The sequence below is a fragment of the Glycine max genome, chromosome 5 (genome assembly GCF_000004515.6).
Source record: "Glycine max cultivar Williams 82 chromosome 5, Glycine_max_v4.0, whole genome shotgun sequence".
NCBI lineage: Eukaryota > Viridiplantae > Streptophyta > Magnoliopsida > Fabales > Fabaceae > Glycine > Glycine max.
The window spans coordinates 31,354,434-31,423,571 of record NC_038241.2 but is presented as its reverse complement, the minus strand read 5'-3'; the positions used below and the strand labels follow the sequence as shown (position 1 = coordinate 31,423,571).

General features: G+C 36.1%; 11 protein-coding genes across 18 annotated transcripts in view; 3 read left to right on the top strand and 8 right to left on the bottom strand.

Annotated features, from left to right (window-relative positions):
- The window catches only part of LOC100814705 (tRNA (guanine(10)-N2)-methyltransferase homolog), a 3,716-nt gene extending 1,706 nt beyond the window's left edge, over positions 1–2,010 (top strand). Inside the window, exons 3-6 of the mRNA XM_003524709.5 lie at positions 1–139; positions 293–367; positions 484–558; positions 1,320–2,010. The exon at positions 1–139 is cut by the window's left edge and continues 179 nt beyond it. Of these exons, the coding sequence (XP_003524757.1) occupies positions 1–139; positions 293–367; positions 484–558; positions 1,320–1,874 (844 nt within the window). The 3' untranslated portion in view covers positions 1,875–2,010. The remainder of the gene's footprint in view (positions 140–292; positions 368–483; positions 559–1,319) is intronic.
- A 2,019-nt stretch (positions 2,011–4,029) lies between these two features.
- LOC102662259 (uncharacterized) lies at positions 4,030–4,940 on the bottom strand. Its single transcript, XM_006579949.4, has 2 exons — positions 4,849–4,940; positions 4,030–4,419 (listed from the first exon to the last, which is right to left on the bottom strand). The coding sequence occupies exons 1-2, from the start codon at positions 4,916–4,918 to the stop codon at positions 4,121–4,123; spliced, it is 369 nt and encodes a 122-aa protein (XP_006580012.1). The 5' UTR covers positions 4,919–4,940; the 3' UTR covers positions 4,030–4,120.
- A 5,429-nt stretch (positions 4,941–10,369) lies between these two features.
- LOC100808441 (putative clathrin assembly protein At4g02650) lies at positions 10,370–14,024 on the top strand. The gene is made up of 3 exons (XM_026128456.2): positions 10,370–11,153; positions 11,497–12,338; positions 12,784–14,024. The coding sequence occupies exons 2-3, from the start codon at positions 11,663–11,665 to the stop codon at positions 13,863–13,865; spliced, it is 1,758 nt and encodes a 585-aa protein (XP_025984241.1). The 5' UTR covers positions 10,370–11,153; positions 11,497–11,662; the 3' UTR covers positions 13,866–14,024.
- Positions 14,025–14,667: 643 nt separating this feature from the next.
- Positions 14,668–15,727, bottom strand: LOC100305488 (putative 60S ribosomal protein L36a). Its single transcript, NM_001249190.3, has 4 exons — positions 15,666–15,727; positions 15,396–15,575; positions 15,244–15,318; positions 14,668–15,008 (listed from the first exon to the last, which is right to left on the bottom strand). Exons 1-4 carry the CDS (start codon positions 15,666–15,668, stop codon positions 14,949–14,951), a joined length of 318 nt encoding a protein of 105 aa, NP_001236119.2. The 5' UTR covers positions 15,669–15,727; the 3' UTR covers positions 14,668–14,948.
- Positions 15,728–20,001: 4,274 nt separating this feature from the next.
- Positions 20,002–23,870, top strand: LOC100813634 (mitochondrial coenzyme A transporter SLC25A42). The gene is made up of 6 exons (XM_003524707.5): positions 20,002–20,217; positions 20,294–20,369; positions 20,920–21,015; positions 21,347–21,863; positions 22,374–22,509; positions 23,403–23,870. The coding sequence occupies exons 1-6, from the start codon at positions 20,101–20,103 to the stop codon at positions 23,601–23,603; spliced, it is 1,143 nt and encodes a 380-aa protein (XP_003524755.1). The 5' UTR covers positions 20,002–20,100; the 3' UTR covers positions 23,604–23,870.
- A 5,088-nt stretch (positions 23,871–28,958) lies between these two features.
- LOC100813096 (NAC domain-containing protein 104) lies at positions 28,959–30,796 on the bottom strand. Its single transcript, XM_003524706.4, has 3 exons — positions 30,270–30,796; positions 29,697–29,968; positions 28,959–29,549 (listed from the first exon to the last, which is right to left on the bottom strand). Exons 1-3 carry the CDS (start codon positions 30,430–30,432, stop codon positions 29,415–29,417), a joined length of 570 nt encoding a protein of 189 aa, XP_003524754.1. The 5' UTR covers positions 30,433–30,796; the 3' UTR covers positions 28,959–29,414.
- A 16,838-nt stretch (positions 30,797–47,634) lies between these two features.
- On the bottom strand, positions 47,635–48,282 carry LOC106798860 (uncharacterized). Its single transcript, XM_041015289.1, has one exon. It carries the CDS (start codon positions 48,280–48,282, stop codon positions 47,635–47,637), a length of 648 nt encoding a protein of 215 aa, XP_040871223.1.
- Positions 48,283–52,883: 4,601 nt separating this feature from the next.
- Positions 52,884–58,956, bottom strand: LOC100807368 (dynamin-like protein ARC5; the record flags this gene model as incomplete). Its single annotated transcript, XM_026128455.2, has 13 exons — positions 52,884–53,153; positions 53,436–53,768; positions 53,969–54,026; positions 54,479–54,579; positions 54,950–55,012; positions 56,156–56,216; positions 56,306–56,463; positions 57,126–57,208; positions 57,360–57,408; positions 57,695–57,758; positions 57,911–58,003; positions 58,091–58,224; positions 58,846–58,956. Coding segments are annotated over 13 exons (1,509 nt in total), but the record flags the coding sequence as incomplete, so codon positions are not given.
- A 239-nt stretch (positions 58,957–59,195) lies between these two features.
- On the bottom strand, positions 59,196–61,361 carry LOC100812558 (15-cis-phytoene desaturase, chloroplastic/chromoplastic). Of its 2 annotated transcripts, XM_041015444.1 has the most exons (2): positions 60,632–61,222; positions 59,196–60,568 (listed from the first exon to the last, which is right to left on the bottom strand). In XM_041015444.1, exons 1-2 carry the CDS (start codon positions 60,857–60,859, stop codon positions 59,429–59,431), a joined length of 1,368 nt encoding a protein of 455 aa, XP_040871378.1. In that variant the 5' UTR covers positions 60,860–61,222; the 3' UTR covers positions 59,196–59,428. The 2 variants fall into 2 exon arrangements, with proteins under 2 accessions (XP_040871378.1, XP_003524753.1); XM_003524705.5 differs by having other exon boundaries at positions 59,196–61,361.
- A 64-nt stretch (positions 61,362–61,425) lies between these two features.
- Positions 61,426–63,483, bottom strand: LOC102661448 (putative protein TPRXL). 2 transcript variants are annotated; one of them, XM_014775624.2, is made up of 4 exons: positions 63,341–63,483; positions 62,504–63,106; positions 62,246–62,305; positions 61,426–62,166 (listed from the first exon to the last, which is right to left on the bottom strand). In XM_014775624.2, the coding sequence occupies exons 2-4, from the start codon at positions 63,101–63,103 to the stop codon at positions 61,801–61,803; spliced, it is 1,026 nt and encodes a 341-aa protein (XP_014631110.1). In that variant the 5' UTR covers positions 63,104–63,106; positions 63,341–63,483; the 3' UTR covers positions 61,426–61,800. The 2 variants fall into 2 exon arrangements, with proteins under 2 accessions (XP_014631110.1, XP_040871379.1); XM_041015445.1 differs by lacking the exon at positions 63,341–63,483 and having other exon boundaries at positions 62,504–63,309.
- Positions 63,484–63,589: 106 nt separating this feature from the next.
- On the bottom strand, positions 63,590–68,883 carry LOC100806841 (uncharacterized). 6 transcript variants are annotated; one of them, XM_006579946.3, is made up of 3 exons: positions 68,732–68,883; positions 67,638–67,796; positions 63,590–66,149 (listed from the first exon to the last, which is right to left on the bottom strand). In XM_006579946.3, the coding sequence occupies exon 3, from the start codon at positions 65,806–65,808 to the stop codon at positions 63,889–63,891; it is 1,920 nt and encodes a 639-aa protein (XP_006580009.1). In that variant the 5' UTR covers positions 65,809–66,149; positions 67,638–67,796; positions 68,732–68,883; the 3' UTR covers positions 63,590–63,888. The 6 variants fall into 6 exon arrangements, with proteins under 6 accessions (XP_006580009.1, XP_006580011.1, XP_006580010.1 ...); XM_006579948.3 differs by having other exon boundaries at positions 63,590–66,119; XM_006579947.4 differs by having other exon boundaries at positions 68,627–68,834.
- Between the last annotated feature and the right edge of the window lie 255 nt (positions 68,884–69,138).

The following is a 69,138-nucleotide window of genomic DNA, read 5'->3' as shown; positions in this document are numbered from 1 at the left end:
GCCAACAGCTATGGATGCTGAAATTGCTTTTCTAATGGCCAATCAAGCACTAGCTACTTCTGGAAAACTAGTTTATGACCCTTTTGTTGGAACTGGAAGTATTCTTGTTGCAGCAGCTCATTTTGGAGCAATAACCATGGTCTGCTTCTCCCTTCTTCTGGGTGATCTTTTTTGCAACTTATCCAGTTATCCTACTTTATATTCTTTTTACAATTTATTACTCTTAGGAAAGTTCATGCCAAAACACATGCAGAAGATTTTCTTTTAACAATAACTGATCTAAATTGTTTAGGGTGCTGACATTGACATTAGGGTAGTCCGTGATGGACGTGGTCCCAACTGTAATGTTTGGAGTAATTTTAAGCAGGTAAATGTGCTGAAAACCATCACTATTGTTATTTGGTTTTGTAAACATTGTGTTTGTATAGTTGTAATTTAGATTTTAGAACCACTTATGGTAACCTAAAGTTGTACATTTTGCAGTATGGATTGCCAATGCCTGTTGGTCTTCTAAGAGCAGACAACAACCTTCCTCCCTGGCGTTCTACGCTGAAAGAGGTGATTATTTAAAAGAAAAATCTTGCCCTTGTACTTTTGTTCTTAATATTTATTTTATTTTTTTCAATCTGAAAGGAGAGCATCCAGCTTGCTTCTCGACTCAATAATTTTTCCAATATCAGCAATTTTACTGGTGTTTTTGCTATCTAACTAAAATAAAGTATAGAATATATTTTGTGGTTTCTTACTTTCTTTTCAGTAATTGTGCTGCTGACTCTGGCTTTCTGTTATTTTTACAAGGGATAGATTGGTATTACTGATGATTTGGAAAGCACCTTGTGTGCTGATGGTTAGCAATAGACTTAATCATGGAATGGGTATCCCACCAATCCCTATACTTTTTTTATGACCTGGCTCTCTGTAAGCCTGCCAGATGTGTTTGGGGCTTAGCATTTGATTATTGAATCCTGTACAAAATGATTGTTTAACAACAACCAAGCCTTATGCCCTTATCCCCCTAGGTGGAATACAATCTACCAAATCTTAATTGTTTCTATTACCATATAATAGCAGTGGACATTAGTAGGAGGTGAATAGTAATATCTGGATACGATGCAATTGAGCATTAGATAGAATTATAGAAATATGTTGGGCGTCAAGTTCTGCCACCAGTTGATATGTACTGGATTTGGCAAGATATCTGAGAGCAATATCTCTAATTTTGTTTAAAAGGAAATACTACAATGTGAAGTTCAAAAATAATTGTTGGATGCAAATTTATTGCTTTTACAAAAATTGTTGATGTATTTGCTATTTGTTAGGTATTTGATGCCATAATATGTGATCCTCCTTACGGAGTGCGAGCTGGGGGACGCAAATCTGGTGGTCGGAAGCTGCTAAAGGGGGCTGTGGAACCTTACACCATTCCTGATGAAAAAAGAACAAATCACATACCATCAACTGCAGCTTACAGTTTAGTTGAGTGCGTGCATGATTTGTTTGATCTTGCAGCCAAGATGCTTCTAATGGGGGGCAGGCTTGTGTTTTTCTATCCTGTATTGAGAGAAGATGGTTTTCCTGAAAACCATTTCCCAGAGCACCCATGTTTTAAACTGATTTCTTCGTCGGAGCAGATCCTTAGTTCGCGTTATAGCAGGGTGTTACTGACAATGGTCAAGACAGGTCCTTACACAGAGGAAATAGCCGAGGCGGCTAGGAAAAAACACATTGAATTTAAGGAGAACCATGTAAAATGGTTAGAAGATGGTAATCTTCATTCTGCAGTTTTCAGTCCTGCTGATGATCAATTTACGGAGGCTGGTGATCCCAAGTTAATTAAGGATCCAAAGCCTAAATACAGAGGAAAGTACGTTTAGAGTTTTAAGGTTAGATGGTCTTGTCCCTCACCATTACAATGGACAGCAATGTATTTTTCAATGTCCAAGAGGAAAACTTATTTCACTCTATGGAAGCCAATGTACCCTTTTTAATCCAATTTAGTGATATTTTTCAGATGTTTTTTTTTTTTTTTTATATTATTTCATAGATATGTCTTTTTCTTCCGTTTAACGCAACCGGTGCTTGGGCAACCCATTAGGTCCCAAATGCAGTGTAAACAGGCAATAAAACATGTCAAAGTTCAGAATCCTAGTAAAAAAATCAATTTTCAACAGATTTCAGAAAAGCATGTCTGAGCTCTAAAAGGCTGTTAAAAAGGGATGGTTGAGGTTTTTTTTTATATATATATTTCAAAACAAAATAAGTTTGATAAAAATGCAGCTGAAATTATTTTTAACTCATTTTTAAAATACTTTTATATTATTTTCAAAATCAAGAATAAAAAATTTGTAAATTTGATTTTTAATTTAAAAAAAACACATGTTTTATACATTTGACAATATTATTGTCATCACCATTATCATTATTGACAACTCTATAATCATTATTAAGATAACTTATGGTTTGTTTGGTTAAGGTGAAAAAGAGTGAAAATAGAAGAATCTTAATTGTGTAGTGGAGTTAAAGAGAAAATAAAATTAAAAAATTTAAGTAGGATCTACATAAAAGATTTTTTGACACCAAAATATGAATTTGTATAGAAAGAATACTTATTATGCTTAATCGATTAAGTTGGCAACATAATCAATTGGAGAAGCTTGAAACATCCCATCTCTTCTCATTATGACTATGTTCATTGTTATTATCGTGTTCCATATTGTTATGTAATAAGTAAATAAATAAATATTAACAAAATAACATTTATTTACTTTTTTAAACTAAATAATTTCAAAAACTTATCTTTTATTCTATTTCATTTTCATTTCTCTTCAATCAAACAACCTCTATTGCCATGCTATTTTTAACCTATATCTTTTCTTTACTTTTCTCTTCTCACTTACCTACTTTCTCCCCCTTTATTTTCTCTCTCTTCCAAACACTATCCTAGAGATACATACTAGTAATAAAAAGAAACCCAATCCTTTTGAGTTGGCCATCATCCTCTTCCATACTAGATAAGCGCGTCAACCATGAGCTTGGGAGGTAAGTCAGGTAACAAACCAATTTCATGGGGATGTAAAAAAGGGTTTGTCATGTGCTTTCCTAAGGTAACATGAACTCCATAGAAAGGGGAAAAAGTGAAAGAGGAACGACTAACAACATTGTACGTAGGTGAAGTTGAGATCACCCTCACCTTTGTAGCTAGGGTATTTGGTGCAAATGAAATTACAATACTTATAGTCCATTCTAATCATTGCATAGAGATTAAAGGTGTGTTTGAGAAAAAGTTAAGTTGAACGTAACTTAAGTTTCCAAAGAAGTATTAAGAGTTACTTCTACTTTTGATGCTTTCAAATATGCAAACTTCTGTTTAAAAGATTTCAAATGAAAATCCAAACAGGCACTAATAGCAATTACACTAATTTCCACAAAAGAAACTAGGACAAATAACCAACCACAACATACCAGATGTCCTATTACTCTAAATTCACAACTCAATCATGCAACAAAAGAACATGATGGTATCATCAACACTTTGAACCCAAATGCTCTCGTTTCTTGAGTCAAGCTTAGATCTTGAAATTAGATTCGTAACTCAACTATCAATATTATTTTTTCCCAATATATATCTTTCTTTAGAGACAATTCTAATTGAAATACGGTCAAATATTAGTCATGAACAAACTTTTTTGACGAAAATTTAAACCATGATTTGTTATATTGTGAGAAATTAATTCTTTTTACTAGACTCAATTCGGTTGGAAATCTTACCGGGGCATTCTCCTATTCTCAGAGCTTGTCTTCTTGTTAATGCTAACCGTGTTTTTCTTTTATTTCATGCAAAACCCCAATCCTAATATTTGTAACACTGGAATTAAAATGAAATTATCGTAAATTAAATGTCTAAATCGACCAAAGTTACAGTTTGAGAGATTAATGAGAGTTTTTTCTTTCCTTTTTCTTTTGCTTTGCTAACTGTAAAAAAAAAAAACAAAAAAAAAATAATATTGAAGCCACACGACATTGACAAAGTAAAAATATAGCATTATATCATTTAAACAAAACATTGCGGCCTGATTTGTGCAGGCCTCACAACAATTATTTGTAGTTGATAGTAATACATTTAGCAGAAACAATGACAAAAATGATTTGGAAACTTTTTGCCACGAATTTTGCATATACCCCCTTTGTAGCAGTGGTGTTTTTTGCAAATGTAATTACAATAATGGTCATCTTTCTCTGAACCCGGATTGCAACTTCCTATATGGTTATCATAGCAGCAAAACACCCTCCCATTCACACCCATGTTTCTTCTGTGTTTTGAATGCGCATCCCAGTTTGCACCTGATGATGATGTATTCATCAATGCCGCACTATCATCCATTGCAGCAACCTCACCCATCGCTTTCACGTATCTTGATTCTGTTCCAATTAAGTTCACACAATAATTATTATACATTAATTAATTGTAACTTCATAAGGAATATATATGTACCAGTACCAGATCGATATATATAACTCCTATTTTTCTTTTAATTTTGTACTCCATGAAATTAATTATGTACTAGTTTTCAAATATTTTACTTTTTTTCTTAATGATCGTTAGAGAGAGAGACCCTACAAAAAATGATGAATAAGATTATTTGCTAGAAATTAGTCATCATTCTTAGTGATTGATAATTTGTACCAATGTCATGAAAAAAAAACATGGTTAATGGAACATATATATATTCCATAATGTAACCCATGTAAGTCAATGTATATATCTAGAGAAACACATTTATATTCATAAGCAGCCAAGATTAGACGAAACTTAGTAACTTTGTTTGATCATGAAATTGATCAGTTTACCTAACAACAAAATGACGACGAGAATGCCAACAAGGAGGGGTAGAACTATGCTTCTAGCTGGTCTAGCCATCTTTAAATTTCTTTAGTTAAATATTGCTGCCAAGGATTGCAACATATATATACACAGCTGGAGGGGCAAATTTGCTTTCATGCGTTGCGTTACCTGCTGCAGAGAAAATACGCATTAAGATCAGTAATAAATCCACAATTTGAAAAGTTGCAATTTATTTACAAATTAAAGAGTATTTAATGTGGTCTAATTAATGCTTATTTGTCAAATATATCCTTATTTAATATTCATTAAGTATTTGATAAAATTATTTAATATTCATTAAGTATTTGATATAACTACCAATATCATATATATATATATATATATATATATATATATATATATATATAATAAAAATGAGAAAACCCTATCTTATGTAAAAACCAAAAAGCAGTACAAAATAATTATAAAAATAATAATTAAATTTTATCTTATATATAGAAAAAATTAAAAGAAAATCTAATACCCATCGAGCATATGTTTAATATCTTTAGTATAGGAAGGAACAATTTTTTTTATCTTTTAAAAACTTGTTAATTATTTGTTTCAAATCTTTAAGATGTTAATTGAATTTAAAAATATTACGAATTTGTTTAGAATAGCTTAGAATTTATTTTCTCTTCTAAGATTAGGAAACTAAGTCTACAAATAAAACATTTTGATGTGAGAAAATTATAAATAAAATATTGATAAAGCTCCTTCATACAAAATGTATGTCCTTTTTACAAATATCTCCGCAACAAAACACACAAAAGAAAAATAACTCATCAATATATATATTCATATAAAGGAGGGATTAAACTATTCCAAGCGTAACTTTAAAATAACTCAATATAAGTTCATCATAACCATTGATTTTCTTGAAATCTAATTATTAAGATTAACTACTTAATACAACTATTAAATTTCAAGAAAATGGATGGTAAGGATGAAAAGTAACTCTAAAATAGTTACTCTAATTTTATTATTGAATTGTTGAATTAAATTTATAATATACAAACAACTCGTTGGTTAAAGTGGTATTGAACTTGATTCCCTTAAGTAAGGTCTCAGGTTGAACCTTGTGGATGAAAAAACATAATTAAGAGGAAAAATCTTATTAAAGATGGTCAATTAAGTTTCCCAATAGAGATTAATCATCACTAAAGATGATGAATATGATGACTAAAAAAATAAATTTATAATAATAGATACAATAATATTTTTATTCTATTTATGATTATGTTGTGATTAGGATTGTTTGCAATGCAATTTGGTTCGATTTTTTTTACAAAAAGTCATTCAAACCAAACATAAAATAAATCCTGCACTTTTATAATGAATCTTGCACTTAGAAATTTCTTTACTTCTTCATCTATAACTTTTTCCCTTTCAGGGTTGAGTTTCCTCTTTCTTTGCACGACTAGTCTAGCCTCTCGATAGATATGGCTAGCTTATGGCAGTGGAACTTGGGGTCGATTCTTGGCATATCTGATGTTAACCATGCAAAGAGGTCAACATTCTTTGTCAATAATTTGGCTATGGATTCTTTGACTTCTCTACTAATCTACATCCAAGTTTGGTGCACTGAGATGACTCTTTGCTGAGTTGGAAGGGCTTCACTTCTTCAGTGGGCACCACTCTCGGTTTTGCCTTTCTCAAGTAGAGTTTGACTTCTCCCAAGTTGCTGTTGAGAGAGGTGCATGCTACCAGTTTCACTTTGGGCTTTGCCACCTTCTTTTCTTTAGCAATCCTAAGGCTTACTGCATAACATTTCATTGTAGTCATCTAATTACCCCTGATAGTGATAATTTTTCCATCCTCACTTGGAAACTTCATCGATAGATAAGGAGTCAAAATGATGACCTCTAACTCATTGAGCAAACGACATCCCATCAATGTATTATAAGGTTAGCAAGTACACATATCCTATCATCTCCGAAAGTGGTTAGCAAGTGCACACATCCTATCATGTATGTTGTTTCTCCTGTGAAATCTATAAGTTGCTCCATGAATGGCTTAATCTGGCTTTCTGGTATGCCTAGTTGTTTAAAGGTCGGCCAATACAGGACATCAGTCGAACTCCCATTATCTAGTAGGACTTTGCATGCTAAAAAGTTAACAACCTTTATCTTGACTACCATCAGATCATTGTGACATCACTTTATCCCCTCAAAATCCTCATCTGTAAAAGTGATAGGGGATATGCTCCTTGTGACCTTCGTTTTGACTATGACTGAGTTAACAAACATAAAGCTACAGATATAGCCTTTGTGTGTCGAGTGTCAACTTCCTCCCCTCGCAAAGCCTTTGTTTATTGCATTTATTATACCTCGAAGTCGAGTTTCGGGTGGGGGATTCTTATCCTGACAAAAGTGTTTCTATTGTTTCGCGAATCTTGCTACATTCTTGGCTTCTATCTCACTTCCTATCACGTGATGGGTCTTTGACAAACTTCTGCAAGTACCCTTTTTGGATCAACTTTTCTATTTTATCCTTAAGGGTAATGCAATCTTTAGTATTGTGGCCAACAACTTGGTGATATCGACATTATTTGGACTTGTCTGGTCTAGGTGAAGGTCGATGCTTAGCTGACAGTTGGATCAACTCGGTACTACAAGCTTCCTCCAGTACTTGACCTCAACTCTTCGTCAATGGAGTGTATTGGCTGAATGTGGACTGAGGCGATCTATCGGCTCAAGATTTTCCTTGATTACAATCGATATCAATTTTCACCTCCCAATCTGTTGGCTTCTTTGAGGATTCTCCTCACACTTTTTCTCTAAACCTAGTAATTTCTTCCATCTGAATGAACCCGACATCCCTTGCTCTCAACTCGTCCAATGTTGCTAGTGATTTCTTGCATAAGCTGTTTGAAAAGGTACCAGATTTCAATGCCATAATCATTTAGGCGAGCGTGACTTCTTGACTCAAGTCTCGAATTCGAACTGAGACTAATGAAAACCTCTCCATGAAATCACGAAGTGTTTCCTCTCCTTCTTGCCTAATGTTGGTGAGTGCCACAATTGTTAGATGGTGTGGTCTACTCGTCGTGTACTGAGCTCTAAAATATGCTATAAGCATTATGAATGAATTAAACGAGTTTCTCAACAATCGAGTGAAGCGTTGCACCTTTCAATGCTGTAGGAAACACTCAACACATGATTGTGTCCTCATTCATGAACCGATTCATCTGTGTGATGAATGCATCCACATGTTTGTCTAGGTCCTAGAGTCCATTATAACTATTGATGTTCAACGACTTCCATCCAGGTAGGAGTTGTGCCTCCAAAATCTCGTCAACGAAAGGATGCAATCGAGTGTCAACGCTTGCTGCTCTCTAGACTGGTTGCGTGACAGAAGGAGTCCCTTCATGCCACATCATATCAGTCGAGTCTGTCCTAGCCAGATAGGTCTAGTGGGTTGATATTGCTGTAATCGAGTTTGCATTCTAGTCCTTTCAAAACTTCAATTACTTCTCTATGAGAGTGGCATTCTTTGTAACACTCTGATCGAATCACACAAACATGAGAGAGATCTAGATCTTGTATAGGTACAAGACTGTACAGTTGAAAATGACTTAAAGAAATTAATTAGTACTACCTATACCAACAAGATGCATATACTTTTCGGTAGTCCATCACTTAAGAAATTAATAGTTAAGCATGCTTGACTTGGAGTAGTTATGAGATGGGTGACCTTCTAGGAAGCTTCCCAGAAAGCATGAGTGGGAACAAAACACGCTAAAAAGTTTTGTGTTGGTTTGTAGGGTCAGTCATTGATCTGGAAGTAGGAAAAACTAATTTTCAAGGTCTCGGAAAGGGCTACCTATGGATGATTCTGACCAACAAGGATGTTGAGTTAAGTGTTATCGTGTGAAGTGTTGTAGTGTAAGAGTCACTGAGAAGTAAAAAATCAAGGATGTTACAAATAGTATCGGAGTAAACCTCTCTCCCAGTAGGGTGTGGTTCGAGGATGAACTAGGCAGAAGCTGGTGGGCATGTAACATCTAGATCAAATCACACCAGAATGAGAGGGATCCAAAGATTGTACAGGTATGAAACTATATAGTTGAGGATGACTTAAAAGAATTAATTGGTATTACCTATACCAACAAGATGCATTTACTTTTCGATAGCCTATCACTTAAGAACTTCATAGTTAAGCGTGTTTGACATGGAGTAGTTATGAGATGGACGACCTTCTGAGAAGTTTCCTGAAAAGCATGTGAGTGAGGATAAAACATGCTAAAAAGTCTAGTGTCGATTTATGGGGGCCAGTCATTGATCCTGGGAGTAGACAAAGCTAATTTTCAAGGTCTCGAAAATGACTACCTATAGAGGGTTTTAATTAGTGGAGGGTTCTGACCAACAAGGATGATGAATTTAGTGTCACTGTGTGAAGTGTCATAGTGTGGTCGAAGGAAAAGTTTCCTGTGGCCTCACGCTGGGTGCCAAATGTTCTTATCGAATTTGGCAGAACTTCCTCTTGGCAGTGCTCCTTCGTGAGCTTCTTCACGAACAGTGATGAGGTGTATCTACAAAGACACTCTGACACTTAAGTTAGCAACATAAAAGTATAAGTGTATCATATTATAGGTTGGGTTAAGAGTTACTTTACTTAAACATTGATGGTCCCTTTTTATAGAGTTGAAATTGGATGCTAAGATCTCAATTTTCCTTATAAGATAATGTAAATAGGAAAAAATATTATTTTATCTTTTTTTATAATAGATAATATCTTATTTTAGAGGATATTTTTATCTTTCTGGTAGACTATAGAATTTTTCTCTTATTGTAATTATATTTGCCTGATTTTCTAGATTCGAGTAGTTTATTTGGCCAACCACCGAGTGTGAAGGCTTGCCAAATCTAAATAATACAATAGCTTTTCAGCAAGCTACTAATTATTGATTTTCATCTACGGACCGACTTTCCAAATTTCAACTATTATTTTAGTTTTTCAATTAGTATTGTCAAACATAGCCCAAATACTTTTCGATTATTGAAATTTTAAATTAAATTAATGTCATTAAATTTCTTTTCTTACGTAAATAAATGACACATTAGATTATATATGTACATAATTGTCCATTCCTTATTTTTACTTAATAATAATATATTTTAATAATGATCACTTAAATCTTGGACTGATTTAGTCGATAATTTAATGGATATGCAAATAATAAAAAGAAGACATGTAAAAATTTTAGACTCAAATGTGCTAATATGTTGACATGTGGCATGAGAATTCTTGACGCAAATTGTTTGATTGGTATGTGAAAGGTGGAGACTATAGAAAAGATTGTTTTGTATATAATACAGTATAGATAAATAGGTTGTTTATTAGTCCACAATCTTCTTTTGACTTGAGTGTACGAGTCTAAACACTGTTGTAAAGTTTGAAAAAGTAAATTACTGATAAATTATTTGAAATTAAAGTGCAAATGACATGTTTTTTTTAAAAAAAAATTATATATATATATATATATATATATATATATATATATATATATTAAATACATTACAATAACATAATATCTAATAAATTAATGCATAAATTCAAATAAACAAATATTAAAAGCATTAATGCCCATTATTCTTCCTCCAATACTTATTAATGAACAAAAACGAAAAAAAAAATGTAATGATGGTTGGTACTTGATAAACTTCAAAAGAAAAAAAAATTATCTTTTTGTCATTGAAAAAAGTTTCAATGTATCCGGACAAAAATTCTGTGATAGACATAAGGATCAGAACCTGCGCAATGATCATATAGATGATCAATTGTATAATTGACTTATTAAATCTGATGTATAATTGGATCGTGGGAGAGAAAAGAAAAGAAAAAGTGTAGCATTCACCCGAATTAGAAAGCTTGGGTTGTCACAGTACCCTTGAAAAGGTCAGAGGGTGATGAGAAAATGCAAGCTAAGCATACATGTCATCACAACTCATTTATCTACCACGTTTTAATGCTAGAAAAACGGGTTGTGTGCTTGGCCAATTTGAGCCTGGTCATAATACCATGACACAAAGAAGAGCAAGAGGGAAGGGAAGAGGGAAGAGGGAAGAGAGGACTGATAGAATAGAATTAACTATCTATCCTTCTATACCTCATCCTTCTTTTTTCTTTCCTCTTACAATCAAACAAATCTTGTTCTTCTGGGTTTCTAATTCTTTTCTACATTCAAAGATATCCATAAGCAGTTGGGGCTTATGACACTATAAACACTTTTGTCATAATTATTGTCCCTCCAGTGCTCTTCAAGCAGGTAGCATTCTCTTTTTCCTGTGGTTTTTCATCACCTTTCTCCGTTCGCAAATCTTAAAAAAGGAAAAAACACAAGCCAACTTTTACATTAAAGAAGTATCTCCATGCATGTAATGCACGCTATATATATATATATATATATATATATATATATATATATATATATATATATATATATATATATATATATATATATATATATATATATATATATTCTTGTCTATTTTGCCGATTATATATTTGACATATCATGAAGCCAATGTTACAAACGTATGTAATGTGAAGTTTTCAAGTTCAAACTATTTGGAATGTCCTATGAGCAAATGATTTTGGTAAATTTGCAGGCGGGGGGAAACACATTTCTTCAAGGCATATTCAACCAAATCAGGGGAATCTAGCTTAGTTGGTTGATAAAAAAAATATTCAACCAAATTCGAAGGTCCAAAATTAGAAGATTTAATAGCCTGATCCAGACCAAATTGAAAAAAAGTCTTACACCCAAAATAAGCCATGTCTCCAAGCACATTAAGAAGAGCCATAGGGGCAGTGAAGGATCAAACGAGCATAGGCCTGGCCATGGTGGGAAACAGCACCTCACTTGCTGACCTTGATGTGGCCATTGTGAAGGCAACAAGGCATGATGAGTACCCAGCTGAAGAGAAGCATCTGAAGGAGATTCTCAGCTTAACATGCTACTCTCGAGCATTCATCAGTGCATGTGTAAACACCCTCTCTAGGCGTCTCAGCAAGACTAGCAGTTGGACAGTGGCTTTAAAAACACTTATTTTGATTCAAAGGCTGTTATCAGATGGTGATCCTGCATATGAGCAAGAAATATTCTTCTCAACTCGCCGCGGAACACGCCTCCTAAACATGTCTGATTTCAGGGGCAACTCAAAATATAATTCATGGGACTTCTGTGCATTTGTGCGCACCTATGCGTTGTATCTAGATGAAAGGCTAGAGTACATGATGCAAAACAAGCGTGGAAAGCGTAGCAGGTTTGCTATTGATGAGGAAGAAGAGGAAACCATGGAAAGAGAAAGTAGATATAGTAGGGAAAGAGAAAAGAATAGAGAAATCTTGAAAGTCACACCATTGTGTGAAATGAAGACTGAGGAGCTATTTTCCAAAATGCAGCACTTGCAATTGCTGGTTGAGCGCTTTCTAGCTTGTCGTCCCACAGGTTTGTAATTATTACGACTAGTAAGCTTGTTTGGTAAAACCTTATTTTTCTTTGCAATTAGGAACCTATATGCATCTTAAAAAATACCATGATTATAAAAGTTTGCTTTTAAAGAACCTCCCAATAGAAACTATGTAGAAATGATATTTGCGCACTAAATTTGTTATTGAATATCCTGCATCTTTATAACAGCTCATAGTTTTTTCCAACTCAATAATTATTTTGAAATATCCTGATAAGTGTACACAAATTCACATTTTTCCAGTAGTTAGTATGAACTGCCATTTCAAACAAGTATCCACTTGTAATTTACCAACATTGATCAAGATGAGTAATCATGCACTCTTAATGCAGACATAGAATTTAGCAACTTACCATATATATATATATATATATATATATATATACAAAGCATAAAAAGCATCTTATGGTTTCAACTTAACAGGGAGAGCAAAGACACATCGAATTGTGATAGTGGCTCTCTATCCTATTGTGAAGGAGAGTTTCCAAATATATGACAACATTACAGAAATACTGTGTATCTTCATTGACCGTTTCATTGGCATGGAGTTACCTGACTGCATTAAGGTATATGACATTTTCTGTCGTGTTGGGAAACAGTATGATGAACTAGACTTGTTCTACAGCTGGTCCAAGAGTGTCGGAATTGCCCGCTCTACTGAGTACCCAGAGATTGAGAGGGTCACAACTAAGAAGCTAGAGGTCATGGATCAATACATCAGAGACAAAGCACAACACAAAAAGCTATACATCCAAGAAGAAAACAATGAAGAAGAAGAACCAGAGGAAGACATGAATGCAATCAAGGCACTGCCAGCACCAGAATATTTCAATGAGGAACCAGAAGAAGTGAAGGAAGAGACAAAGGAAGAAGATATAAAAGAAGAAAAATTGGTGCAAACAGAAGGTGATCTATTGAATTTAGGAGATGACATGGTGACAAGTCAAGAACATGGGGACAGCCTAGCCTTGGCACTATTTGATGGTGCTTTACCAACGAGTGCCACTCAAGCCCTTCCATGGCACGCTTTTGATGATGCAGCAGATTGGGAAACAGCATTGGTCCAATCATCCAGTAACTTGTCCAACCAGAAGCCATCATTAGGAGGCGGCTTTGACACATTGTTGTTGGATGGTATGTATAGACAAGCAGCAACAAATATGCAAAGACAAAGTCATGGGATGAATGGCAGTGCTAGCAGTGTGGCGCTAGGGTCAGCTGGAAGGCCTGCAATGTTAGCATTGCCAGCACCACCAACATCAGGGAGTGGTTCAAGTTTGGATAGTGCAGATCCATTTGCAGCCTCATTGGCCGTGGCACCTCCAGCTTATGTGCAAATGTCAGAGATAGAGAAGAAACAAAGGTTATTAATGGAGGAACAAGAAATGTGGCAACAATATGCAAGGAGTGGCATGCAAGGAAACGTTGCATTCACAAAACTACAACCTAACAATACTTATCACATGGGACAGTATCCACAAAACTATGGCCATTATTATCATTAATTAGGAAAAATTTTCCATTAGTTTGCAGTTGTACTAACCCCTGTAGAAATGTTTGTTCTAAACTCTTTGCAGTTTGATCACTGACAAAAGTGTACCCGAGAAAAAATTAAAAGAATATTGGGGTATGATTTCATTTCTCATGTATTCAATACAACATTTTTTTCACAACGCCATTTATCTCCCATCGGCTTAATTGCACATTTGCACTTTTAAGTACTATTGTTGAAACTCGAATTTGATCCCTCATTTTTTTCCTCACAAGGTTGGTACCTCAAAATTTGGCTCCCCACTATTGTACAATTTGACTCATTTGATAATCTCCCATATTCATTAACGGGCCCAGAGGCAAAAACAAGGAACACTACCGAGAAAACAAGTAGCCGCACAATCAAATAGCAAATGCAGCTGGAAGAAACCGGGAATACAATAGAAAACTCTAACACCTAAATACATAGACCATGGACTTGCTTAAGTCACCAGTCAGCAAGAGCTTCTGCCACTGGTGCATTTGCTTCTCTGAAGATGTGGTTACATTGAAAAGTGCAAGTGGAAGACAGATTACAAGAAAGATCTCTGACCAAGGTGAAGCAAAAGGTGGTAGAGTGAACACCCATTAAATATTGAAATATCAAGCTAATGAATGAAACAAAATTGCAAAGTTAAAATAGTGGTTGGCCAAATTCACAAGAAAAAAAGTAGGGAACCAAATTTGAATTTCAACAATAGCAGCATCAATGCACAACTCAAATTTAGAACAATTTTATGCAAAATCAAATGCTTGAAAACAATTAGCTATGGCTACCTTGTCATTTTCTAAACAAAGAAGCCTAAGGAGCACGAGCATTGACTGGTACGCTTAGTATAAAGATAGACACAGGCAACCCTGATAGAAAATTGCAACAATTCAAGGAAAGGAAGAGAAACTAGTCATTAATACTATAATCAGTGCATAAACAAAAACAAAATTGCAAATTCTAACATCCCCAAACACAAAATACTTCTGCAAAAATTAAAAGCCGAAGATGGCAATCAAACTGAGAAAAGTACAGAGAGTGTGTGAAATTGCAAATTCTAATATTCCATCTAGAAGAGAGATGTTCCTTTTCCCTTCTTGTCACCACCGATCTCAAAGTGCTTGCACCTCTGCAAAACAGAACCACATAGCAAGCATCAACCACGTGTTCAAAACGGCAATGAGCATGTTTGGGAATCAGTGGCAAAATTACTGTTTGAGGCAAAAGTAATTTTGCCAACACTTCTGCGTTCATTTTACTTTTATTCATTGGATTTGCATTGGTTCGTGCACAGCAGCATTTTCGACTGTAAACCAAACATGCACAATAACAATACAAAACGACGACGGAAAGTGATGCTTTACCTTGATAGCGTGCTGCGAGACATGCTTGCATCCTTGGCACTGGAGCCTCAACACAATTTTCTTGGTGGTTTTCGCCTAATTAATTAATTAAAAGTAAATTATTAGCAATAAAAACCATAAGGCAGTGTTTGGGGGAAACAGTAGAATTGTACCTTTTTGTGGAAAACGGGCTTGGTCTGGCCACCGTAACCGGACTGTTTGCGGTCATAACGGCGTTTTCCCTGAGCGGCGATGCTGTCCTTGCCCTTCTTGTATTGGGTGACCTTGTGGAGCGTGTGCTTCCTGCACTCCTTGCTCTTGCAGTAGGTCTTCTTTGTCTTCGGAACGTTCACCTGCAAGCAAACAAAAAACGATAATTGAAATCAAGAGTTGTTCAATCAAACGGATGAGAGTTGAGGGATGAAGATTGAAGATGAGCTTACCATTGCTGCGGAGATCGGTTGAGCAAACCAAAGAGCGGAGCCAAGGTGAAAGCACAATGTCTAGGGTTCAATGGCGAATTAGGGTTAGTTAAATGCTCTTTCTTTTAGGTTGGGCCTTCCAGTTGCATATAGAGAGTCATTGTTGTTCGAGTGTTGCTAGGTGCACCCAGCATTATTGTTGGTGCACCCAGCATTTTAACAAAATGGTAAAATTGTTTCTGCTTTTTTTTCTTCTTACGGATCAAGGTGATCCGTACGTTGATCCGTAAGACACTTCCGGATCAACTTGATCCGCAACTTCCGGATCAACTTGATCCGTAAGAAGAAAAACAATAATGTATTAATTAATTTGTTATATATAGTAATTTATTTTTTTAGTTGAAATTCTTGTAATTGAAAACGATTATGCAATACATGAATGCAAACAGTACATTAACTTCCACAATTAACTAACTCATGCTAATTTTGCGACAAGGACAACTCGTTTTCCATTTGCGGTACAGGTTTACTGAAAACAGCTAAAATTTCTATTGGCCCAATCTTTTTCTAGTAGTTAGACTCAATGAGCACCTTCATCACGTTCTCGTTGGTTTTGAGTTTAATTATTTCAAATTTTATAACTTTTTCTGAATATTCATGGTGACTTGGTTTTCGAAAAAATAATCGCCTTATCATTTGTGTTTCATCAACACCATAAGGGAGAATCCCACGAGGCGCTACTTGTTTGATCAAATCCTTCAGTTCATCCATGGTACATCCGGTGGGAATGTCAAAGTTTTTGGAATTTTTTCCTGTGAACGAGTAACCAACAAACTCATTTTGGAGTGACATGTGTCCACCTCCCATTGTAATATAGCAGGGCATCATGAGTAGGGGTCATAGTAGTTTCAAGTAAGTTTAAAATATCATTTGGGGTTCTAGCAATGCTACATAATAACTCAATCGGACCAACAAACGAAAATTCATGATTACACATTAACATTGTGTTAACATCAGCATCATCATTCAGTTGCATACATTGAAACCGAAATTGATTACCTGCATACGTGAAAGGCTGCCGGTAGTAAATTTCATCCAAAAATTGCTTGTCGGTTAGCTTAAGGGTATTGTGTATTCTGGTTTTTAACGTTTGAAAATCACACCCGTTAGGTACTCGAATGGGAACTGGAGTGGAAGCTTGGAAGGAAACACCACTGTCGTTGTGAACAATGGATCCATTTGGAAAAATAAAACCTAATGTGGAGTTCACAACTGTCTGACTGCTTGTCTCTCCAAAGAATGCCATAGTTTTTTGTAAGACTTGGGTTGATACTGAAACTTGTGCTTTCTTACAAGGTTAGGTTGTGCCATATATATAGATGAGTTTTAATATCAGTGCTGCATTTTTTAAAGATTGAAAATACGCATGCACATGCTTTCTGTATGTGTTGTCAACTACACGAATGACATGACATACTTTAGCTTGCATTAGATCTGCATGTGTAGTCATGCTGTGCAGGATCCTTTCACGCGCTTTATGTTAATGCAGACAACAATTTATCATACACGGTTTTCCATAATGTGTAGTCAAGTCAGACAACGATATATCATACATGTTTTTTTAGAATTAAGTAATAATTTTGTTGTGGACGTAACAAATAAATTACATGTTCAAAATGATCAGGCATTTATAAATTACATGTTCAATCATCATTTATGTTAACATAGTCTCTCCTGAACATTACGAAGCTCTTGTAATGTTGCATTCTGCTAATATATGGATTTGGCCATGACTTCGCCTGCGGATGACAATTGCTAGACCATAACAATGATACAGGCGGTAAGGGACAACGTTCTTTTAAATAAACCTGTTGTGTATGCGAAAAAAATGTTAACTCAATCCTACAAAACTCATTGCATAATCATAAAAAAATACTTCAGATCTACAATGTACCTTAACAAAATGATTGTCATACACATGATCGATACAAATTATACGATGCAATGAAGAATTTGTCAGCGGTTGACTTCTAAGGGGAAAGAATGTCATGCTTTGTTGTTTAGACAAGGATACAACGATTACGTTATACCTTGATGCAATGACATGTCCCATGTCTGTTATATCCATCCACTTATCCGTTGTCACCTGAATAAAACAAATATACACGTCAAACTTAATTTCAAACTAAAGTCTTAAAAATCAAATACATAAATTACATACCTTGGCCAATTCATGATTATGTACTCCAGAAATCAACTTCACCATCCAGCCTTCTCCTCCAACTACTGGCTTGCAACGAAGCTTGAAGGGACACCCACATTTCCTAGTCCCAATGTCTCTTATGATAAATTCTTTTTTCCTACACTTATATTCGCCACTCCTTTTACAGCCAATTAACACAAACGTACTCCTTCCTCTACTACCTGTGTTTGTGTCCGGCCTTAAAATCACCGTCACAAATCCGTTTTCATGAGCCACGGATCGAGCCCACCGTAAAACATCCTCTCGACACTCAAACACCTACAAAATCCACATAATTTAAGTTTTCTACCAGTATTCATTTTATTAAATATGTGACAAACATTAACATTATAACCTGAGAAGTCTTGAATGCATCCGAACAATCAACATGTGGTTCATTCGCACTACATGATTCTGCATTTTCATAATCCATATCCCCTCGTTCAGACATTATTTCATACATCCACTCATCTTCATCCATCTAACCAAATCAAACAAAAAATGACCATACAAAAAAATTAGTAATTTAAAAGAAAAAAGGAAAATAAATGCAAAAACAACAAATACAAAAAATAATACACTTATAGATCAACTTGATCCGGAAGCTTGTTAATACTCTTCCGGATCAAGTTGATCCGTAAGAGACTTCCAGATCAAGTTGATTCGAAACTCATCCGTACGTCCGCGACGAACAAACCACCATCTGCGTACCTCGTTTGCCGCCACCGACCACCGCAAAGCTCGACGCCGGAACCTTCACCTTCACCGCTGCGCTCAACGCTGTTACCCCCACGAACCAGAGGCAATGCCGCACGAAAAAGAGAAAACGAGAAGCAAAACTTTCTAAAAATGGAGGTAAGAAGCTTTTCTGAAAAAAAAATTACATTTTTAAGGAAGAAAGGTGGTAGGGGCAATTTTTGCATTTAATAGCTTTGCTGGGTGCACCAGCAAAAATGCTAGGTGCACCTAGCAACACTCTTGTTGTTCGGGCTGAATTTTGTGGCCCAAATTAGATTCTTAGACCCTTAAACTCTTCAAACAAAAAATTACTAGACCCTTAAAAAGCTATTGGTGGATAAAAATAAAGGGTGGACACATAAATAAAATGCAAAAAAAAAGGGGTAAGATTGAATGGTGACTGGTATTTTTAAGCAAAATCCGAAAAGGCTAATTTCATGAAATAATAATTAGAAAAATAAAAAAAAAAGTTATATATGGACGATGTACATTCTTATCCGATATTAGTTTTAGACCACGTATCGACTTAATTAAAGTACTTTGTCACTAAGATAAATCACACAGTACTAGCTTTTAAATTTTCCTCTTTAGACAAATTGAATTGGCTAGTCTGAGCCAATTTCAATAACATTGTTTTCACACACACATCTATATATAACACCTTTTCATAGTAAATTAATCAATAAAAAATTTAAAGAATTTGTTTGCATACACGTTTACTTTCTAGAAAGATACTAGTAAGCTACTATTTTGGTGTATTTTTAGAAAATAAAAATATATCTTACTAATACATTCCTTCTAAAAAAATAATTGAACATATGTTAACAATCATGGCTACTAACATTAATTCACTAATTTTTTAAAAGAAGTATGGCAACATACTATACTTTCATCTTTTAATAAAACTAAATTACCATTTGATTGGTTAGTCACACTTCACCTTGCATTGATCGATCAATGAAGTGCAAAAGTTTTAAAAACAAGTCTAATTGGTTTGATAGGAAATCAATGTAGTCACTTGGCCAAACGATACAAAAAGTTGGTAAGGAGTTTGATTGCCAATATCTATGAAAAATAATATATTTGTTAAGAAAGATGAACATTTTAAATAGATTTCAATATCTCAAATATTAATTCTTAACTCAGTTAAAAATACCATAGGAGCACCTAAAACAAAAATAATCCAAACTACGAATAAAGAAGCAGATTAATAATGTGTAAGAACCATTTTCACTGAATAGATTGAACTAGTTTTTCAAAAACATTTTTTTTAATTCTAAAATAAATAAAAACTCATATGATGATGTTTATATAATAAGCAACTAAGCTATTATACTTATTTAACTTTTCTTTATAAATTTTATTTTATATGATAATAATTTGACTGTAAGTATCATTTGAAGTGGTTGGGCGAGTGTATTCGGATGAACAAGCAGAGAGTGTGTAGTGCGTAGGGTTTAAGATCGCGTTCTTTAGATGAACGAGTTATCTCAGAAGCAGACTCTTGTTGTCCATGGGATTGCTGGTGCTGGTTCGGTGGCTTTAGCCACCGCCTTCACTTACCCTCTTGACACCATGAAAGTCCTCATTCAGGTTCTCACTTTTTCTTCATTTTAATCACTACCTATCTATATCAATTGCTTCAATCTCGCTTTTTCTTTATTCAAAGGTTGGTTCCAGCACCGGTAAAGAATTGGACCATACCCATGTTTTGACCAGACTACTCTCTGTATCCGGCAATGCAGGTAATTGTAAAGCTACTCTTTTTTTTCTCTTCTTCTGGGGCTTAGGCTTAGGTCATGTTTCGATAAATTTCTTCGTAACCGCTTATTGAAGTAGAAAATACAGTAAGATAAAAATAAATGAAATAAACGTCTCGCTTGAGTTAAAATTAGCTTATGCATATGTTAGTCAGCTTTTTGGAGAAGCTAAATGAGAGAAGCCTCTTTTAAAAAAGCTGATTTTAACTAATGCATCTGTTACTTTTAGCTTATTGGAGAAACCTATCCAAACAGGCCTTTACTGAATGATAAGTTGCTTAGGAGAAATCCTGAACCTTAAATGTGTGTATGCATGATAGACACGAGAATGCTGGATGATGATGGACACGGTTTACTAATTCTTAGTAGTTTGTGCGCTGGATTAATAGAAAAGGGCTTTGTTTTGGCATTTATATTTGGTCACATGGTACAGGTTTTGTGAAGCTAACTGCATGTTCTTATTGGTTTCTTGATGCACAAACTGTATATACACAGTATGTTAACTCGGTTGTCTTGTTGTATTTGGGCATTTTAGGTTTGTTCAATGGTTTTGGCTGGTTGTTGGTTGGAAGGATTTTTGGTCTGGGAGCACGATTTGGGGTTTATGAAATCCTGTCTGCCTTTTATAAAGGTAATTCCCAAGTTTTTCTTTGACTTCTTTTGTAAGATTTTTCATGAAATGAAGTGGTACTACTTTGTTTTAACTGCTTATGGCATGTTTCTCTTTTGATCAGTCATTCAAGATTGAAGTTTCAGTATGTCTGTAGATTGCGTGGCATTGTGTGATTTTGAGATGACCTTTTGATTGTTTGACCTAGAGTTCATTACTTTTTCTTTTTCTTTTTGATTTTCATGATACCTTTTTGGAGTCTGTTGTTTGCAAATTACAATTTTTTAGTGCATTTCTTTTTTGGTGGAGAATGATTTGGGTGCTCAGAAGTAAATTTTTTGGCACTTGGCAGATGGTCGGGAAAATAATTATTTGTTTGCTTCTGAGGCTCTTTTGGCTGGCGTGGTAGCTGGTGCCATTGAGGCAGTCATAAGCTCTCCATTCGAACTCATCAAGCTTCGTATGCAAGTTAGCTCTGCTTCATATGTTCCTAGCTCCAACTTTGCTTTGGAAAAGGGGGCTCGTACACCTTTAATTGCAAGATTACTTCATGGCTGTTATCCAGACAGGAGGGCATTGGACCAATATATTGGTCTCATCTCCACCCTAAAAGCCAAAAATACAAACCTGACCAGTGCGTTGCTAGAGTATCCATGGACAATGACAGGATCTGGGAGTCCACCATCAGTTTCCAATGTCAGGAGACCATCTGACATTATATCTTTGGAAGGATGGAGCACATTATGGAGAGGTCTCCGTTCTGGAATTGTCCGAGATTCTGTGTTTGGTGGCGTATTTTTTTCGACCTGGCAATTTCTGCACCAAGCAATGCTAGATTGGAAGGCTGCAGGGATGAATCCTCCACCCAGGTTCATATCTTATTCAATAATTAAATGAACATTTATTTTGTATCAAACTTCCTTCTGCTATGTTTAGTTATATTTTTTTTAGGAAAAGTAGCTTTGTGAAAAAATTCTGATTGCGGAGTGATCTATCTACAGCGGATGATTTTTAATATTTTTTTTTACATTTTCTACTTTTTTATTTCCTTGTACATAGATTGAGTTGTAATAATCTGTATGTTCAATAGCAATTGTTTGTTTTGTGGCAGTAAATTCTGGATAGGGTTAATGTGGATTAGGTTTATGGGTTTCTTGTTTTTCATTTTATGTTTGAATTTTTCTAAGTGGATATGCTATTCTATGCACTTGTACTTCCAATTAAACGAGTGATCTGCATCAAGAGAACCAATCGGTAGCTGTCAGATACTTGATGCATTAAATTATATATTTTTTCATCTACTAGTATTTTTACATTAATTAGTTTAATTGCAAGTTTAATTATTATTTTTTGGTCTAAGCGTGCTTGTCCTGACTCAGGTTAAATGAAGAAGTCGGTCCATTGTCTCCTTTGACTGTTAGTCTTACTGCTGGATTCTCAGCTTCAGTTGCTGCTGCTGCTTCCCATAGTTTTGATACTACAAGAAGTAGATCGCAGTGTACTGTGCTGCCAAAGGTATGAATAATGCTGGTTGTTATTGAAAAGTTTGAAACCATGCGAATTATTGTCTTTGTTCTGATTACTCTTTCATGTCAAGGTCTTGGTGTTAACCAGAAAAGGAAATGGTTGTGTTTGAATATTTTCTATATATAGATTTTGGTATTTTATAGCAATATCTTTGCACTAAGAATTACTTTTCTTTTCTGACAAAAAAAAATATATTTGAAGAACAGGAGTACAAAGGACAAGGAGGCCAACATAGTCTACTTAAACTAAAGAAAAGTTAACACATGAATACAGAGTAACTCTTTAAAGTTTAATATCTACATTCAACCAAATAGAACAAAACCATATCATGATGATGCTGCAAAAAAAATTCTGTCCCTTATTAGGTCCAATGTCAACATTTTTCTTTATTATCCAAGACCTCAGCGTGTTATTAAAAAAATTTCTGTTTTGCCTGATAGGATGAAGTGTTTTTCTATTTCCAGAGATGTTCCTCTATTGTCCCAGCAATCAACTGTAGGATTCTGTCCTGATAGTCAGCAAGTTTTGTGTTTCCACTTTCCATACTTGCTGCCCAAAAGTTTAGTACTGATATCTAGTTAGTAAAGTCAAACTTTAAAACTAAAGATAGTGAGGCAAAATGCTTGAATTATGTACGACTACATTAAGCATGGTTCACTGGCAGGTTAGTTTGAGAAATTGTATTCATATTTCCACAAGTGACCCACAACTCACATGTGGATCATACCAGTGTTCTTTGCTTAAACTAAATCTTGATGTTGTCATGCAAATTTTGATTAATATTAATATCTCAATAAAGTAAAACAAATACAGTAATTTCATTTCATGTATTTCCTAATTGCAACCAATCTGATAGCAATTCACACTTTGTATGGTTCTAGTACATCTCTATGGAGAGAAAGATTCTGAAGTGGAAACGACCAGGAAACAAGTTTGAAAGAATTACTGGGATCCATCCTTCTGACAGGGGTGTCTTGTTCCGTGGTATTGGTTGGCGAATGGCTCGCTCTGGGTTGGCTTCATTCATTATTGTAGGAAGTTATTTATTTGTTGCTGATCAGCTTGCTTCTAGTTTGACTTAATTACCACTTGATACCCCCTTTTTGGTTAATATGTAATGTTTACTATTTTTCTCCTGGAGAAGTCACATTTGGGATGCTGCTCTGTACTAGTTAGTAAAGAAAAATAGAAAGGAGACAGTAGAAAGAGAGGAGACTGCATTTGTTCTATACATATAAAAGATCCTTGATGTGGGGATTCACTATGGGAATTTGATTTTTAAATTCTCTTATACAAGAGTTTGTACCTTCCAATGACTGGTAATTAAATAAGAGTATGCATTTTCTGTATGTTCATGTATTGTAGCATCCCTTTCTTTCTCTGAGTTTGAATATAAAAGTAATTAGCTTTATGAACCATGTGGTCATTCTTTAAATTTTATACCGACCTTCACATTTTGCCTAATTACACCACCCACCCACATCCGTTTTTCTGCCCTCGAAGCAATTTTTGTATACTTGTATCTAACAATTGTATTTATTTATACAGCATGTTCTAGTATTTTGGTAATACAAAATACAAACTATTTGCTTATGAACTTCATATCCTTAGCCTGTTTATGTGACCCCCTTAATTGGGTTAGCTTTCTCTTGAGAGCCCTCATGGTGCAAAACCACAAGACACTTTTTTTTTCCTCTTTTTGTTTCCTTCATATATTAGGACCTTTGTCCCTTGGGCGACAAGTTCTCCCCCTTTAGCACACTCAAAACTCACTCAGTATTTTCACCTTTGAACGCCTTTTCCCTTTTGAGTAATCCCTTTGTGTGGGGTTGACTTATTTTGAACTTTTCTGTTGACTTGTGAGGGTTGCATGGGTGGGTTGGTATAATTAACTTCACTCAAAAGCTACATAGGTATTGGCCTCACAATCATGCTCTCTCGTTGTACTTTTTGCCATTGTAAGGGGGAAACAAATAATTCCTAGAAAACAAGCAAGCCAAATAAATGGCCAATAGGGTTGGGTTAGATGAGTACTTCTCAAACACCTGCCTTCCACTTTGTGGCTTTCAAATACATAAATTTTGTTGCAATTGCAAACAACCAAAGCTTTATGAACAAGGTGAAAACCAAGGCCCATTTGGGGAGGGTTTTCATGACAGATCATAATGACTTCCAATTTCATTTGGCATTTTCAACTTTACAGGTCCAAATATAGTTTGTGAGATTGAGAGCCACAAAGTATAATTATGTGGTTCTTCTAAGTAATGACTTTTGGTCTCTTTGAAGTTGCCACCGAAAATCACACCTCTCTCTCTCACACTCAAGTCACATGTGTTATGTTGATAAGCAAGCACGAGTGAGATGATTAGGAGGTTCAGTGGTTACGAGCTGATTAAGCAATGAAATAGTATTAATTATTATTATAAGAAACAACGGAGGGAAGGTAGAGTTGTTTCGTAAACGATGGACTCGTGGACACGAAGATTGAAGGGGGAACATACTTAGATAAGACAAAACCTCCACTTTTTTTTTTTTTTTTTTCATTTAAGTACAAGTTTCAGATGATGGATTCTATCTTAAGATTTCAAAGCACGTTTTGACTTGTGTGAAGAGCCACATGACTTTGAATTACCATTTTAATCGAAAACCAAGAATTATTTTCTTACAATAAGATTGTGCGAGATTTTCTATGACCATATAAGAGATAGAAGGAAAAGAAAGAAAAAAGTGTGTAAAGTGATGAAAACTAATATTATAAGAAAATATTATACGACAATTAGGGGTGGAAATAGGCCAGACCATGCCAGGCTTTAAAAGGCCTGAGCCTAGCCTACGATTAATTTTTGAGGCCTGAGCCTGGCCTATAGCCTATCAAAGGCTTTTATTTTGACTCGGTCTGTCCTTCTTAAAAGTCTAGCCTAGCCTGATAGCCTATTTAAAAGCCTATTTAAAAATCTTCTTCACATTAAATCTTTAATATTCCTAGTTATTTTTACCAAAAAAAAAATAACACACCTTCTATAATAGGCTAAACAAGGCCTTAATATATAATTTGTCTTAATTTTTAATCTAACGTTAATTTAGTTGGTAGTCCTAAAAATATATTAATAATATAAACAGAAATCACCAAATGATATAAAATAATCTAAAACAAAAGAAAACCTCATACTTGAGGTAGTATCATCGAGGTAGTATCATCCAAGTCTATCAAACCAACATATTAATTATTATAACAAAAAAATAAAGTCTACATCTCCATTCTATTTGAACAGAAACGGTGCATAAAATATCTACCAATAAAATTAATAGTAACGTCATTTCATCATTAGCTCCTCCATATTCACCATAAGATAAGATATGATAGGATATGATTGATTTTTGTATATGAACGTAATAGGATATAATAATATATGATTTTTGTATAGGAACATAATAGGATATGATAAAATATGATTTTTGTATAGGAACGTAGGATATGATAGGATATGATTTTTATTTGCTCTAGAATATAGTAACGTAATAAAAGAAAAATGAAACCTAATAGGAATAGAAAAAGGAATTATTAACAGAAAAAACTAATAAAAATAATGAGAAATATAAAGAAACTCACACCTTGTAATTAAAATTTTACTTAATTATATGAATGGAATCTGCTAGTTGTTTTAAAAAATAATATTAATTGTACCCAAAAAATAATATATATATATATATATATATATATATATATATATATATATATATATATATATATATAGGCCGGCCTATCAGGCTTATAAGGCTTTTTAATAAGCTTAAGCCTAGCCTATTTAATTTAATAGGTTTTTAAAAAAGCCTGAGCCTAACCTTTTAATTAAATAGGCCAGGCCAGGTCAGGCTTTATGTAGGCCAGGTCGTAGGCCTCTGTAAGCCGGCCTACCCTATTTCCACCCCTAACGACAATATAAGTATATGACTTATTAAAAAATTACTTCACAGTGTGACTTGAAAGAAAAGGTGTATCCAAATTCTGAAATTGTAAGAAGACAATTTCAGTGTGGTATTGTGGTTTGATGCTGCCAAGTACTACTTTGTTTTATTCCTAACTGAATGCAGTGACTAAGTTGTGGAAGAAGATTGCTATAATTATTCATATTGTTCCTCTATATGCAGGACATTAGAGAGTGAATAAAAATGATGAGATGTAATTGATTTCCTCTTGTTAGTGGATTTAATACACGGGTCAAATAGTTTCATCCTTTTTCTTAGTAGCTTTGAGATGTCAGTTATTACATTACTTTAGTTAATTAGTATAAAGCGAAACATAAAGGTAATGCTATGAAAGCTTATGCCTGTTTTTATCATAATCCTGAAATTTCAACATCCTATCAAAACCCAATTATTAAACTTGAAAGAAATATATATATTTGTCGAGGGGCAGTGTGATGGCCCATATTCTTTTGTATTACCTTTCTTTAATTTTGTATTTGTCTTTCACTTTCATATTTTTTAGTATGACGATAACTACAAGGTTTTGATTCTTTTGAATTTATAACTTCACAACCTATCCAAGTTCCTCACGAAAAACGAAGTTTGCTCCACACAAAATTTTCCTTTGGAAAAACGGAAGTTGTATCGTGGTTTTTTTTTTTATTTTTAAAAAAGGTGTTAAATGCCTTTTTAAATATAAAACAAACAAGCTATTAGTATTCGCTACAAATCAATATTGTATTAAGCACGCTATTGCCAAAAGAATCATTGCAATAAGTTGACTTCAACGCTGATGTTGTTAATTATACCATTTGTTTCACCAATTAACTAAACATACTACTAGAAATTATTATAAGTATTATATATTCTAAAAAATATCCCTTTTTATTTCTCAGAGTATGTTTTACTCGATAAATGAGGGTTTTTTTTGGAATACATGACACTAATTAAAGCGAGGACTCCTTTTTAACAGTTTTTCTTCCATACATATAAATTTTGAAATCAACCTTAAGACTACTTACATAAAATATTCGAGCTCTTTCTATTTGAAACAGTAGGTGTATGATAAAACTTAAGATATCAACAAATATTATACGCTAGCACTCCTCACGTATGAAAAAGAGTTTTCGTGAGAGAAATAAAAATTATTTCAGTGATAACTATTTCTCGAAATATATTGGTTTTTTGTAATTGACTAAGAAATGCAAATAAGTTATTTTTTATTTTTTTATGTTAGATTAAGTTTAAATTTTATAAAACAACTTATTTTTGTGGATAACAAAAGCTATAACTTCTATTATTTTTTCTCTTCGTGAATAAAACATTTTACCGGCATTAACTACGGCGTCAAATCATGTCAAATATAATGTAAGCTTCATTATATCATTAATTAACGGATATTGTATTAATTTGAGATAGATACTAATTAATGATGAAGATACCCAATAATGGAGTTCTCAAATTTGTGATAATTTGAAAGAAAGAATTTGTGATTTTTTTTATTATTTGGCACAACGATCAATTTGTGATTATTGATTTTTAATCCATCATTGTATTCGAAGTTTGTCATAAAACTTTCAAAGCTCCTGGTCATTATCGTGTCTGTTCTAGTGGATATGTAAGGGGAGAGAAGAAAGAACCTCATGAATGAGGTAAGCATCATGGACTGGTGTCACTCATTTTGTGATGACAATATATGGATATAATATAGTGCTCGTCTTGGTGCTTTAAAGCATGCGAAAGCTTGCATCACACATGACTTGATGCTTCCCTAAGCAGGAACCCATATGCCATAAAAACAAAACAAAAAAATAAAATAAAATAAAATGTTCCTTAGCATTGTGACACAAGACAACTAGCTAACAAATACCATCAAAGTAGGCAAAAGCTATAAAAGCCTAATAGGACTATTGCCCAATGTTCAGTTGGAAGCATTCCCTTACAGTGCTCAATGGGCTCCACAATCACAATCCTCCTCAAGTTTCATGAATATAAATCTAGCTCATTCATTCTCTCAACACTATCCCTTGCACGTGAGGATCCAAACTCCCAATTGAGATGAGATAAATCCCATGGCTTTCAATTTCACCACTCCCTACCCCAAAAGAAAATTAAATTTCACTTTTTTTTTTCATTTGTTCTATGAAAATATAATCCATGTTTTAGTATAAGGGTGAATTTTGCATTGGCTTCTGAAGGCCTAATATATAATCCATGTAGTTAATCTCATCTTATTAAGACTTTTTTTTTAAGCAAAAGGATGTGCAGAGATAGCAAGGTAGGGGCAAACATTCTAATAAGGTTGACATCCTTGTTTCTACCTAATCTCTGTTGCACCAAAAGATGTTATATATAATAAAAAAAAAAGGAAAAAGAGATAACAAGCATGGAGGATAAGACTTTGTTGCTGTTCTTCTATGAAAATATCTTTAAGTGCACAAAACTTTCATGCAACAGTAGTAAAGTGATTATATGCTAAATTGATGATACATGTAAAATTAAATTAAGAAACAAGAAATAGACCTTTTGCATATCTTATCTTGAATTGGAGGAATGAAGACTCCTATATTAATGGCTGAGAATAGATACTAGATATGTGATTATCCACGTGTTGGAATAAGGACTAAAGAGCGTAGAATTTTCCAAGATTGACCTCTGCTTGTAGTAGTGAATGGGATCTTTGAAAGCATAACGTCACACTGCATATTGTTTGGCCACGAATTTCATCTAGTGCCCCACTTGAAAGGCTGCTATATAGAAATCTAGCTATAGCGACTTCACTGATTACAATGGCAGCTAAAAACTGCTAATGCATTTAACTACAACCAGTAAATAACAATATTAATAATAATGATAACAACAATTAGCTTAAACTAATATCCTATTTGGATATAAAATGCAGCTAACTAGATCACTTGCATAATCATCTAATTTGGCAAACTTATTTCTTCAAGATCATCCAATGACAAGAAAACTTCATCCAAACAAGAGAGTTCTGTACCATCACCATCATCATCGTTATCCTGTTCATAAACTTGACATATCACCCATTTATTATGGTCCTGAATCAAACAACAAAGTAAACAAAGTTAAAATACAATCAATTATCAAAGATAACTTTTCATATCAAAATTTAGCTGATCAATGATAGTTGTTAGTTTTTGTTAATTATGTTCCGTAAATTATGTGTGCACTACGTACTAACTAACCGGTTTAGGTTGTGATCTTCTTTTAGATGATCTGCTAGAGGAATCAGAATCTAATAGACGATACTCTTGCATTATCCAATTGGTTGTGTTACCATCAGGGGCTTCTCCCAAATGGAACACATAATATTTCTTCATGCCAACTCTCTTATTGCTTGAGCTTGAAACCACTGGCTCTTCCATTCCCATTGGCATCCAATAACCATTGCCAGTGACCCTATTTTGTGTCCTTCTGCTGTAGTAGTACCATTGCTTTCCCTCTGCCAAAGCTCTACCTGCAGCAATGCACAACCACCACACTTGATTAATACACACCAACTTCAATTTAATAATCTCTACCTATTTGTCATGTCAATCTGGCATGGATTTTTCTCTATGTATGTATTGAGACTCTTTTTTTTTTCGAAACATTTCTGTTCAAGACACTGCCGCCACTAAATGTATGCATCTCTCTCATTGGCAACTCACGTGGAAATCCGCGTACTAAACATAGACACTTCTCTCAACATAAATTCGAACCTTGGTTATTGATACATAAATTAATAAAGAATAGTGGATGTGTATATATAGATGTACCATGAAGTTCCCAAGGATCATATGGGTAGAGTTCAAGATCAGGGATGACATCTGGATGGCAAGGAAGAAGGTTTGCCTTTCTTTGAAGGAAATGAACAACAAGCTCTTCATCTGTGGGGTAGAAGCGAAACCCGGGTGGGAGGTTGACATTGTTATCTCCCATTTTTGGAGCAAAGGAAGGAAGGTTGGAGTGAAAGAGCAATGGAAAATGAAGGTGGTGGGTGACAAGGTATATATGGTGTGGTATTTATAGAATTGTGATGCAAAGAAGGGAAAGAGAGAATAAAGACTAAATGGAGATATAAGAGACTGACGTGAAACTGAAGTTGGTGTTTATCACATACAAATACAATACTACAATACTGCTTATACATATCTCAATATTTTATCAAGTGTTTGATAAAAGTTTTGAGTACTTTCAGCACTCAACATCAAGCAAGCAAGGCGGCGGATAACAGAACGTGATGTACCACTTAGCCAAAACGAGATCTCCTCAAACTATGTTGGAGAGAGAGAGGCTTGTGTGTGAGAGCGAGAATGTTGTAGCTGATTCTTTTAAAGTCTTTTTAGTTGATTTTTTCATTTTGGAATTGCCACAGTTAATTTTATTCCAACTTTTAGAGAGAAACATGTGAAAATTTCTTTTAGGATGATATGTTAGGTACATACCCTTATATGCATTATTTTATATTTATACATTGTTACTGTTTTTATATATAAGTTTAAATGTTGAATATTTGTATCTTAAATTTTCATTTTTTTGTCAACTATAATCAATGACTAAATTTTTATTTAAAGGATTAATCTCTTTTAATATGTATTTTTCTATCAGTAAGAGCCAATAATCAAATTTATACCTATATTTAAGGAACAAAGATTATCTATTAATTAATCATATCACACCATATTAATTATTTATATATTAATTTTATTACTTTGTATTAAGGTAAAATGGTGTATATATAGTTGAAGTTTGTAAGACATTTATTCTCTCTTTTGGGTTATCATCACACTTCATGCTGATATCATCTATGAGCATTATACACGTGGCACAAGAGTATGGTTTAGGTATTGGGAGAATTGAATTGGGGTGTGACCGACCTGTTGGAGTATACCTATATTTGCTTCACAATTATTAGCAATTATCATAGGATTTTTAGATTTAAATACAAGGTCTTTTTGTTTGCTTTCTACCCATATGCTTTTGCCTTGCTTTGTAATCAATGGATTAGTAGTAGGAGTAGCACAGTGGGAACTGCACATACATTCCACATGAAACAAAGCAATCAAGTGAATCAGCTATTTATTTTTTTGAAGGGGCCACGAGTTTAACTGATTTGCTTGAGTCATTGGTGGGGCCAAAGAAGCCCCCACATTATTTATATAATTAATCAATTATTAAATCTTGCATAAGAAAGAAACAAACATATAAAACTCTACTAACGAACGACTTTGCTTATAACTTTTCCAACCATAAATTACATTTTGCAGCTCTATTATTATATATTTTCTTCTGATTTAGGAGGTCAGCAATTATAATTTTTCCATTAAAGTAGACAACATTATTCTGTTTCTGATGGCTAATCTTAAATTTTGTAGTACCATTTGAGTCCAATTATAACCATGTCGAGATATAAAATGTTTGAAAGTTACTATTTGCAGTGCAGGGTGTTACAGTGTCTTTTTTTATGTCATTATCTCCCTTTAAGGTGGTACCAACTTCCGAGAGACTACAACCAAACTATAGGCATCAACAACATAAAACATCAAGTTTTAGTTTCAAAATCTTGGTACCATATCATGTTAATTTAAATTCCCAAGGCTTTGTACTAGGTTCGAAAGTTACTTGCACCAATTTTAGGTGTAATCTATGATACCCTTCCAAGAAAAAGAAAAAGAGAGGGAGATCCGAGTATTTTGTAAGCGGATGTAGAAGCACTACCATCTTGTATTAATTTTTTGTGCCTTAAAAAAAAATAAAAATTTAAGCCTTTAAAAAAAATCTTGTATTTTTTGTACCTTACTATCTATAGTTCTATACCCCATTTCTGGGCTCTGGTGGACCAAGAGTTGAGAAAACAACCTTGCATTTGTAAGGCATATTTTATCCATAAGGCCCAGTTAGCAACATTTCCAAGTGTATGAACTTAGTTTTTCATCCCCGTTCCACATGGTCATTGACTTTGGTACTTACCCTAGTCATCAGATTGGTTGTCGGTGCTTATTCCACAAAGAAATTTCTCATGCATGTTGAAAATATGACTAAATATTTAGTTTAGTTAAAAGATAAAAATCATATTCTTATTTGAAGTTGTCATCATTTTTTTGTTAAGATTGAAATGTTAATATTAGAATTTTATGCTACACTTTTCCTACTTATAGAGCTTAGGAATACAAATTTAACAAACTCATTTGCTTAATATATCTATAAAATGATTTTTTTTTTTCTTAAAAAAAATCCCAAAAATACACGCCATTTGTGTTTTCTTATTTCTGAACTTATCCATCTATGATAACTTCAGAAATAGTGATACTAGTGAAAGAGTTTTAACTTACAAAATGTTGCAATTCTATTTTATACTTCTGCAAGTGTTAGCATATTAACACACTTTTCTAATATACTTCATTATTTGTTGAAATTTACCAGGATTCATAAAGTCATGTATATGGCTCATTAAAATAAAGAGTTAGACTCAAGTGATTTCATAAAATCTAATAATTTTTAGTCAATAACAAGTACTTGTGTTTGAAAGTATTTTGTTAGTATTTCTCAACATTCCATATATTGGTGGAACATATTTCCAAATCAAACGGCACTGACACATAGTTGTGACATTTTGTGACTTAAAAGTTGTGACTATAGCATATAGAGTGGTTCTATGGTGGGGTTTTCATGAGAAAGAAGGCTAGTAGATTGTAACAAGGACAAGGACTAGAAAGCGTATAGCATCCCTCTGTTCCTGCTAACCTTTACTAGGAAAACATCAATCCTTATATGAGAAAGACACACACACACATCAAAATGGATAATTGCTGGAGCATTCACAAGTTACAGTCAGACTCATAATGCAAAAATTTCGGTACATTTCCATTTCATTGCCACATTCTGAAGTAATTAGTCACTTTTTAGATGATCGAGACATCCAAAAAAAAATTCCCAATTATACTAATACTTTCCTCTTTTCTTTTTAATTACCTGTTATATAATACACGTTCAAGCTCAATTAGCAAGAGTGGAAGTATGCTAAAAGAGCATTATCATGCTCCAAATGGAATATTGAGCACGCAAGTTTTGCTGACTAAGATGATGGTGTTACGGTAATTGAGTGGTGGGTCTGAGTTAGGCATGTTTGGCTCTCATACTATCTTATTCCTTTATGCTTTTCTTATTATTGGCCGACATCAAAAGGGTAGGGAGAAAAATTAAATACAATTATTTATACACACCAATATTTTACTGTGTCCAGTAGTAGTTGCTACATTGAGTAATCAGTTGTGAAGTACTGCACTATCACCGGACAAGGAAACAGCACAAGAGTCTTTTTCTCATAGATTTTTTTCACCTTTTCAACAGCAAAACAGTTTAACATTTGAGATATGTAATGGAGGACTGAAAGTCTTGAAATTTTCAACTCCTTTAGTATTAATCAGAAGGATACAATACCATTTTAGTTTCTGAAAGTGTAAAGGTTATCATGTTAGTCATTGAAAGTACAAAAATTCAAAATAAGTCCCTTAAATTTCAAATTAGAAACTTAATTACTTACTGTCACTTTAGTTCAACATGTGTTAATATTATCATGACTTTTTGAATTTTGGACTAAAGTGATTGACAGATAGCACCTTCAGGAACTTCTTTTTAATGTCTTTACTTTCAGGATCTAACCTGACAGTGCTATATACTTTCTTGGATTCAAATGGTGTTTGACCCAAACCAGAAGCACCCATTTAAAAAAATAACAACTGACTCAGTGTTCTATATGTAAAAGATCACTGGATGTGTCAAATTTTCTGTATGAAACACAGCCTTTGGTTCCCTCCCATCATTTCACACCCTAATAGGGTGGTATTGAAGCATAGCTCTAAAGCAACACTAATAGGCTGCATGTGAACTAAAAATTATTTTGTTGTTAATAGTCAATGTTGAAGTGTCAACATATAATGGTTTTGGGGATCTGACTGAGAAAGAAGGAACGTGTAAAGTGGAGAATAATTCACTCAAGAATTCATTCAAATCCACTTCGACATTAATCAGCAATAACAACCAATAACAATAAGCAATAATATATTGTACAATGTGTTTTTGGTGTTTTTATTGCTTGGATCACTACCAAGTTTGGACTCTGGCCGCTACATTTGTTGACAAAAGAAGCAATGCAAGCGTAATTTAAAATAGAAGTTAGCCCATCTTAATCATTCATCAAGCCGTGTCATGAAGACAAGACCATTAATAGAACATGCTGATAGCCAAGAACAAAAAATAACATAGGCATGCTCTTAGGGAAAAAAAATGGGGGAAGAAGATGTACATGTCTAATCAACATCTTGAGGTGTTAGTGTCATTGGTATTAGATTGAAAGCGATCCAAAGTGCTACACTTGTTTGATTGACACCATGATTGAATTCAGATCTCATACCTCCATCTAATGCTGAAATTTGGGCTGTGGATTTTGACCCACTTGACATGTTTTGACTCAAAAATACTCTAGCAGTGATAGCTACGCAACCATTATTACACCACAGGGATGTAATAGCTCCAATAACATCGGATTAAAATTTGAGTTCAAGCAGTATGCACAATCAGTGTAATTTTTTTTTTAACCTAAGATAATTATCTTTAAAATCAACAAATCTATCCTATATAATGATTTATAATTAAATGACAGTGTAATCAATGCATATTAGATTTTATCTTAAATTTTGAAATTTGAGGGTAGTTTTGATGTTAAAGTGTTTTTATTGTGTAACAAAAATAAAATAATTACAAGTGGCACATAAAAGACAGAAACTGGTATTAATATTAACATTACTTAGGAGGAAAAAAAACTGTATTTGTCTTGCTACTTGCCTTAAAATTATCACCATAGTGACCAAGATGGTCTTTTAATTAGTGTCCATCGCTTCCTCCGCGTCTATGGTTGCTTGTTGTTTAATTTGTACCTTTGAAAGTTGAAACAACTGATCTGTTACAGGTTCAAAAATAGGAAATTAAAGACTATTATCCACCACAGATTTTGAAGGAGGCAAAGGAACAAAAGAGGTTGATTGATATGACATGGAAAAAAACTAAAAAGGTATGCCATGCGTTTTCCTTGTGGAGAGCATGTACCAATTTGAGAATGAATAAAAACTGCTCTGCCAAATGCCAATATCAATAATCCAGCAGAAAATTTTCCACTGTGTTGTCTTGAATTCTCAAATATATTGGTTGTTATGTAGATAATGAAATTCACATGTTAAATAAATTCCAATGGTTCCCCTTTTTCGTCATTAATATTATAATATTATAATTAGGTTGTTCAAAATAGGGCTAAAAGTTGTTAGCAATGAAAACATCGTCAATGATTCAGTTTCAACATTTATACCGAAACAGCTCCACTTTGTTTTAGTTTTGTACAAATCATTGTAATAGGAGCGTTTGATTACTTATTTTTGCATCAGTGTTAGTAATTATTTACATTAGATTCTTTGATTTTTTTTTATAAACAAAATTATGAAATTTATTAATTTAATTATTTTTTTACCAATAAAATATCATTTTTTTATATCTAAGCTTACATTTTTTTAATATTCTAATTTTTAGTTTGAATTCTTTTATAATTTGAGTTTTAGTTTGTTTCTTATTTTATTAATAAAGCAATATACTTTAAGCACTTCTAAAAAAATACTCTAACTATGTACACTATCATAGGTTAATTACAATGAGTTAAAAATTCATTTACCATAGATATATGAATGTAAACACATAAAAAAAAAACTAACAATCAAGAGAATGACACGTTTTAATTACATGATACATTTTAATTTAGATGTAGAAAACGAGACATGAATCGAAATATAATTTCAATTCATTTATGAAAACAATAATAAAATTAAAAACTATTGAACCACGATGGATATTTTAAAATTTAAGGCCCTTCCCAATCGTGAGTCCTAGGCCATCGTCTCTCCACCTATACCTGGGATTGACTCGAGAACGAACTCAAACTTATGTTTTCTTAGGGGGTGGATGGTGAAATGAAAAATTTTAATTTCCCAAAAATCTTTAGCCAGGAATGTTTATTTTTAAAAAATAACATTTAAAAAAAAATGCTTCTAGGAATTTTTTTTTACTATGTATCTCATGAAAACATTTTCATGAAAGGTGAAAATTTAATTTTTCTAAGTTAAGAAACAAATTTTATTATGATAAAAATATGACGTTACTTTTTTATTTTCCAGAAAACTTATATGAAAATATTTATAATCAATAAAAAAATTTAATCATTTCTATGAATTATGATCCTGTTTACGCTGAAATTTGGTAAACAATCGCTAGTCTAAGTTAATTGCTTGCGAGATCAACTAGTGAATCTCAGGAGCATGCCATTTGTGTGTTTACATTAGATGTAAAGCCTTTAATGTTCATCGTTGCAACAAACATTCATTGGTTTGAAATTTGTAGAAAGTAAAGTTCTTTGAAAGAAACGAAATGCTGGAAGTAAATTGACAAGAGAAAAGTAAATTGCAGAATTTAAAGGATCAGCGAGTTCATTCGATCGAATGAACCATTTGAAAGACAGGAATTATAAAGTGAAACGTAAATTGCATTGCACTTGAAATGTAAAGTTTACAGAAACTTAAAATGGTTCACAATCATACATTCTCCTTGCGTACTCGTTTCTCTCTGCGCTGGGTACTTTGAGTGTATAAGGATTTGTAGAAATGATTTGCGACCTCGAAATCTGACTAAAAAACTGCTATATATAGACATTCGAAAATAAACTGCCCTAACGGTCGAAACACTATCCTAATGCCAAGTGTCCTGCTACGTACACCTTGCATGCACATAACTGCTCCTTAGAACGGTTATCCATATCGCTCGAAGTCGAACTAATTTTGTGAAGTTTTGTCAGAAATTGCGCTAAGTCCAGAAATCTTGTTGCCTTGACTTCGATTCGACCATACGCCAGCTCGATTCGCCCAATGGTTCGAAGCCCTCTTTCTTGTCTTAGCCTTGTATTTTGTAAATACTTCCTTGAACCTGTGAATCCTTTTCAATAGACTCTTCTTTCTTTTCGATTCAACAGAATCTGACAAGATTCTTGCTCTTTAATACGCTTCAAAATTCAAGACGACATCTAATGCGTATTTAGAGCATATTTTTAGTTCATCAAAAATATGGGCTAACAAATTGCCCCCAAAAAATGTCTGCTTCGATTCGAGATCGAAGGAAGATGAGAAGTTGACATTTTTTCTCTTCTTCTACCAGTTTTCCTGAAATGGCGTCATGATTGCACGTTTACTGTGTAATCGTCGCCTCGATCTCCCACTACCCATCATTAATTCCACTTTTCTAGGCAGAGTGGGACACGTGTCACGCTGGGAAGTCGGAAGGGAAATCTGATTTGATTGATTTTTGACAATTGATTATTATTATATTGTTTTTTCCTTTTTAAAGTGAAACTCCATAAATAGCGCCAAAAACTCCAGAAAAACCCCTTCAGCTTCTTTGCTTCCAAAACCCTTCTTCTTCTAATTCGTATCTACTACCTCCGGCGAAACCTTCTTATTTTCAGATATTCATATCAACTTGTTACTCCTTTCATCATCAACCTCACCGTATCTCTGAACTTTGCCACTGTTCTCCGTGAATCCAAGCTTTTACTCACTGATTCTACCAGTTACCAAACCCTTCGCAAGAATCATCCCTTTTCAGATTTCTTACGATGTCGCAAGGACAAGCAGTTCCGTTTGCTGGGAAGTGGCAACACTTTACAGTCAGGAATGATGGAGAAAAGGTGGTCCCAGAACCACATGGCGACGCAGAACAGACAGAAACCTGGGAATTAGAAGTGATGATCCCTTTTGCAGTGGAAAGAACAGTTTACGCTTTTGGTGGACCCCTGCCAGACAAAGCATCACTTTCGAGTAAAATGAATAAGGTGTTTCCCTGCTACCAAACTTGCGAACCTAGGATTTTTGATAGTGAGCCTTACAACTTTAATTGTTTAAGCAAACCCAACAAACTCTTTCGATCCGCCCCGTCAATAGCCCATAGGGATTACCTGCCTTGGCTTGATCGAGTCGAACAAGCGTATGAGGACTTCTGGAAGACATATGGCATCTTTGATTTGATACAATTCTCTCGATCTGGTCCTGAATATCGACCAGAAATGCTGATAGCAGCTATGCACTTCTTCGAATCTTCTACCAACACCTTTCAGTTTAAGTGTGGGATGATGACCCCCACTCTCTTAGATGTGGCCGCCCTTACAGGCCTTAGGCCTAGCGGAGAAACTTACGACCCTACTAATTCTAGTGATAATATCAAACTAGTATATAAGGAGAACACCTTTTCCAAATATATAGCTGAACACAAAGGACCGGTCGAAGAGGAAGTCTCTGATGAAGAGCACGTAGCCTTCTTAACCCTGTGGCTATCTCACTATGTCTTCTGCACAAAATCCTTGCAAGTAGCCAAAAGATTTATTCCAATGGCATTACAAATTCATGAAGGTCAGAACTTTGGATTTGGACGCCTCTTGTTAGCAGTGCTATACGAATCGCTTGGTGAGGCATGCGATGATCTGAAGAAATCGAAGGATGGGTCTTCCTTCTTAGTGTCTGGGCCTATGTGGCTTCTCCAGTTGTGGCTTAATGCCACTTTTGAACAGGAAATGGGATTAATAATCCCACAAGATTATGCTGAAGAAGTTGCAAATCGCTCGATTGAAGGCCAGAGAGCACTTCGACTAACGCCCAAGACCTTGGATCCAAGCTCACAAAAACTGTTCCTAAAGTATATGAGGATTTTCCTGAGCTTTGACAAGTTTCTTCCCCAACATGCTCTATTCATTAGTCGAGAGGTTGGCCCGGCCTGGTTCACTGACTATTTCCCTACTGTCGATCCGGACAATGAAGAAGAGGTGAACGAAATACGGTCATTTTACTTGAATCCACAGATCTTGTCTTGTCGTACAGGTGTTCAATCGAACTATTTAGGCCTGGTTGGATACCAGCCTAATTTGGTTTCAAGAAAATTTGGCCTCTCGCAAATTCGTCCTAAAAGCTTGTTCGAAGATCCTAAAGACGTCATAAGAGGGGCCAATCTTTCGGAAAAGACCTTCAAGAAGTTTTTGAAGATTTCTCTTGATGAAAACTATAACCTGCATCCTTTTGAGTTCAACCATTCCCACTTCTGCACCATGGGGTTTGTTACCTGGTGGGAAAAATATTATTCGACCCGTTCGGTTGGAGACACTACTACCATGATCTCCAGGCTTGAGAGTGGCTTTGCGCAACCAACGGTCGAGAATATTCGCTCAAGCCTTCAAGCTCGAGGTATTAACTTACTTTTGACTTTCTAAATTGATATGTATTTTTGTCTTTTCTAAAATTATTACTTTCAGGCAAAGCACCTATGACGAAGAGGAGTGCTGAAACGTCTCGAGCTGACATGAGACCCAAGAAACCCACTGGGGTGAAAATCCAAGAAGGGAAACAAGAAGAGAAGGTAACTCTTCCGAAATTATCTTTTAATCTTAACGTCTTGCCTCATATTTCTTTATTTTTCAGAGTCAAAAGAAAGATGATAGCACTGAGACTACCACGACTTCAAAACGCTCGAAGCATGCGGGCGTCGAATTAGACGAAGAAAAAGATGCAAGTTTTATTTCTAATGTCAATATTATAGCTTTCTTTCAAGTCTATATTCTGACATTTCTTTACCCTCGTAATGCAGGAAGAAGAGGAGAGACCTCTCATAAGAAAAAGAAAGTTACCTACGACTTCGACCAAGTCTGCTGACCAAACAGAGGCAGGCAATTCCCAGGCTCAAATGCCTAAGAAGAAAAAGAAAGTGAAGCAGGTCGAGCCTGAACCTTCTGTGGCTGTCGAGGGTGGTGAGCCAGCCAAGAAGAAAAAGAAAAAGACCAAGTCTTCAAAAGAACAAGGTGACAATCAACCTGTTGACGTCCAACCACCTTCGACCGATATTGACGGCACTGAGGTAGAAGCTGCTCCTTCTATTGGTGAAATGGGCAACCCTGTCGAGCAACCGAACTCACCACAAGAACAACCTACCGTCGAGGTATCATTCTTAATGTGATTTTAATCATGGCTTATACGAAACTATTTGTTAACCTTTTTCCATGACAATTCGAATCAGGTGCAACAAAATGTTTCTGCAGAAGAAATACCCTCATGTGCGCGAACATCTCCCGCTCCTGAGGCGGATGCAGTGAATGTTGAGGAATGGGGTGAAGGTCAAGGCATTGGATCCAGTAGTCCTCATGGTTGGGCAGAGGTCGATGACCCTCATGAGCCAAACCAGTCAGATAATACCATTCCTCATGAATCGAGTCAGAAAAGTTCATCCGAAGAAAACTTTTTCAATGAAGACGCCATAAAAGAGGCTGAAGCTGGAGGCTCAGACATTTACCCGGTGTCCTCAACATCTAAACTTTCCGCTAGCATAGGGATCGCAGAAGATACATTCATTCAAATGCAAAATGAAGACCCTGCTGCAGCCCTTCGACTCCTGCTGAACACAAGTCAAGCCAACACCTCAAGTGACAAGATTCCTGGTGCTTCGTCCTCATCTGATGCTGAAATAAACTCTTCAGTACGCCAAGATTCTATGCTCTTGAAGTTATCAACGGAATACGCACGGAAAGATGTGCTTAAATCCATTGAAGAGAACCCCTCTGCTGCCTTTGGGCACCTGAACTTTTTGAAGAAATTGCACAACCCCCTTACCTCTGATGAGACTCTAGGCAAAGTTATCCAAATCGAGGCCATCATTGACCAATTTGCAAGTACTGTGCAGAAAAAACGCGAAAATGACACAAGACTAGATGCCCAGAAACAGGCACATATCCTTCTGCTCGAGAAAGCCCGAGCTGCTCAACATGAAGTCGAACGTCTCACCAAAGAAGCGAAAGAAAGGTCTTCTGAGATCAAAGACTGTGATGATAACATCTCCTCCTGGGAAGCAACTATTACGGATCTGCTGTTTCATGTCGATGATCTAAGGCAGAAAATTGTGACAGAGCAGGCCAAACGCAAGGAACTCCAGGAGAAGGCCGCTAACTCGATCCAGAAACTGGTTGATGAAAAAGGGAGGGAAGGCCTGAAGGCCTTTAGCGCATCTCAGGCTGTAGCAGATGAGGCAAAGGTTATGGAGAGTGCCGACCAGGTCTTAACTAAAGAGATGGCCTCCTTGAAAAAGCTGTATGGGGATTTGGTCAAGAATTTGTAGAACTTGTGATTTCTTTATTTCGAATTCTGTATTTCGATTCTACTTTTTGATGTAATATTGACAAATGCCCTTTTGTGGCAATTTACTGTTATCGCCATTTTTATGTTTCCAGTATTTCTCTTATTCTATGCTTATTTTAACTTCGAGCAGTGTTGGTTTATATTTTTTCAAATACTTACCATTTATACTCAAAGTATGTTTCTGAGGGGTTAGCTCCTCCAACTCATAAGCACCATTCGAATAGATCTGAATTATTTTAAACGGTCCTTCCCAATTTGGGGACCATTTGCCCAAAGCTCGATCCTTACTATCCATGGGCAGGATAACCTTCCAAACTAAGTCTCCAATATTAAAAGTTTTTGACTTCACTTTCTTATTATAAGCCTTAGCAACTCTTTCTTTTTGTTTAGTCAAAACTTCTAATGCTCTTAATCTCTCCTCATCTAAATCAACCAATTCATCTGACATCATTTTCCAATAATGGTCGATTGGAATGTCCATTTGTTTTTGTACCCTGGCTGATTGCAAATGTATTTCGACCGGAAGTACAACATCATGCCCATAAGTCAGTCGAAATGGGGTAGTATTAGTTGATTCCTTAGGAGAATTTCTACATGCCCATAGAACTTGATCTAACGTTTTATTCCAATTTCTTGGCTTTTGGGCAATGTGTTTTTTAATCAAGTTAATTACAATCTTATTGGCTGCTTCGACCTGACCATTTGCTTGCGCGTAATATGGTGTTGAGGTTAATAATCGAAAGCCAGTTTCTTTGGCAAATTCTTGCATTTTTCGTCCAGTAAAAACTGAACCTTGATCAGTGGTAATTGTTTCGGGAATACCATACCTATAAATAATATGATTTTGAATGAAACTAATTACTGCTTCCTGATCAACATTTGGCAAAGGGACTGCTTCGATCCATTTTGTAAAGTAATCGACACCAACTATGATATAACGCTGGTTCTTAGAAGAAGCAGGCTTGATTTCACCAATTAGGTCCAAAGCCCATCCTCTGAAAGGCCAAGGTTTGATTATGGAGTGTAACTCACTAGCAGGTACATGCTGTATCCCTGCATGCCTTTGGCATTCCTGACAGCCTTTAGCAAATTCTATGCAGTCTTTTAACATCGAAGGCCAATACAAACCTTGTCGAAATAAAAGCCATTTCATTTTATGGCCTGCTTGATGTGATCCACAGGCCCCACTGTGAACATGGGAAACTGCCAAGTATGCTTCTGATTCACTTAGACATTTTAGCAACACTCCTTCTGCAGTTTTTTTAAACAAATCATTTCCCACAACCACGTAATTTAAAGCCCTATATTTGACCTTTCGAGCCACATTGCCTATTGGATTTTCCAAATATTCAACAATGGACTTTCTCCAATCATTATCTAACATATTGTCAATGGCCATAATTTGAATTTTTTCCTGGAGATCATCCATGCTTTCATCTTCATTATTTTTTGGTGTACTTGCCCCCACAAGTTTTGGCATTGGCAATTTAGTGCTTAATGGCTCTGGTAACACCAGTTTATCTTTTATTTCGATCAACTGAGTTAACTTTTCCTTCGACATTTTGTACCCTGAAGCTATTTGGGCTAAATCATTTGCTTCTTGGTTTTCTTGTCGAGGTATATGCTCAATGTTAATGAAATCGAAATGATTCAGAAGAGAACTTGCCATAACAAAATATTTTGCTAAGTGTTCATTAACACATTTGTATTCTTGTGTTAATTGCCTCAACACTAATTCTGAATCACCCCTTATATTAACATTTCTTGCCCCCAAGCTAATTAAAATTTCAAGGCCTGCAATTAGAGCCTCATACTCAGCCTCATTATTAGAACAAAGCCCTTTGATTTTATATTTGAATTTAGTTGGAACTTTATTGGGGGATATTATTAAAACTCCAATTCCAGTTCCGTGTTTGTGTTTCGAACCATCGAAATACAAAATCCAAGGCTCTGTATCGACATAGTCTTGCGGCATTTCGATCACTGAGTGATCTACAATAAAATCTGCCACAATTTGACCCTTAACAGATTTCAAAGGCTTGTACGTTAAAGAATATTCTGTTAATGCTAAAGCCCATTTTCCAATTCTATTGTGTAAAATAGGTTTTGACAACATGTGCTTAATAATATCATAATGAGAATACACATAAACATCAACAGGCTTTATATATTGCTTAAGTTTTGCACAAGAGAAATACAAACAAAGACAAAGTTTTTCTATGGCAGTATATCTAGTTTCTGCATCATTTAGTACACGACTGAGATAATAAATTGCATGCTCTACGCCATCATCATCTTCCTGAGCCAACATGCTACCAATGGTCTTGTCAGACGCAGCAATATACAACTTCATAGTCTTGTTTTGACTAGGAGGCATTAACACAGGAGGCTTGATCAGATACTCTTTAATTTCATCGAAAGCCTTTTGATGCTCTTCATCCCATTTGAATGGTTCATCTTTCTTGAGTCGAAGTAATGGCGAAAAAGTTTGAGCTTTGCCACTTAGATTCGAGATGAATCGCCTCAAGAAGTTAATTTTTCCTAGCAAAGACTGAAGCTGTTTTTTGGTCGAAGGAGGCTTCGTCTCAAGAATAGCCTTTGTCTTGTTTTGATTTATCTCAATGCCTTTTTTATGCACCACAAAACCAAGGAAATCCTCCTGCACGCACACAAAAAGCACATTTTAATGGATTCATTTTTAATCCATGTTTCCTCATTCGTTCGAAAGATTGCCTAAGTAATCCAAATGGCTATCTTCTGAGGAGGATTTGATGATTATATCATCAATATAAATTGCATAAATGTGTCAATAAAATCATGAAACATGGAATTCATGGCCCTTTGATAAGTGGCCCCAGCATTTTTCAACCCAAAGGGCATAACCACCCATTCATAAGTGCCTAAAGCACCAGGGCATCGAAATGCTGTTTTTGACACATCATTTCAGCAATAAATATTTGGTTATAACCAGAATAACCATCTAACATGCTTAAAAATTCGAAACCAGCTGCTGAATCTACCAACATTTCCGCTACTGGCATAGCATATTCATCTTTAGGTGTAGCATTATTTAAATCCCTAAAATCTATGCATACTCTAAGAGTTCCATTCTTTTTAATGACAGGGACTATATTTGCTAACCATTCGACATACCTGGCAGATCTGATGAATTTACACCTCAGCAGCCTTTCGATCTCTTCCTTAATCTTGGACATGATTTCTGGTGCGAATCTTCTTGGTAGTTGTTTTACTGGTCTTTTTCCCTCCTTAATAGGTAATTTCATTTCGACCATTTCTCTGCTTAACCCAGGCATTTCGTGGTAATCCCAAGCAAAACAGTCTTTAAATTCTCTAAGAAGAGGCACCAGCTTTTCTTTTAAACTTGAGGTGATATTGGCACTGATATAGGTTGGCCTTTTATCGAGCCATCTCCAATGTCGATCTCCTCCAAAGGATCTTGAGCCTGCATCTTTGGCACCTCACTTATGGGATTTTTCTCAAAACCCAGCGGCTCATCGTCATAAATGCAATCCAGTCTTCGATCCTTTGTTTCTTTTTTTCATGATCTTCGATCTTGGCTTCAACTGCCATATTTTGTTGAGATTCAGCCTCAAGGCCGTATTTAGTCTATTTTCGGCCATATAAGCCGTAATTCTGGCCCATGCAGTGGCCTCAGTCATATTAATCTTCATATATATTCCACCCAGTTGGTGGAATGACTCCATCTTCAGAGGGAACAACATTAATTTCCTCCCTCTCCCATATAAACCCATAGGTAGGATGGAGTTTGACAGAGTGGATAACATTGTCACTGATTCGACAACAGCCTCCTTGTCACCACAAGGTGCTATGTTAGCCAACTTTTTGTCAAAGGTTTGTGAGTAACATTATCGACCTCTGACTTATAGAAGCTTTGATCCGCCTCTATATTTTCAACAATCCCATCCTCCCTCCAGATAATGAGTTTCTGGTGAAGGGTAGATGGCACAGCCCCAACTCCATGAATCCATTCCCTTCCTAATAGCAAGTTAAAATTAGCCTTAGACTGTATCACCAGGAATAGAGTTGGTCGAACTATACTGCCTACAGCAACATCTACTTGAATGGCTCCCAAAGAATAGCCAGTTTTACCCTCATAATTCGAAAGCACAATGTTGTGGGCAGATAGATCAGTGTCATGTTTCCCGATCTTGTAGAGCATAGATCGAGGCATTAAGTTGACAGCCGCTCCTCCATCAATGAGCACTTTGTTGATTCCAACATTCTCAACTTTTGCCCTGATGAAAAGAGGTTTGAGATGACTTTTCATCTGAAAATCTGGCTTTTCGAAATAAGCTAATTGTTCTTCCACACAGCCATTGTTCATAACATAGTAACATACTGGCTTTGGGTCAGCCATATCAAAATGATCGAACTCACTTTCGATCTCAGTAACTTCAGATTGGACATCATATTCAGATGGCAAGATAGATACCACACAGATGACATCAAATCTGGTCAGAATCCAGTAGATCCTCATCCTCCATCTTATCTTCATCCACTGGAGGCAGGAGTCTCTCCTTTACTGGCCTCCTAGATACTTCTTTATACTGGCCCGTTTGCGGATTCTGTTGGGCCAATTTCTTCTGACGCTGGAACCTACGCCATTGGGTCCTCGTCATAGGATTCTTTCCTTTGTAATTGTTCCTATAAGAGTACCTATTAGCCTCCTGTGGGCCAATTTGCTTCGTTCCACTCGAACCACCTACTTCCATGCCCTTTGTTGAACCTTATGAGTCCCTGGTGCATCCATTTTTCGACCGGAACTGAACCAGGAGGAGCGAAAGTATTCCTTCGACCAGACTTCTGATTAGTATTCGACTGCACCATAACTCTTTTGCCTTTATCGAAACGTTGGTTCTGCTTGCCCCCTTGTTAACAACTTGGTATTTTTGAGGCCCTCAGTAGCCTCCTATCACATACTGCACTGCAGCGAGGGCAGAGCATCACAATCTTGTTTTCGAGTTTGCATCTGTTCAAGAAATCAATTAATCCTCCTCAGCCTGAGGATACACAACCTTCATTTGTTCGTTGTAATCCTCTTCAGATATGCCTGAACTTGCACCTGAGACAACTCCATTGTTTCGACCATCATTATTTCTTGGGGCTCTGCATAGAGAGTTTCAGCAGCTTTGGATGTTTCAGCATTTGCCTGGCAACCTTTGGTTTCTCACCAAATTTGAGCCTCCCTTCGTTGAGAGCCTTTTGAACCAAATCCCTGAAAAGAACACAACGTGAGGTTTTATGGCCAAGGAAATTATGAAATTTACAATAACCCCTTTTCTTCTGTTGTTCGATTGGGGGTACTTTCAAGCCCTTAGGAACAACAATTGGCCATCTGTGACTAATAAATCAAATATTTCATCACATTTAGTTATGTCAAATGTATAAGTTTTAGACACAAATTTATCATTTTTAGGTTCAACAGGGTTTTTTCCATTGGAAGGTCTAAGGAGTTTACAAACATAAGGAGGTCCAGGTTTTAATTCTGCTAAATCAACCTCATTGTCTTCGATATCTTCATAAATAATATCGAACTCCTGGTCACTGTCATTGGTTTCGACATATGCAACCTTTTCCTTCTTGTGGAACTTAGAATTTCTAGCCTTTTCAGCCTTCAATCGTTCGAGTTGTCGAACTCTATCAGCCAATTGAGCCATATCCCTTAAATACTGGGTATCTAATTTCTTTCTAATCGAATAGTCTAGGCCACCAGCAGCCATTTCGACTAATTCATGTTCAGGGACTTGGGTGAAACACCTTGCCTTTAAGAGTCTGAATCTGTTCAAATAATCATCAATTGATTCAGGTGCCTTACGTCGAACGCTGGCTAACTCTTTAAGGCTTATCTTAGACTGTCCCATATAGAATTGCTCATGGAAAATCCTTCCAATTGGTTCCAATTATGTATGGAATGAGGAGGAAGGGTTGTAAACCATGTGAAAGCATTTTTAGTTAAGGAATTAGGGAAATATTTCATTCTTAAATTTTCATTATTAGCCAAGTCCCCTGCCTCGACCAAATATCTAGCAACGTGTTCGACAGTGGACTCATTTGTCTCTCCTGCAAACTTAGTAAACTTAGGGATTTTCACACCCCTTGGTAATTCTGTCTGTAACACATATTCAGATAATGGAGACACAAAATTGGGCCTGTGTAAGCCCAAGTTCAAACCATTCTGTACTAGAATTGTTTCGACCATTTGGGCCAGGTTATTCTGCCTATCGAAACGGTTTTGTTGAACATTCCCTATTACTTCATCAGCATTTTGGTTTCTATTTACCAATACTATACCAGGGTTTGGTTCGACCTGTTGGGCTGGTGGCTCTATGCGTGCCACTGGTTGTGGTGCTTGAGCCATTTGCATCCCTGGGTTGTTAGGCATCTGTATCTCTTGGACAGGCGCCTGTATTTGGATCTGTCGAATTGGTGGTTGCTGTATGGGTGGTGCCCCAAAAAAGTCAGCAATTCGACTTATTTGATTTGTTAACATTTGGTAACTGTCATTTGTATTTTGAATTAAGGGGTTAATAACAGTTCCTATTTGTTGTGTTAACATGTTAACCATATCATGGTTACTTTCATCCATTTGTTGTCTGAGTGACAAAACGGATGTATTGGTTAAATTTTGAGGAATTACCCTACCTTGATTGCCCGCTACAGACCCTGATGGAGAGCACATATTAAGATTCTCTACATTTGGTTGAGAGTTTTGCAGCCCTGCCATCAAAGATGTGGCATGCCATATAGAGGGTTTTGAGGCGGTCGAAAGGACTTCCACTGGGATTCCCTAAACTGGGGTTATTCCATGGGGCAAAAGCAGACGCTGACGTGGTCGAACTTGCCAACGTCATGTTGGTCATGGGAGAAGTTACCCCTGTCTGATTCATAACCGTCGAAGCGGTCGAACTTATCGTGCCAACAGTTTGGTCAGGAATTGCTCTTATGCCAGAATTTATATTGGCATTACTGACAGATGTCTGCGTTGGTTGCCCCTCCATATTTGGAAGGTCATTGTTTGATTATTTGGGGGTGGTCTAGCCATCCTTGTACGAGTTTTAAATTCCGTTAAGTGTGGAACAGATTTCCCACTTCTTAAATGCATACAAGATCAAAACAATTAAGATGCAATAAACCAACAGCACTAATAAAACTTTAATAATAATTTAAAGCAAAACACACAATTGACTGGTCCCACCGGGCGTGCCAATTTGTTTACGCTGAAATTTGGTAAACAATCGCTAGTCTAAGTTAATTGCTTGCGAGATCAACTAGTGAATCTCAGGAGCATGCATTTGTGTGTTTGCTTAAATGTAAAGCCTTTAATGTTCATCGTTGCAACAAACATTCACTGGTTTGAAATTTGCAGAAAGTAAATTCTTTGAAAGAAACGAAATGCTGGAAGTAAATTGACAAGAGAAAGTAAATTGCAGAATTTAAAGGATCAGCGAGTTCATTCGATCGAATGAACCATTTAAAAGACAGGAATTATAAAGTGAAACGTAAATTGCATTGCACTTGAAATGTAAAGTTTACAGAAACTTAAAATGGTTCACAATCATACATTCTCCTTGCGTACTCGTTTCTCTCTGCGCTGGGTACTTTGAGTGTATAAGGATTTGTAGAAATGATTTGCGACCTCGAAATCTGACTAAAAAACTGCTATATATAGACATTCGAAAATAAACTGCCCTAACGGTCGAAACACTATCCTAATGCCAAGTGTCCTGCTACGTACACCTTGCATGCACATAACTGCTCCTTAGAACGGTTATCCATATGCTCGAAGTCGAACTAATTTTGTGAAGTTTTGTCAGAAATTGCGCTAAGTCCAGAAATCTTGTTGCCTTGACTTCGATTCGACCATACGCCAGCTCGATTCGCCCATGGTTCGAAGCCCTCTTTCTTGTCTTAGCCTTGTATTTTGTAAATACTTCCTTGAACCTGTGAATCCTTTTCAATAGACTCTTCTTTCTTTTCGATTCAACAGAATCTGACAAGATTCTTGCTCTTTAATACGCTTCAAAATTCAAGACGACATCTAATGCGTATTTAGAGCATATTTTTAGCTCATAAAAAATATGGGCTAACAGATCCCTAGATTCATGATTCTCATTCCGAACATGAAAATTTTTACTAATAAGTTTAATTTAGAAATTTACTAATAAGTTTGTGAGGTTATGTTTCAAGTTTGACAAATGTTAAAAATGTATACTTTTTAACACTCTTTTTAATACACTTATTAGATGAAAATTAATAGAAATTTTTTTTTATTGGAATCACTTCTTATTTAAAGAGTTTTACTCATACTTTTATATTTTTAGCTAAAATATACTTTTAGTCCTTTATATTTTTCATTTTAGTCCCTTATTTCTTAAAATTTTAATTTAATCCTTTGTGTTTTTAAAGTGAATCAAAATAATCATTTCAAAATAATTATCATTTTCAATTTTGAGACACAATTTTGAAACATTTTTTTACTGATTTGAGAAGTGAAACTTATTATATTAGATTCATGTAGTGAAAATTATAGAACCCAAATGATGTTAAACATAAAATGTCATAAATATAATGAAAATTACATGAAAAAAGAATCTGATAAGCAATCAAAAAATTAAAAAATCCAATATCATATTTTTTTTCAGTTACTTGTGAGGTTTCATGTGATTTCATCATATTTATGATTTTTTTTTCAAACATCAGTTTGATTCCATAGTTTTCATCTGAATAAATTTATAAATTAATATGAGATAATTTTTATAAATTAACTTATGCAAAAAGTTGATTTTAGCTGAAAAACTTCCTTTTTATTTTCTGTTTTACAAGTATTTATGAAAAAAATTATTTGAAATTTACTTACGATTTAGCTAACTTCACAGCAAATTAATGTAATCAAATAATATAGTAACACATTTGTACTATTTGTGCCTTGATAGATGATAAAGGTATATCTTGCCTTTTAAATAGCTGCGTTGGAAGAATTGAAACCCATGAATAAAGTTTCATGTGAGCTTTGAGATTGAGAAATTGGAAGAAATAGAATTTGTTTAGTATGGGGTATTATTTTCAACGTCCTAGAAATCTTCAAAGTTTCCAAGTGGGGTCTAAATGTTAAATTTAATTACTCTTGTTTCTATAACTCGGTAGCCCATTTGTATCCAAAAAGCTATACGTTGTGGCCAGCTATTACTCTTTCACATTGAAGCAATGAAAAGGCTATCTGATTTGAACTTAATAATTATAATTATGCGTTTGGCATTAGTTGTAAATTGGAACATAGAAGATGATTTCAATCATTATTCTTTTGTAATCATGCAAATATCAACTTGATCATGCAATTAGAAGCAATAATTTGTCTCAAGTAGCCTAATTTGCTCATATAGCTCTCATTCCACAGTGTTCTCGTTATTCTTAATTAAAGCCTTCTAAACAAGTTGTAACTTGTTACTATAAATATCCAATTGCTATCGATTTAGGCATTTAGCTGCCTTATATGGATAAGGTTGAAAGGTTGAAACTGACTAGAAAATTGTAAAGGAGAATTTGGAGAAACAATTCATTGAAGGAAATGACGTGAATACCACCTTTTTTGGTCAACATTTGAATATCAACTTGTCCAACCCATTTGTGCATGGCTTCTCACTCAAGCTCCATAGCTGCCACTCCCCGGTGGTAATAATTGAAGAGTTATAACATTTTTTTTACAAATTTAATCCAATGTTTATCATGTTCAAGATTGTAACTGCCGACGTATGAAGGTAATATTCTAATGTCTTTTTTAGGGAATGTTGTAATGTCACTACCACTTATCTTGATTTTTTTTGTCTTTTTTTTTTTCCTTCTTCTTCAACACTATTAATCGACTATAATGGAAGGGTGTGTTAATGTATACATATGACAACATTTGCGAGGATAACATTACTACTATAATCTTTAGATAATGAGAGGTTTAGATTATTTGCAAGAAGTGATAAGTTTAAAGTTTACCACTCTATTAGTTTAAATGAATTTTAATTAAGAGTATTTTAAGAAAATAAAATAGAAATTATTGAAGAGGAGTGACAGTAGATAACAAGAGTGGTAACATTGTATTAGACACTCACTTAGACTTTATCTTGTTTATATAAGTATTTAAACGTGATTGGTTAAATTTGTATAAGTAATTTATGATCATTTTGTACATTTTAAAATTTATTGAATCGCGCTGTTAATTGTGTTTTAGAAGGTCTTCGTCCATTCATCTTTATTCAAGCAGTCTCACATGCATGTTTTACTGGTATCCTATAATAATCACGTTATTAAACATGTGTTATTTCTTTATGTTTATTTCATTAATATCATTCTGAGTTTAAAAAAATGATACTAACTTCCAAGGAATATAATTCCAAATGCAGTATTTATAGGCTCTTTCTGCAATGCTGGCGACGCTGAGTACCACCAAAACTCCAGAGAAATTATAATCCCTTTCTCTGAGTGCAGTATTCTTATCTTATTCAGCATCCAAAACCAACTTCACAAACATAGCAATGCATGCATTTGGCATCCTTGTGGTTGTTCTTTACTCTCTCTTGAGCTTTGTATCCTCGGATATCAATTTTGTGCAACATGGGTTTAAGCAAGCAGGCTAGAAAATAGATGGAGCTTCTTATGTGAGGCCAAACGGCATACTTACCTTGATAAAAGATTCCGCAAAAATCCTTGGCCATGCATTCTATCCATCTCCTTTGCCATTCAAATCTAGCAAAAACAAATCCATTGTTGCAACCTTTAGCACTACCTTTGTGTTTTCCATTGTTCCCAAGTACCCAGAACTTGGTGCACAAGGCTTTGCATTCGTCCTAATATCTACCAACGAACCAAAAGGGTGTCTCGTGAATCAATATTTAGGCCTCCCAAATGTGACAACTAATCTAGAATTCTCAACCCAGTTCCTCGCCGTAGAGTTTGACGGGATACAGAACCTTGATCTTCATGACATCAATGATAATCATGTGGGGATAGGCATATCCAGCCTCATCTCTAACGTATCTAAGCCAGCAGCATACTACTTGTCAGATCACAGCAAGAACATTTCTTTCAGTCTGAAGAGTGGAAAACCCATTCAAGCATAAAAAGTTTAGCATTATGGACAACAAAGAGAAAGTTGGCATATCTGGAAATTGTTCAAGAGAAAACCATGTTATATGAATTAAGAAATACCCTTTTCAGTTCAATTTCTGTCTCTCTCTTTTGCTGCCCAAATGAGTGCTGCATATTGGTTATGTCAAAAACATTATCCAGGTCATCTTGAAAAGCAGATTCTAGGTCTTCCCGGAGAAGTGCAGGCAATTTGTCCACAATGGGCATCAAAAGGAAACAATTGAACTGAAAAATATTAGGTATAAGCAGTGCATAAAAGATAGAAGAAAAAAATGGAGTGAGAATTCTAAATTATTTATGATTTTTTATCATAATAATCAATAGCCCCAAATTAGTGTATTGTTAGTGTCTTGACATATTATTGTCTTGTAGTTGTTAGTTGTAATCAACCTGAACAACAAACAAAATTTGAAAGTGGAAAAAAAAAATACATGTAAGCAGGACAGGAGGAAATTCACATACCAACCACAAAAAAGCATAAATGAACAAAAAAGAAACATCAGAGACCTTTAACTCTGTGGAAACCAAGAAATATTCTCTAATGCCATGAAATATCTGTTGTACCAAGCCATAAACAATTCTTTCAGATGAAGGTGCAAGCCTCCTATTCCAGAGTGTACTATCCAGAAGATCAGCAAGCTTTGTTTCTGTTGTCTGAATGGATGAGCTAGAATCAGTGCCAGAGGCTACATGGCAGAGTTTTACATCCGGTTGTGACTTTGTGTCTTCTTTCTCATGCGCACTTGTTTGTGATAGAACAGTTGATGTAGGATTATTACAAGCATTGGAATGTTCTGTTCCACCAAAAGAATCTAAGAACAGACGTAACCCAGCCCGACTCTACAATGTTGACAGTCACACTAGAGTGAGATATAAAATGAGCCATGAAAACTTAGCTTAGCAAATAATATATTACTCTTTTGCTCTTAAGTGGTGGATATAATCATACGAGCCTAGCTAAAATTCAAAGTAGGGAGCGAGATACTTTCAAAATGCAGCATACCAAAGCATGTCTCTGCAAATGTCCCTTAAATCAATACCTTATTGTGGAGAGGCCATGAAACATACCGTGTGGTGCTCACCAAGTCCTCCATACATCTGTAGCAGAGAAGCAAGGAATTTAGAAAAAAGCAAATAAACAACCTGGAATACTAATATTTAATAGGTATCATGTATGAAAAAAGAAAAGGGATAAATCATGGATGAGAATGCGAAGATGAAACATATATGATTCATGGTTGCAAATTTCAGTTTGGCAATATTATCACATCACATTTGGTATAAATCAAGTTCATTTTTTATGATCAAGGGAAAGAATAATGCACCCTAATATAAAAAAAGAACGACTGTGAAAAAAATGAAATGAAAACAAAAAATCATGATATAATGCAAGAATTCCATATATTACACTCTTTTAAAAGCTAAGCTATGCATCATATTCCTCATACTCAAATTAAGGTCATGATTATTTATTTATTTATTTTTCATTATAAAATTCATTTGCCATATAGAAACAAATTTGTAGCAAATGGGGACAAGTGGTGGTTAACTTTTCACGGCATGATTTTTCAGTAGATTCTGCAAAGTTGTTGAAGGCAGAGGCAGCACGCCTGAGGAACACCTCATGGCCACTTAGATATTCACAATCTTTCTGTCAAACAAAATATATAAATAAAATAAGTTTAGGAAAATAAAAAACTAATAATTGTACAAAACTTAGGATATTTGCAAAAGCATAAACAACTGATTCATAAAAAATTTCAATAACCAACTATCTCGAAAGCATAAGCTATATACACCCCATGCACGAGCCCTTCGGAATTGAATCACTGATAATGAGCAGACCCACCACTACCTTGTGCTAAAATACACTTTTATTTAGAATAATAGTGGCAAGGATCAAACTTTAGGCAACTTGCTCATGGATGCTATCATGTCAAGAACTAGGTATCCTAAAAGCTGAAGCTGTTACGCTAAGATTCAAATATTTTATATCTTACAGAAAAATCCGAAGAGAATACCTGAAGAAGAAAAACAGAGATCGGAAGCAATCTCTTAAGTATATACAACAGCCTGGACCCCAACTGTGTCAAGAATAGAGAATTAATCAATTAATTAGACTTGGAATATGAGGAAAAGTGAATATTATTTTCTGATAATTCAAAGAGTACAACAAGGATCACTATTTATACAGCTTTGATAGTAAAAACTATGCTAGAATTATGGACATCAAATCAAACATGATTACTATAAATAAGGAAACCTTGACCAATCAATCAAATGAAAGAATAAATCTTATTAAATCAGTACTAAAAATAAATGATGCACGTGTTTAATATTGTATACATGTAACAACACTCTCCCTCAAGCTAGAGAATGAATATCTATCATTCCCAGTTTGCTGGTAAGATCTCGAAATTGTTCTGCAGGTCCCTTGGTTAGAACATCTGCCAACTGACCTCCAGAAGGAACATATGCTATCTCAATAAGGCCATTGTCTAACTTTTCCTTAATTCAGTGTCGGTCTATTTTGATATGTTTTGCCCTATCATGCTAAGCCAGGTTATGAGCAATGCTACTGATGACTTTGTTGTTGCAAAAAAAAACAGCTTCATTAGAACTTCATACTTAATTTTGAGGTCTCTACTGGCATTGTGATATGGCAGAGACAAGAAGAGAAAAAGACTCTCATTCTGATATGGTGTCGGTAGTAATGTCTCTCATTTAGCATCTTCCTTTGGCATTACTACTCTCACCGTATCACAATGCCAAAGGAAGATGTTAAATCATGCACTAGAAGAGAGACAAGGGGAAGAGAAAAAAGACTCACTAGACTCAAAGGACTCATTGGGGACTATCTTTGTTTGTCTACTCTAAGGGGTCTGCAGTGGTTTATGCCGTGGTGTGTGTGGATGACATTATAGTCACTGAGAACAATATTGTTCTGATTCAAAGCTTAATTTCTCAGCTTAATTCTATATTCTCTCTCAAGGAACTTGGTGATTTGGATTATTTTCTGGGCATTGAAGTTAAATCTCAGCCCGATGGTTCATTATTTCTCACCCAAAGCATATCTGTGATCTTTTAGCCAAAATCAATATGCCAGGGGCTAAGTCTATATCTTTTCCCGTCAATCGGTCTTATAAGTTGACTTGAATTTCTAATGAATTAAAATAATTAAAGAAGGAAATTGACCGCAATATATTCATTTTTAGAGCATTAATCACCTGATGAAGAAAAGGTTCAAATGTGTCACGAGCCTTTGCAACAGCAATTACACAAGCAGTCCTGGTTACTCAAAATAAAAATTATTTTAATATATAATATTTAACAATTAGTAGTATACAAGAATGAATAGGTAAAACACACAGAATTACCTAGAGTAGTTTGTTCCATCATGAATATCTTCAACTCCACATGCATTTACAATTTCTTCCCGAGTAATTGGGGGACACTTGATTCCTCCAACCACAAAACGAAATTCACCCATTGCCCGATGATATTGTGCACCACCATAAAGACGCATCCCTGCATTCTGTATGTGTGTATAAACTAGCATGTCAGATTACAGAGACAAAGTAAACTGAAAATACAAGACTGTGAAATGTATGTATTATTTATTATTTATGCATACAGGCCTGACCAACGAAATCAGAAACCTGTGTATAGAAGTGTTTCAGTAGCAGCAAGAAGGAAGACAATTCTTAGGAAATTCAAGAGGCTTAATCTCGCCAAGGTCCCAATTCCAAATTCCAGCCTCCCCTCCCCTCTACCTCCCTTTCCCTGCTTATACCTCAATTCTGTAACAAATATACCCCACACACTCCCTCCCATCTACTGCCAACTAGGCAGTTAGTTGAGCCATTTTCTCTCCTGGGTGCATTGCTCCTTTTAACTCTCCCAACATACACCTTAGTAACGGTAGGCTTTAGGCCTGTATCATCATATGTTTGCTTTACAAGATTCTGAGAAAATTTTCACCCACACACAAATATAAAACTCTTACAAAATTAGTAATTAACAGACATAACAGCATAAGTTAAATGAAATCATCATCCAAATGAAAAAGAAAATGGCAACTATGCGTGTTCTTAATAAGAAGGGAAAATAGTAAAATCAAGAGTAGTAGCTTGTTATCCTCTACAATGAAAGACTAAGGCAGCACATAAGTACAGTAAAGAGTAGGCCAAAACTTACAGGTATTAGCTTGTGAGGGAACTGAACACCATCAGCTCCGATAAATGCACCTCCATTAATTCGCTCGTCTTGCAGTGTTTCACCTGTAAAAACAATAAATAAAAAGTCGAGCAATTTATTTGCCAAGGGAAAGGGGTCCAAACATAGTAAGCTTGCTTTTCAATTATTGTGCATTATCTACTGTTCAATAGCTTATCCATAAAAAAGAGCTACGGTGAAAAATAGGAGATTTACCGAACTTATCAGGAGGTGCAACAACTGTCCCTTTAAGCAACAATGACAGCTGCATAATAGAAAATATGCAAGTGAGGGAGGAAAATATAGGAGTACATCTTCAAGGTTCAAGCACTGTGTACGCATTCAAACAGCTGAAAGAAATTAATTAAAAGCATGCATATGCAAGTCCATACAGAATAAGACAGACAAACAGTTCCACTCCACAAGCTAAACATCCCCAGATTAAATGCCCCTTCCCTTGGTGGAACTTCTAATATCCACCAACACAGTAAATTTACCCAATAAAGAAGGGTCAGATACCGAGAATAAAAATGAATGTATGACAAAGAAACCTTGGTCAAGAACATATCATGGAAGGCTCTTCCTTTCTCCTTCAGTTTGGCTTCATCAAGTGTGCTGTGTAAATGTGAAAAAAGAATAAAACAACTGATGAAAGGAAGATAGATAACAGTTTTAAATTTAAAGAATTGAAAAAATAATAATTATCATCCTTGTCCCTTGCTATGCAGATCAAGTACAACAGAAATAGTTTTAACTTTAATACATACCTCAATTCTTGATTAATGTCACTTAATTTCCTTGTCACAGTCCAGTACTCCTTCTCGAGAAGTGGAATGATCAAAGGTACATTACTTATATACCTAGCAGGATCATTATTAAGGGCTCAGCCATATAACATAAAAAAAATAACCAGACAAACATAAAAACAAAATCTAATGTATAAGAACCTCTTTTGGAGTAATTCTTCCAGAAAAAGCCTAAGTTTGCTCACGCCTATCCTACTCCTTTCCTGCTTTGACAATGCCCTGCCCAACTTCTCCTCCAAAGATGCAACATCTTCTATCTCTCTGAAGCAAACTGCCTGCATCCATAAGTACAACTAAATAGGTCAAGGAAATGAAACTCTCAAGTTACCAAAGCACCAAACTCTTAACTCATAAATTATGAATTCCTCCAAGGGAATTACAATTTACAAACAAATAAAGAATGAAAACAAAGGTCTAAGACAGTGGCTTTGTTCTGTTTATTTATTATTTGTCTTAATTGATTTTAGTCCCTTGGGTATCACGATCTGCAATTTAAGTCCTCTATTACCACATTATCCACTGTTTCATAATTTTAGCCATTCGATAGGCATGTAAAACAAAGTAATAAAAAAAACAGAAAGCAATATAAATAATGAACAGAAAATGCACAACAACATACTTGACACGCAGAATATTAAAATGAAACAAAAATGAAAAGCAACTTGAAGAGGACATGAGAAATCCTAGGGAAACAAGCTTTTAGAGAAGCTATACGAGAAAGCTTCAACAAATTAGCTAATGGTTGTAAATAAAAAATAAAAAATAGCTAATGGTTAGCTAGCTGAAAACTCATTTTAGCATATTGAAAAACTCATCTCATTCTCTTCTCCTAGAAGTACTTCTAAAGAAGCTTAGCCAAACAGATCCTATGAAGGGAAAAGGGACATAGGCTTAACCTGTTTGAACTCATCATTGGAGCTATAGCGATAACCACTTCCACACCCAACTCCTCCAGAAGGCACTGATGCGAAGAACGGAGAATCACCAAGAATGCAGCCATCACGATGACATCATTGTTTTTTTGTTTCGTTTGTTTCTGACCCCCTTTACTGTCCCTACTTATCATTAATGATGAGTTTTGATTGCATCATGGGAATTACTATAAAGAAGAAAGGTTTTCTTTTTCGTATAGTTGTTATCTCAATTTTTTTTTCATTTTTAGAATTACACAAACCATACTTATTTGAATGACCATTGCAAGTAAATTAATTCGTGAAGCATACATGAAAACCGTAGTACATGGATATACATCAATTACTGGCGACGGGATCCTGGATCCGCATGATATTTATTTCTACAATTTGATCATACGGAATAAGTTGGATCCCGATACAACAGATAACAATTAATTAGCTAAAGAGAAAGAAAGAAAGAAAAATATGTTGCAATTAAAAATCATGCTATGCTAATTAGTCCTAAAAAAAACATATTATAGATGAAAATTGATTATGCACCCAGTTTGACAAAAGTAGATAATTGTTAAGCTGCAGTGAGGGCTCTATCCTTCAATAGGGATTCTGCTGCCCTCCTCCCAGAGACCAAAGCACCATCAAACGTGGCAGAGGTCAAATGATCCCCACACACATACAAACCCGACTCAACTCTCGGGTCTTTCTTCAGATCCGTGGGCGGGCACTGATTGGGCTGTGCGAACCCGATTCGATAAGTCCTCAAATGGTTCCATTTCGAAACCATTTTCTCCCCAAACCAACCCGAAAGCTCATTAACCACTTTACCCACAAGCTCTTCATCTGACACGCCCTCAAAGAGCCCTATTAGTGACACTGATACAAGGCCTTTATCGGGTGGGCCAAACGACGGAGCCACGTTCGTGACGAAAAACATGTTGTTCACAATCCCCTTACCCGACCCGTTCAGAAACAGAACCGGGTCAGGTACCGGGATCTGGTCCCGATTCGCGGTGAAGTACAAACAGACCGTGCTTCGAACCGGCTTTTTAGGAACCGGACCGGTTCTTCCAGATAATAAATGAACTGCTGCTGGTTCTTCAACCGCTACTATGACTCCTAGCTCGCTCTTCAAAACGTCGCCGTTTTGGAGTCTCACGAGCGGCGAATCGGAATTATCGAGGTCGACCGAAACGGCCTTGGAGTTGAGCAGGATCGAACCGGACGGCAACCTCGCCGCCAGCTGTTCCGGGATCGCCGATATGCCCCTCGCTGGAAGAGTGTTGTCTCCGAGGGCGAGGCATTTGAAGATGAAATTGAACAAGCGCGACGTCGTTTCCAGGTCAGGGTCGAAGAAGATTCCGCCGAAGAACGGACGGAAGAATCTTCGGATGATGGAATCGGAAAACCCTAGTTTTTTTAGTAGTTCGATTGTGGGGACTTCCTCTGCGGTGAGGATTTCTTCGTCGGATTTGACGAGGGCGCGGATTCTGGTGGATCCGATTAGGAGCTTGTCGAGGGGGGATCCGATTGGGTTGGTGAGGGACCTCGCGGAGTCCCAGAAGTGGCGGAGAGGGTCGGCGACGGTGTGGAATTGGCCATCGTAGAAGATTCGGGCGCCGGAGTAGAACTTCTGGAGGTTGAGAGATTGATAATTGAGGAGCTTTTGGGCTTCCGGGTAGGCGGTGATGAAGATTTGGAAGCCGCGGTCGAGGAGGAAGCCGTCGACAATGTCGGTGCGGACGCGGCCTCCGACGGCGTCGGAGGCTTCCAGGAGGAGGAAGGGGATGTTCTGGGAGTTCAGGTGGGTGGCGGCGGCGAGTCCGGCGAGGCCCGCGCCGATGACGATGACTCCGGTGGTTTTGGGGAGTGGTGGGGATTGGAGAGGTGAGGAGGAGGAAGGGGAAAGTTGTGCTGATTGGGTGTTGAATCTGAATCGTTTTGGAGAAGAAGAGAGGAAGTAGGGGTTTGTGCAAGGGAGGGAGAGGGTGATTGTAGTCATTGGAGTTTGGATAAGGTTTTTTGGTTAATGATCAAGGCCTTTTTTTTTTTCACTAGAGGGGTTTGATTCTGGTGGGCGTGGCTCTTCGATTGGTTTTGGTGGAGATGGTGATGCCATGTTTTTACGTGGACTAGAGTGCAATCACTCGTGAGATATTAGTATTATCATGGGTACAAAAAAAAAAAGTGTGGTTTTTAATATTTAAGAATATCACAAACAAGACATGTCACAATATTCTCCCCTTGAGTTCCCTTTTCCTTGACACGTGGAAGGAGATGATTGGAAGGGAAATTGATTGGATAAATAAGATAGAAGCCACCCTAGGATACTAATAGTTCTGTTGTGACATTCCTCAATTTTTGACTAATTTAGGGTTGGGGGGAAGCTAGTGCAGCTCCAAAGTACAAGTTAATATAATGCTTTTTTTATTTTTTTTACAAAGAGTTAATCTAATGCCTACTCATATCTAGAAAGGTATTCAATCAAAAAACCAGAACTTACCAATTCTGTTTTTCTTAGTATCATGTAATTATTCTGAAATGTATGCACAACTACACAGGTCATTATCTGTCACCACGGTTATACCTTCTTTTTTTTTATGGTATAAAGGAGGGGCCTAGTTAGCCCCTAAACAACAAAACTGGTCCTACCAGAGGAGGAGATAGACATAATCGCAAAAAAGGGTTACAGTGCACTGGAGCACGCAGCCTTACCCTTGCATATGCAAAGAGGCTGTTTCCGGATTCGAACCCATGACCAACAAGTCACCAAGGCACAACTTTACCGCTGTACCAGGGCTCGCCCTCTTCCAAAACGCCCCAAATATGACTTTATTTATTTTAAAATTGGGGAAAATTATTCAAATGGCAGAAGAAGAAAAACTATGGTTTTACTCTTGAGTAACTTCCATCAGTGAAGATGCGTACTATCAATAATGGGAATCAATCCCCCTTGCAAATTGCTTCAAACACTAGTAGTCTCCTTTTACCAGTCCAGCCATGCTGAATCCCAGAAATATGAACATCAACTTGTTCCCTTGATGGAGCTTTATCTGAACCTAGCAGAACAACCTCAATGCCATCATCTAGGGGTGACCAGTCATTGAAAGTGTTGGAATCGGTAAGGGTATCATGAGTTTCGGCTGAAGTTGGTTCGGATGTAGTGACTTCATGATCAGATTCGGCTGAAGTTGGTTGGGATGTTGAGACTGCGGGATCAGATTCAGCTGCTGCATACTGCTGATGAACATCGCTGCTTGGGCCATGGGTGCTTGATTCTGCTCCAACAGATGAGCTGCTTGTCTCTGCCTACATAACTCAAGAAGAAATACTCAATTGCTGATTAGGTGTATTTTATTATATTGAAGGATATCTTTTGATAGCTTACCTCAGATTTTCTTTTCCTGGCCAATATAATGCTACGATCCTCTTCTGGTACGCGTCCATACTACAAGATATTGATACCTTTAGGCTATCAAATACCAAAGACAGACAATTTATTACCCATTGACTTTGTAGATGTTTTCAATGAATGACTAGGCAAAAAATTTAATTTAGCTAACTCAAATTCTTAAAAAGATTCATTATTATATGATGGAGAAAATACCCGACTTTAAATTCGTAATAGTATGGTTATGGCGCGAACCTGGCTTTTGGAGTTGTAGCGACTGTTACCAGATTCTTCCCGCGCTTTGCAAATCTCCGTCTTGAACACGCTCTTCGCCGTCGACGAAGAGGACGAACCGCGGCTGGAGGAAGATGAAGACCTTCCGCTCGTTCCTCCGGACACCGGCCTCACGAGAATAGCATCCATCACGATGACGTCATCGTCCCCCGTCGACGGCGTTCGGTACACCGGAGGCGACCTGAGCGGCGCAATCTCCATGTTTTCGAGTGACGAAAGCGGCGAAGACGTCAACCAACCGCGAGAACAGAAGCTACTGCTTCCTCCCGAACTAGTGCCGCAGTACTGAAGCGCTTTCGCTGTCCTGGCGCCGAACTTCGGAGAAATGAAGGCCTCGCCGTCGCCGGCGACCTTGCCGGAGAGCGGAGATCCGGCGAAGAGGTGGCGCGTGAGCGGCGAACCGGCGTCGATGTTCTCGGCGTACGGTTGGAACCGTGGACTCATCGCGGTTGGTTGGAGATAGCGTCCTCTTCTTTCCTCCGAATCGATCTGCAATGGAGGAACGTTCTCGTTCGAAAGCCTCGACTTCAGGGACTTCTTCTTGCTATTGCTCCTTTCCATCGCCTATTAACACGAAGAACACGAAGCTATTACGACGAAAGCTTTATCGTTCGAATCACAACGCGGAATGATTTTTCCGAACGCGATTGTGCTTTCTTTTAAACGAAAATTCAAACGCTAGTTTCGTTAATTTCTGACAAAATTACAGAATCGATTCGGTGTGAAGTATATATCAATACTATCTAAAGAGTAAAATGCTTGAATCAATGCACGAACTTGCAGAGAACAAAAACTTACGGAGAAAGAGAATCGGAGAGATATTACACGCAACGCACTAATGGCTATTCAGTGCGATTCCAGCGTTGCTTACGTTCTTCTGCATAGAGAAAAACGGAAAAATGAGGGAATCGGAAGAGGCGCTACTTTTTTAGTGTAAGAATCATTCTCAGAGAAGCCTCTAATTTATACTTTGTGAAACGAAGGCCACAACGCAGATGTGGTCTTTCAGTTTTCACTGCTTTTATTTTAAAACAATAAAACTAGAGGTTTAAGAATACAATGATTCATTCAATTGCAGCAAGTCCACCATCTTAGAATGACGCTGTTTGTGGAAGTGGACTTGGTTGGTTTCAAGAACGTTGCCACCTTATACATTGAATAATGAAAGCCAGACAAAGCACTACGAACAATAAGAGCCTAATGGCTAATAATAATCAACACCCAACTATACACAAAGTTATTGAACAAGCAGCAACAAAGCCTTATGCACAATTCCATGATGGAAATGGTCCCTAATCCCTAAAATGAATCTACAACTTGCGAGACACCAGGCTCCCTCCCCCATTTCAGATGCTGCCGAGTGCATTTTTGAGATTCCCTCCAAAATACAACATGAGGTCGCCGCCGTGGACCCTGCCCTCCGGTAGATTAAAATCGAGGCCTTTCTGAGCACTGCTGCAGCCAGCAGCCGAGCTTTGGCAGTTTCTGTCTTGGTCTGGCTTCTTGGCAGCCAAGAAGTTTGAATAAGACGGTGATTTCATCGAGAGCGGAACTAACACCTCCTTGGGTATCAGGTGCTGTCTTTTTGCTGGAGTTTCCACGGAATCGTAGGAGTCGGACAGAACACTGACGCCTGAGGAAGAATTGTTCTCAAAACTGCTACAGGCCGTGGAAGCAGAAGGTACAAGACCACGGAAAAGTCCGGGTGCAATCAGACTGCCCTTGTTCATTTCCCGCTCTTGCACCAAGCTGCTGTGAGCAGCACAGAGTCCACTCTTTCCCCTAGCAAATTTCTCACACTTTCCATCTCCCCAACTACATCGCTTTCCCCCACCATGTGCCTTGCAGAAATCTGTGCTCCCTTGAGCGCTCTTCCCACAGCCTTCAAACTTGCATCGCTTCCCCCCACCATGCCTGACACAACAGTCAGTACGACCACGTGCACTCTTCGTGCAACCTGCAACAGCACACCTCTTTCCACCACCATGAGCAACACAGAAGTTTGTGCCTCCATGCACACTTTTTGGGCAAATGCTACCTCCATTAAAAAGGCAGCGTTTCCCCCCACCGTGTGCCTTGCACAATGGGGTGCTACCTTCGGCACCTTTGGTACACCCTGCAAATGAGCATCGTTTCCCACCACCATGTGCTTTGCAATACATAGTGCTCCCTTGTGCACCCTTACTACATTCTTGGTACTGACAACGGCGTCCACCTCCATGAGAGATGCACAACCCAGCCTGCCCTTCAGCACTCCGGGTGCAACCTTCTATTCTACACCTCTTGCCCCCTCCATGTCTAATGCAAAGTCCTGACTTACCCCGAGCAGCTTTTGTGCACCCATCTGGATACCCACATCGCCTACCACCACCGTGTGCAATGCAATAATCTGTCTTCCCCTCAGCACTTTTAGTACATCCCAAGTGTTGGCACCTCTTCCCTCCACCATGGGCCTTACAATAAGCAGTTCGGCTCTCAGCACCTTTGTTGCATCCAGGTTTCTGACATCTCTGTCCACCACCATGCCCGATACAAAGCCCCGAAGCACCTCGAGCTCCTTTCGTACAGCCAAAAAATCTACATCTCTTAGGATTGCATGTTCGGTTCTCTGGAGTTATCCCTGTATCCTGGGGCCCAGATACAGTACCAAGGGAGTAATTTACAGCATTGGATGGTTCTGGGCACAGTTGAGGTTTACTTCCAACAATTAATTCTTGTGTTTGCACCGAACTTTCAGTGTTATCCATTCTTGGAGCTAAAAGAAGTGATGGTATATAGCCGCCTGATTTCTTTGCTGAGGTAGAACCCTCATCAACAACAGGAATCCTTGAATAATAATTTTCTGAAGAAGTTTGGCTTGAGAAACATGACATATTCACATCAGTCTCAGTTGAACCTGAGCAGTCAAGCACACTTGAGGCCTCATTTGTTACACCCGAAAGGCCAAGTTGAAGGATTGATTCACATTCAGATGGCACATGCTGAGTAAAAAGGTTGGCTGAGTTTTTCTTCATATTAAACCCCAAATTGTTGTAGTCATCGACATATGCCATAGGGGTTGGGCCCAATCCCAGAACCAATCTGCAGCCATCATCAGAAGCATTGGAAAACTTCATCCCAAGATTGCTCCTGGTACATGTATAACTAGTCTTATTTGTTTCTCCAAAGCCAATGCCATTCAAGCATAATTTAGTATCACCGAAGTTGTCATCTTTCCTAAGTTCAGTATCATGAGGAGACAGTAAAGATTTCATGTTCAAATCCATTATCCAGATGTTGTGCACTACAGCTATAGAGGGTTGAAGTAGCAGAACAGTTCACCACTTGCTGCTACAATACTCACATAACTACCAGAACTTTAAGGCTAGAAAAACAAATTCCAATATACAGCTTCCACCACTTACAAAGCCTGATGTATCTGATCTGTCCATTTTCACTATATCCCAGGCAAAGTTTCGCAAAATCTTTCAATAAACTTAATTTTACCAATTATATCTTATAACATCTCTTGGAAAGAAACCTTTGATAAGACTGCTTAATAATGATGTAAAGAGTTCTCTGGAGCTTCTCGTGCTCCCTGTGAATAAACCATTAAGCTTCATTAGCCCTGACAAAGAGATAAGGAAATAAGTTATTAATAAATCAATTAATACTCAAAAGAAAAACTATTTTTTAACCCACAATGCACGGGTTCATGTGATTAAAAAAATAAAAATGAAATGTCAAGTTTTCATGTCTCACCCCTAACATAAGCAGAAAAAAATCCAATTTAATGAAATAACACATCAGAAGGGAGACGGTACAAACATATTAGTGAGAAAAGGCATAGGAAGTATGTGTGGCACTTAGACACCCTTTCCTATTTTTATGAAGGTTGAATGCTTGAAAAACTGCATAAACAATCTTTGAAACTTGTTTTGTAATGTTTATCTGGTTCACATATTTTGATCAGCTTGATGAAATGAAAGCTACATGTTTTTTTAGGTTTGATTTTTCATATAACAATTTCATATTATTTTTCTTGGTAAAGAAGCTATGTAAAAGACATGTGGTATTGTAATTGAAGACCAATTTTTATTTGACCTCATGTTTTATTTTTTATTTTCTATTTTCAAATGATTGAAAAATTTGACTGATATTTAGCATGGATGTTGATTTCAGGGGTGATTAATTTTGAAGTAATTGTTTGAGGTAAAGATATATTAAAATTATCTTAACTATAATGAAAAGACACCATCTTATGCAATCTTTTTACATCAAGATAGCATCCAAATAAAAGATAACCAGTGACAGGCTGCAAGTATGAATTGATTTTGTGAGAGATAGATCAGTTATTCCAATCGGAAATTCCTACTATTCTCCATAATTTTGTTAAAATATTTCATGGAAAAATGTTTTTTCTCATATTTTCTCATGTTTCCATCATGTCTCACACATAGCATTGATTGTGAGAGGTTTTACTTAACATATCAAAAATAAAAAAACAAGATGCAAGAAAATCTGAAAACCTTTGATCCTCAAAAAGTATGGCACCTTGTTAATTAGCAAGTGACAAGTGGCACGTATACCAAATTTGAGCCATCAGATCACAATTAAAGTATTGGACTTTCATATGCATTGCTCTTGGAGTATGCAAGAACCTCAGAAGGTCTCCAAGTCTCCAACAAATGCATAGACAGTCACAAATCTTAATCAGAAAATAAAAATATTTAAAAATTAATTGTAGAATGGGGCACATTGAATTTCACTAGCCTATGAAGAGATACCCATCAAAAGATATAAAGTTGTAATAAGCATTCTCAGCCAAAAAAGATTGAAATTTTGATTAGCAAGAATTAAATGAAAACAAAAAACTGCTGTATGTGACCAGAAAAAGAAATATTAAAAGAGAAAATACAAAGGGAAGAAGATCAGGACAGAAGACCAAGTTTTCATTTCATGAAGAAAGAACCTCAAATCTATTAAGAAGAGAATATTAAATATAGCTTTGACTAGAAACAGAATCAAAGAGAGAAAAATAAAAATAAAATAAAGCTTGTAACAAGGAAAAATAAAGGAAACAGGAAACATCATAATTCATAAGGAGTTCTCTGACCTTCGCCAATTCAATAGTGCTCAGATCCATTCCGATTCTGGTTGTATAGAACTCCCTAGTCATAAAGTCCTTTCAGTATATGAATTTGTTTGCAAAATTTCCAGCAGAAACCAACTTCCGAAATATATAAGAGGAGGCTAAAGATATGTAGAGTTGCTCCTGCATAAATTTAGAACATAACAAGCAGTTCAAGCCTCAAGCTAGGAAGTAAAAGAAAAATTTTAATTCTGATCTAGAGCAGAATAACTAACATAGCATACTGTGCTACATTACTTTCAAGGCTTCAATTACTCAAATCAGGGTAAGTTCATAAGATAGATATACAACCAGTATATATGTTTATAATACATCACTCTCATAAAAATATTAGCATTCAATATGCACATATGATGAATAAGGAGTTGAGAGAATCAGCAATAAGGGGATATGCAGAGGAGTAGATCCAAGTAAAAAAAAAAAAAAGGCAACAAATTCACACATTGTTTTGAATCTTAAATTAAAGAAGACACTAAAAAGAAGGAAAATATGTTTAAAAAAATGCCAAGGTGATATGCAGAGAAAATCAATCAACTGGAAGAATAAACAGTTGCCTGCACCATACCCACATCAGAAACCAAGACAACAAAGCAAAATATTAACACAAATAGATCGAAGATTATCATAATTTCAAGAAATTTTAACTGAACTAACCAGTAAAACACAAACAAACAGAGAGAGCGACCCCCAAAAAACCAAATCTGACAAACTCCCTCAACCAAAATCAGAAAAGAGTGTCATCTCACGCACAAAGAAACCAACCCAACTCAAGAACCATTACCACACCCTGAATTCCATAAAAATAAGAAAAACACCAATTAAATAGCAGCAGCAGCAACCGACACAAGCATAAAAAAGAACACGAAAAACCAACGAATCACAGAGCAATTGGAAAATACAGAAACACAATATTGAGGCAGAGAAACGAAAGTTGAATCAGATTAAACATTTACCCCTGGAAACTAGAGAGAGTTTTCCAGATCCAAGAACCCCTCAAAACCCCTGAGACTAGAAAACTAACGAAGAATAAGAAGAGGAAGAAAAGACAAAGGAAATACCGAAATATTGAAGAAGAAGAAGAACAAGAGGTGAAGGGAAGAAGAGCCAGACAGAGAGAAACTCGTTACGTAATAAAGCCACGCTAATAAATAAAGTAGGGGCGGCTCTGTTTTTTTTTTTTTCTCTTTCTTTTTAATGGAAATTTTCTTCGGCGAGTACCAACGATAAAATAAAAATATCAAGATTTGAGGGTTTGTGGAATGACAAAAGTGTCCTTCGTGGCAAGTGGACAGAACAAGCGTCACATGCTGGCGGGGCATGCATACTTTTGGTCGAAAAGGATACACCGTGAAATTCCATTTCTACCCCTGGTTCAGCGTTTCGTGCGGTCGAAACGAAGGGTGGTTTTGACTTTTCGTACTTTGTCCACTGTGGGGGTTGTGTGTTTGTCTTGGATTAGTGGAAA

Bases quoted from the DNA above. Each gene is read 5' to 3' on its own strand.
- LOC102662259 (XM_006579949.4), bottom strand. From the start codon at position 4,918: ATGGCTAGACCAGCTAGAAGCATAGTTCTACCCCTCCTTGTTGGCATT. The intron at 4,420-4,848 runs GTAAACTGATCA...TAATTGGAACAG, and splicing joins CGTCGTCATTTTGTTGTTAG to AATCAAGATACGTGAAAGCG.
- LOC100808441 (XM_026128456.2), top strand. From the start codon at position 11,663: ATGTCTCCAAGCACATTAAGAAGAGCCATAGGGGCAGTGAAGGATCAA. The intron at 12,339-12,783 runs GTTTGTAATTAT...TCAACTTAACAG, and splicing joins TCTAGCTTGTCGTCCCACAG to GGAGAGCAAAGACACATCGA.
- LOC100305488 (NM_001249190.3), bottom strand. The intron at 15,319-15,395 runs GTACAATTCTAC...TTAATTAATTAG, and splicing joins AGCCCGTTTTCCACAAAAAG to GCGAAAACCACCAAGAAAAT. The intron at 15,009-15,243 runs GTAAAGCATCAC...TCTGTTTTGCAG, and splicing joins TCTCGCAGCACGCTATCAAG to AGGTGCAAGCACTTTGAGAT.
- LOC100813634 (XM_003524707.5), top strand. From the start codon at position 20,101: ATGAACGAGTTATCTCAGAAGCAGACTCTTGTTGTCCATGGGATTGCT. The intron at 21,864-22,373 runs GTTCATATCTTA...GTCCTGACTCAG, and splicing joins GGGATGAATCCTCCACCCAG to GTTAAATGAAGAAGTCGGTC. The intron at 22,510-23,402 runs GTATGAATAATG...GTATGGTTCTAG, and splicing joins AGTGTACTGTGCTGCCAAAG to TACATCTCTATGGAGAGAAA.
- LOC100813096 (XM_003524706.4), bottom strand. From the start codon at position 30,432: ATGGGAGATAACAATGTCAACCTCCCACCCGGGTTTCGCTTCTACCCC. The intron at 29,969-30,269 runs GTACATCTATAT...GCATTGCTGCAG, and splicing joins TGATCCTTGGGAACTTCATG to GTAGAGCTTTGGCAGAGGGA. The intron at 29,550-29,696 runs GTTAGTTAGTAC...TGTTTGATTCAG, and splicing joins GAAGATCACAACCTAAACCG to GACCATAATAAATGGGTGAT.
- LOC106798860 (XM_041015289.1), bottom strand. From the start codon at position 48,282: ATGTTAACAAATCAAATAAGTCGAATTGCTGACTTTTTTGGGGCACCA.
- LOC100812558 (XM_003524705.5), bottom strand. From the start codon at position 60,859: ATGACTACAATCACCCTCTCCCTCCCTTGCACAAACCCCTACTTCCTC.
- LOC102661448 (XM_014775624.2), bottom strand. From the start codon at position 63,103: ATGGAAAGGAGCAATAGCAAGAAGAAGTCCCTGAAGTCGAGGCTTTCG. The intron at 62,306-62,503 runs GTTCGCGCCATA...AATATCTTGTAG, and splicing joins GCTACAACTCCAAAAGCCAG to TATGGACGCGTACCAGAAGA. The intron at 62,167-62,245 runs GTAAGCTATCAA...TGAGTTATGTAG, and splicing joins CCAGGAAAAGAAAATCTGAG to GCAGAGACAAGCAGCTCATC.
- LOC100806841 (XM_006579946.3), bottom strand. From the start codon at position 65,808: ATGGATTTGAACATGAAATCTTTACTGTCTCCTCATGATACTGAACTT.